The 72,089-nt window shown below is 40.7% G+C and overlaps 1 protein-coding gene across 1 annotated transcript; it reads left to right on the forward strand.

The window, feature by feature from the left end:
- The first annotated feature begins 11,475 nt into the window (after positions 1–11,475).
- Positions 11,476–48,033, forward strand: LOC133577055 (homeobox protein CHOX-CAD-like). The gene is made up of 3 exons (XM_061930577.1): positions 11,476–11,890; positions 42,133–42,281; positions 47,842–48,033. Exons 1-3 carry the CDS (start codon positions 11,539–11,541, stop codon positions 48,031–48,033), a joined length of 693 nt encoding a protein of 230 aa, XP_061786561.1. The 5' UTR covers positions 11,476–11,538.
- The last annotated feature ends 24,056 nt before the right edge of the window (positions 48,034–72,089 follow it).

A 72,089-nucleotide genomic window follows, 5' to 3' on the forward strand; every position in this document is an offset into this window, starting at 1 on the left:
TTCAAAAAAGCTGGTACAAGTGGCAAAAAAATACTGAGAAAGTTGAGGAATGCTCCTCAAACACTTATTTGGAACATCCCACAGGTGAACAGGCTAATTGGGAACAGGTGGGTGCCATGCTTGGGTATAAAAGCAGCTTCCATGAAATGCTCAGTCATTCACAAACAAGGACGGGGCGAGGGTCACTACTTTGTCAACAAATGGTCTAACAGTTTAAGAACAACATTTCTCGACGAGCTATTGCACGGAATTTAGGGATTTCACTATCTACGGTCCGTAATATCATCAAAAGGTTCAGAGAATCTGGAGAAATCAGCACGTAAGCGTAATAAACATTGAATGCCCGTGACCTTTGATCCCTCAGGCGGTACTGCGTCAAAAAAGGACATCAGTGTGTAAAGGATATCACCACATGGGCTCAGGAACACTTCAGAAAACCACTGTCAGTAACTACAGTTGGTCGCTACATCTGTAAGTGCAAGTTGAAACTCTAATCAAATCAAATCAAATCAAATCAACTTTATTTATAGAGCACATTTAAATTTACCACAGGGGTAGCCAAAGTGCTGTACAATGAGCAGGTTAAAAGATAAAACGAGTACCGAGCAAACACAACACAACACAAACAGAACACGATAAAAAATAAATAATTAAAATAGAATTAATAAAAACATAAAAACATAAAAACAGGATCACAGCAGGTGTATTATGGGGCGCCATTGCAGGATGGATATCACTCAGTGTTAAAAGCCATGGAATAAAAGTATGTTTTTAAGAGAGATTTAAAAACAGGAAGAGAGGAGGCTTGTCTAACACTCAGGGGTAGGTCGTTCCAGAGCTTGGGAGCAGCAACGGCGAAAGCTCTGTCACCTCTAAGCTTCAGCCTTGTGTCAGGGACCGTCAACAGCAGCTGATCGGCTGATCTTAAGGATCGGGTGGGGCAGTAAGGCTGAAGGAGGTCGGAGAGATAGGTTGGCGCGAGGTTGTTTAGACATTTAAAAACAAATAAAAGGAGTTTAAAATGTATTCGGTAACGCACAGGGAGCCAGTGAAGGGACGCTAAAATAGGGGTGATGTGCTCACGTCTGCGGGTCTGTGTTAGCAGACGAGCAGCAGAGTTCTGCACGAGCTGCAGGCGGGCGAGGGAGGCCTGGCTAATGCCAACATACAGGGCATTACAATAATCAAGACGAGTCGAGATAAAAGCGTGGATTAATTTCTCAAGATCATGTCTTGATAGAAGCGGTTTCACTTTCGCTATTTGGCGTAATTGATAAAAGCTTTTTTGAACGACGCTGCTGATTTGTTTTTCGAATTTAAAATCTGAGTCAAACTTTACCCCCAGGTTTGTGACAGAGTCGCTGAGATACGGGGTCAGAGTGCCGAGGTCAACGTTGGGGGAGGGAGAGCGACTTGGACCGAACAACATAACTTCTGTTTTATCTTCATTTAGGCTCAGGAAGTTAGCTGAAAGCCAGACTTTGATGTCGTGCAGGCAGTCAATAAGACGTTGAACCGTGTTATTTTGTGCCATGGGAAAATAAATCTGGCAATCATCGGCATAAAAATGAAATGCAATACTGTACTTCCTAAAAATAGAACCAAGGGGGAGAAGGTAAAGCGCAAATAAAATTGGGGCAAGGATTGAGCCCTGGGGGACCCCATGTGGTAAAGGAGCTGTGGACGACATAAAACTGTCTACTTTTACACAAAAACTCCTGTCGGTTAGGTACGACCGGAACCAGTTGAGGGCGGCGCCCTTAATGCCCACACTATGCAAAGCGTAAGCCATTTATCAACAACACCCAGAAACGCCGTCGGCTTCGCTGCGCCCTCCATCCCACACATGGAAGTTCTTAGATTTGGTGAAAAGGAGCACACAAACTTCTTATTAGTTATTCTGTCGCGCGCTTGAACGTCTCGCCCGCCTAGACAGAGAAGAACGGCAACACTGTTTATGCTGCACTGTTTACCTTAAATCCATATACATAGACTTTCCTGACACCAAGCCCATTTGAAGATAAATATTCAAGATTTATAGACACACACACAAAAACACCCGGGTTCATTCGGGCAGCAGAGTAGAAATTTTTTCAGCAGGGCTTGAATAATAATAGTATTTATAGTGGCACAGCTGTCACGGTACAGTACAGACCTGCAAGTTCCTTTATTTTTAGCACGGCCGTGTTTATTTAACCCCTGCATGAAGTCATGTTCTATTGTTTGGTGTTATGTTTTAGCACTTGCCATTAACACAACTTGTTTTCCTCTCTGCTGTTAAAGATGATCGTAAGTGTTCTCACTAAGTTACTGACATGAATCTTTAATGGCTGTTGAGTTCCTTTACATGCTGATCGAACCACATAGTGGCTGAACAAATAAAATATAAATGGCGGTTTTACATTGATGGTGTGGGTAAAGAGAAAGTTCAAATTGAGAGCAGCAGATGTGTGCTTATTCATCCACTTGTATTTTGTTGCCCTCTTCAGGTCAATGCAAGCAGGAACATTCAGAAATAAATAGCTTCTATACCTTCTTCATTGTTTTAGTTTATGGATATCAAACTGGTTTTCATTGAGGGCCACATGGCAGTTATCAGAGGGCCGCTTGTAACACTGAATAATGTATGAATTTGCCTCTGGATTTCATTATTAATTATATCAATTGTTTTAAGTAGACTGTCCATTTTACAGTAAAAACGGCTTCCTGTGCACTTAAGATGCGACTTTAAGGTTTTACTACTTACGTATAAAATACTACACGGTCTAGCTCCAGCCTATCTTGCCGATTGTATTGTACCATATGTCCCGGCAAGAAATCTGCGTTCAAAGAACTCCGGCTTATTAGTGATTCCCAGAGCCCAAAAAAAGTCTGCGGGCTGTAGAGCGTTTTCTATTCGGGCTCCAGCACTATGGAATGCCCTCCCGGTAACAGTTAGAGATGCTACCTCAGTAGAAACATTTAAGTCCCATCTCAAAACTCATTTGTATACTCTAGCCTTTGAATAGCCCCCCTTTTTTAGACCAGTTGATCTGCCGTTTCTTTTCTTTTCTCCTCTGCTCCCCCCTATCCCTTGTGGAAGGGGAGACACACAGATCCGGTGGCCATGGATGGGGTGCTGGCTGTCCGGGGTCGGGACCCGGGGTGGACCGCTTGCCTGTATATCGGTTGGGAACATCTCTGCGCTGCTGACCCGTCTCCGCTCGGGATGGTTTCCTGCTGACCCCACTGTGGACTGGACTCTTACTGTTATGCTGGATCCACTATGGACTGGACTCTCACAATATTATGTTAGACCCACTCGACATCCATTGCATTCGGTCTCCCTAGAGGGGGGGGGTTACCCACATATGCGGTCCTCTCCAAGGTTTCTCATAGTCATTCACATCGACGTCCCACTGGTGTGAGTTTTTCCATTCCCTTATGTGGGCTATACCGAGGATGTCGTTGTGGCTTGTGCAGCCCTTTGAGACACTTGTGATTTAGGGCTATATAAATAAACATTGATTGATTGATTGATTGATTGACTGTAAAATATAGTGTTTTAAAAAAAATGTTTTACAACATTTTACGGTAAATGGAAAAACAGTACCACTGTTGTTTTAAAAAAAAATGTTTTACACATGGCACACTGACAAAGCTTAAACTATTGTGCCTATAACAATCTACAAGGTTAATGTAGGTTGCTTCTCTTTCTCCCCCTCCATTTTTCTGCATTCTTTCGTATCTCAAGTTATCATTACGTATATGTATTGTTGCATTTAAACAACTGTATTGTTGATAATAAAGGTAAATTATTGGTATTGTTCATTATCAATAGCGCTATTTCTATTGGTATTTGTATTGATCCATTTGTAGTGTAATAATGCTCATTGTCATTTCTGTATTATTTTTTATTTTTCGCTAACTGCTTATTTGCTATTACTTTTACCATCATATTTGTACATGTCCTATTTGCTGATATGTTGCTCTATTGTTGTTGTTGTTGTTGTTTGCTGTTGTTGTTTTTGTCTCTCTGTCTAATCCCCCTCTTGTCCCCACAATTTCCCCCTCTGTCTTCTTTTTTCTCTCTCTTTCTATCCCCTCCTGCTCCGGCCCGGCTGCACTAAATGATAATATAAATACATTTAATAAAGTCAAATACAAATAAGGCAACAAGAGAAGTATCCTACACTTCTCTTTTGTAAAGTAAATCTGAACAACCGACATGGGCATCTACATCAACTATATGATTTGCCCGAGAAGCTGGACAGGACACACAAAAAAATAATAATAAAATAAAAAAAAAAAAAAAAAAAATTTACACCATTTTACGATAAATGGAAAAACAGTACCACTGTTTTTTTTTTTGGGGGGGGGGTTACGGAAAAAGCTGGCACCTTCGTTGCCAGAATGTTTGTGTTGAATTTACATTGTTTTTTACAACATTATATTGTTAATGGAAGAACAGTACAAGTTCTTTTTTTATTCTGGCAACTTCGCTGCCAGTTTTTCTACCTGTCATGTCTGTGTAATCATGTTTTGTTTTAAGTCATGTTTTGTTTAGTTTCTGGCTTTTCACTCCCTTGTCTTGTTTGCATGATTACCCATTAGTTTCACCTGTTCCACCTTTGGACTCATTGTGCACTCTTGTTTGTCACCATAGCAACCATTAGTTTTCACCTGTCACGTCACGCACCTGTTTCACGTTTTGAGTCACGCACCTGCTTTCACTAATCATGTCCATAGTATTTAAGTTCATTCATTTTCTGTTGTTCGTCCTGACGACATCACCACATTTATGCTCTGTCCATGCCTGATACTTCTTTCCATGTCAATTCCTCAAGCAACTATTTCTGTCCAAGCCAAGTAAGTTTTTGTTCCATGTTTATAGTCTTTTTGGTTTCATAGTTTGTTCTCCGCCATTGTGCGTGTTTTTTTGTTTGTACTATTTTGCTATAGTCTTTTGGTTTCATAGTTTATTCTCCGCCTCTGTGCGCGCTTTTTGTTTATTCCTTTTTTTTTTGATAAATATAAATAAATCATGTACCTTCATGCCCGTCTCGCCCGTGCCAACTTTCCGTTGCATCCCAGAAAAGCAAACACCCAAGACCAAGTCATGTCACTACCGTAAAAACAAAAATGTATCGTCTTTCCATTTACAGTAATACACCGTTAAAAACAACAACCGTAGATTTTGCGGTTAAAAACTGGCAACTCAACCAACACAATTTTAACGCAAAAAAACAGTAGTAGTTTTTTTTTAGTACTATGCTGTAAATTTGATTGGCGTTTGCTGTAAAGTTAAGTATTTTTATTTATTTTTATTTAGACAAAAACATGTTTGGAAAGTATGATCATTTACTGTAATATTTGTTGCAATATTTGATACTATAAAACGTCTAAAAGGTATGCAATTTCAAGCAGTACATCTATTTTTTTCTGTCAAAATGAAAAGAATCAATGACATTTAGTGAGAAAATATGTAGTACTTTATTGACACATATCATTTCCAGGTGTATAAAATGATGTCACGGGCCAGATATATATTATCTGCAATGAGATAGATTCCAGGTAAATGTTTCCATAAATTCACTGCTTTCTTAAGTAGTCGAACAACATTTTTCGAAAGAGATATTTTTGTGTTTCGTCATTAACTGGATTCAACAGTAGTTCTGTTTTTGGTATTGCTTTATTATGGGATGCATATTAGAGATGTCCAATAATATCGGCCTGCCAATATTATCGGCCGATAAATGCTTTAAAATGTAATATCGGAAATTATCGGTATCGGTTTCAACCTCCCGATTTTCCCGGGAGACTCCCAAATTTCAGTGCCGCTCCCGAAAATCTGCCGGGGCAACCATTTCCCCAATTTCCACCCGGACAACATTATTGGGGGAATGCCTTAAAGGCACTGCCTTTAGTGTCCTCTACAACCTGTCGTCACGTCGGCTTTTCCTCCATACAAACAGCGTGCCGGCCCAGTCACATAATGTATGCGGCTTTCACACACACACACAAGTGAATGCAGGTCACACTGAGGGTGGCCGTATAAACAAGTTTAACACTGTTACAAATATGCGCCACACTGTGAACCCACACCAAACAAGAATGACAAACACATTTCGGGAGAACATCCGCACCGCAACACAACATAAACACAACTGAACAAATACCCAGAACCCCTTGCAGCACCAACTCTTCCGGGACGCTACAATATACACCCCCACTACCACCAAACCTCGCCCCCCCCCAACCCCGCCCACCTCAACCCCCCCATCTCCCGAATTCGGAGGTCTCAAGGTTGGCAAGTATGCTCTAGTATACTCTGGACTGAAGCTGTGTGCCTTCATTGTTTTTGTAGCTGTTGTTTTGAGGCATGTTAAAAAAAAAAAAAAAATGCACTTTGTGACTTCAATAATAAATATGGTACTTTTTTCCATAACTGGAGTTGAAGTTGTTCTTTTGTTTTGGAAAACCTTGTTTTTAATTGATTGAAACTTGTATTAGTAGATTGCACAGTACAGTACATATTCCGTACAATTGACCACTAAATGGTAACACCCCAATAAGTTTTTCAACTTGTTTAAGTCGGGGTCCACGTTTATCAATTCATGGTAAAGTTACATTGTTTAATGCATCCAGCGGGGCATCACAACAAAATTAGGCATAATAATGTGTTAATTCCACGATTGTATATATCGGTATCGCTTGATATCGGAATCGGTAATTAAGAGTTGGACAATATGAAATATCGGATATCGGCAAAAAAGCCATTATTGGACATCTCTATTGTATATATTTAAGGTATTACAGCTACGCATGCAAACTACAGTTTATTATGGTGATTAGGGATGTCCGATAATGGCTTTTTGCCGATATTCCGATATTGTCCAACTCTTTAATTACCGATACTGATATCAAGCGATACCGATATATACAGTCGTGGAATTAACACATTATTATGCCTAATTTGGACAACCAGGTATGGTGAAGATAAGGTCCTTTTTTTAAAATATTAATAAAATAAAAAGATAAATAAATTAAAAACATTTTCTTGAATAAAAAAGAAAGTAAAACAATATAAAAACAGTTACATAGAAACTAGTAATGAATGAAAATGAGTAAAATGAAGTGTTAAAGGTTAGTACTATTAGTGGAGCAGCAGCACGCACAATCATGTGAGCTTACGGACTGTATCCCTGCAGACTGTATTGATATATATTGATATATAATGTAGGAACCACAATATTAATAACAGAAAGAAACAACCCTTTTGTGTGAATGAGTGTGAATGTGGGTGGGAGGTTTTTTGGGTTGGTGCACTAATTGTAAGTGTATCTTGTGTTTTTTATGTTGATTTAATTAAAAAAAAACTAAATAAAATGAAAAAATAAAAAAAAAAGATACCGATAATAAAAAAAACGATACCGATAATTTCCGATATTACATTTTAAAGCATTTATCGGCTGATAATACGGTATTATCGGACATCTCTAATGCTGATACTTTGACAATAGCCACAATAAAAATGCTCGCAGAAGGTGATTATCAACAACATCAGTGGAACAGTATGGCCTGTCATTTTACTTTCACTCTGTTAGACCTTTTGACCCTCAATAAAACATTAATTACTTCCTCCACCTCTGGAAGAAAGCATAAAAATCTTGATAAAGCTCCATTGCAAGATGCACATTTAAAAAAAAAAAGGCAATACAAATATAATTAACATGGAGCACCCACTCAATTTTGTAGTACATTAAAATAATTGTATGTTCGGTTACCGGCTTAAGCACTTGGTCAGGAAACAAGCACTCAGAGCGGACTCAGCCGGACTGCCTCGAAGTAATGTTACAATTTTCCACGACACCAAAGCAAGAACATGGCGGTCGACAGTACATTAAAGCTCCACTTTTCAAAACACCCTAGCTTGCAGCTAAGTTTACATGGGATTTGCAATAGACATGCTACCAACTAGCATTAGCGATTTTAAAGGGCGATTTCAACCCTTCTAAATTTGGGAATGAAAATGACAACTAAAATTCACGTTACCATCAAACAACTGGTGTGTAATTAATACAAGGCTGAAACGACGCGTCGACGTAGTCGACGTCATCGATTACGTAAATACGTCGACGCCGTTTTTGTGCGTCGGCGCGTCGCATATTTACGTCACACTACTTTACTGTCATGGCGGAGCGCAAAGCAGACGATGCGAGCGAGGGGAAAAAAGCACGCCAAAAGTCGTCAAAAGTGTGGGAGTATTTCAATAAACGGCCTAATAATGTTGTTGTATGCACACTGTGTCGAGCGGAAATGGCCTATCATAGCAGCACAACGGCTATGAACGAACATTTGAAAAGAAAACCCCCGACAGCGTTCTTGCCATCACCATCAACAAGTCAATCGTCCGCGTGCGTATACGTTGTCATTATTACACAAAAACATGAATGTGTCATTTGTATCTGCGTTGTAAATTCATAAACTAAAGCACCGTTTCGCTCTGAGAGGCGCGTTTGGCGTGCCTGTTCAGTGTTTACAAAGACGCGCTCCTCTTTAACGCTGTGGAGAGGCGGCGGCGGCGAGCGAGCGGCGAGGCGGGGCGCGCCGGGAGCGACGCCGCAATCGTGCCCAGGTGCGCGATCCGCGCAGTTGGAAGAGAAAAGACTTTGTGTAAAATTCAAAGATTGTAAACCTGGCAAAGCCGTCTGGCGTTCAGTCTGTCGGTCCTGAAAGAACCCCACGGCACAAGACGTGTCACAAACGCTAACGTTAATTAGTTGTGCAAATACCTTTTACAACATTAACAGTTACATATACTATGTACAAACCAACAATTAACTTTCACTTTAATCATACTATCATTGTTGTGTTATTAAGCAAAATAAGCAATACTTTTACTTTTGTTGAAATGTTTACACTGTACACTTTTTTGTATTGGATGTTTAGCTTTATTTTTGCACATTTTAGCAAATAAGCAATACTTTTACTTTTGTTGAAATGTTTACACTTGTTACAGAATATTTCCGTTTTGCACTTTTTTGTATTGGATGTTTATCTTTATTTTTGCACATTTTAAAGCAAAATAAGCAATACTTTTACTTTTGAAATGCTTATACTATTCCAGAATATTAAGATTTGCACTGGATGTTTACTTTTATATTTGCACATTAAAAAGCAAATAAGCTACTTTTAATTTTGTTAAATGTTAAAAGTTTTAAATGTTTACATTGTTACAGAATATTTTGTCATGTTGTTGTCAATGTTGACTGACTAGTGGCCATACTTTTTTTTTTGTAAATAAAAGCCATGCCTTTTGAAAAAACTGGCCTACATTTATTTTTTCCTCTTCATTTTAAATAAAAAAAAAAAAATCGGTAAAAGGAAAAATAATCTATAGATTAATCGAAAAAAATAATCTATAGATTAACCGATTAATCGAAAAAATAATCTATAGATTAATCGATAGAAAAATAATCGTTAGCTGCAGCCCTAAATTAGTACAATACGTACAGTTTACTTTATACTATTGTTCAGGCTTAAAACAAAAAACTGGCACATTCAACTTAATGGCAAAGACTACCGTATTTTCCGCACTATAAGGCGCACCTAAAAACCACAATTTTTCTCAAAAGCTGACAGTGCGCCTTATAACCCGGTGCGCTTTATTACGATTCATTTTCATAAAGTTTCGATCTCGCAACTTCGGTAAACAGCCGCCATCTTTTTTCCCGGTAGAACAGGAAGCGCTTCTTCTTCTACGCAAGCAACCGCCAAGGAAAGCACCCGCCCCCATAGAACAGGAAGCGCTTCTTCTTCTACTGTAAGGAACCACCCGCCCCCGGAAGAAGAAGAAAAAACGCGCGGATATCACCGTACGTTTCATTTCCTGTTTACATCTGTAAAGACCACAAAATGGCTCCTACAAAGCGACAAGGATCCGGTTCATAAAAAGACGCAATCTCTCCATCCGCACACGGATTACTACCGTATTTCACAGCAACTGATATTCCTGTGAACCGCACTGTGGAACGGGAGCACGTACGGTGAATATTCGCACCACAGGGAATGAGAAGTCATCCTTCACTGTGGTTCTAGCTTGCCATGCTAACTTCCACCCATGGTGATATTCAAAAGGAAGACCTTGCCAAAAGAGACCTTTCCAGCCGGCGTCATCATAAAAGCTAACTCGAAGGGATGGATGGATGAAGAAAAGATGAGCGAGTGGTTAAGGGAAGTTTACGCGAAGAGGCCGGGTGGCTTTTTTCACACAGCTCCGAAGGCGAACACACCTTCACTAAGACGGGCAGACAGCGCCGGACGACATACGCCAACATTTGCCAGTGGATCGTAAATGCCTGGGCAGATATTTCGGTCACAACTGTGGTCCGAGCTTTCCGGAAGGCAGGATTCACAGAACTGCTGCACAACAACAGCGACACTGAATCCGATGACTTCGACGAGACGGAGCCGGCCATTTTTGGATCCCACGCTTGCGCAACTTTTCAATTCGGACACCGAAGACGAAGAATTCGAAGGATTTACGAATGAAGAATAACTTCAGAAGGTGAGCGCTATGTTTATTTTGTGTGTTGTGACATTAACGTTCGAGCAACATTATGTTGCTATTGCTCTACACCATTTTGAATTTTACTATGTTTGTGATTGCACATTTGCGTACATTTTGGGACAGAGTTGTTAGAACGCTGGTTTTCAATATATTATTAAAGTTTGACTGAACTATCTGACTGTTTTTTTGACATTCCCTTTAGCGCAGCGTAGGCGCGGCTTATAATCCGGGGCGGCTTATTGGTGGACAAAGTTATGAAATATGTAATTCATTGAAGGTGCGGCTAATAATCCGGTGCGCCTTATAGTGCGGAAAATACGGTACTTCCTGGCTAAGGCAGCACACCGTATTCTATACACTACTGCCATGTAATGTCTTGGTATTGCCACTGCATGCAAAGCCTACTTTATAATACTTGCAAATGAGATGCAGAAGTTTAAAAAACAATATATAACAATTGGACAGCACACATACCGTAGTGTTAAATGTTAACTAAAATAAATGACTTTTTAAAATATTTACATGTAATAACATATTTGAATACATACAAAAGTACCAACATGTGTACCGTTATCGATTTTCAGGTACCGGGAATTGGTACTGTATCTATTTAAAAGTGAAAGGTACCCATCCCTAGTGGTGGTGCAGGTGTGGCCTACCTCTTTTGGCAGTTAAAAGCATGTGACATGGTCCACATGACTGGGAGGGCACGCTGGGTGAAGATAGGGGGTCAATGCACTAAAGTCGCTAGAAAGAGCGGGCCAGGTGAGTCTCAGGTAAGGCGTGACGTCGTCATTGTACTTTTGAACTCTTCGGTTGTAAATCTATAAAGGTGTGTACCTGCTCCTCAGGTAGCCGGCCAGTGTGTGTGTACGTGTGTGTGGAGCCTGCGGGGAGAGAAAAAGAAGAGTTGCTCGGAATAAAACCGCTAAAATGCTCCGGGAGGTTTAGGTGGTTTACCTGAGAAAAAACTGCTGGTTGCCGGCATGTACCCCAACTCCCAGCCGGCCAGACACCCGGCCCAGACGCTGCCCATTAACAGCCAGTACATGGCGCACTCGTATGACCTCGCCGCCTACCATCACATGACGGGAGTCGGTGACCCTTCTGGAAGTACCTGGAACACAGTTTACCGGGACGAGTACCCCTACAGCTTCCCAGGTTGCAGCCCCGGCACCGGGCAGGTAAACTTCACCACTGCGGAGCTGAGCGGCACGCCCACCACCACTGGAGTTGGGGGAGGAGGAAGCCTCACTCCCTACAACCTTTTCTCCAGTCCGGACCCTTTTGTCACCAGGAGGCGACCCCTTGAGCAGGTCAAGCCTTCTGCACCTTCAGGTGGGACTTTTTTGTCATCAGAGTATAAACTTTTGCTTTTAGGCTGATAATGATGATAAAACATGTTTTTGTATTCATAAAGTGGATTACACAACATATACATTATATAAATGTACACACACACACACACACAATATATATAAACATTTATACGTATATACACACACATTTATACATATATACCACACTATATATATATATATATATATATATATATATATATATATATATATGTATATACATATATATATATATATATATATATACACACATTTATACATATATACACACATTATATATATTGTGTATATATTGTAATTTTGCAAAAATATATTTTTAAACATTCAAAACATTTTTTAAATAGAAATAAATACCAATAATAATGATTTCAAAGCAAGTTATCCATCAAATTGTGCAACGTAAAAGTAGCAATAGATTTCATGGTCAAATTGTGAAATTTACTGTGGTTTTTACAGCATTTTTCTCTAAAAGAAAAAAAAACTGTAGTTTTTTTTTACTGTAATAAACGGTGGTGTCGTTTTGGCAGTTACAGTAATACACTGAAAAATCTACAGTTGTTGATTTGCGGGGAAAAAAACTAAACAAACTGGCAGCTCAGGTGCCAAAATGTTACTGTAAAATTGCAGTTTTTTTTATTTACAGTAAAAAAAAAAAATAATGTAAATTTTGCAGTAACATTCTGGCAACTGAGCTGCCTTTTTTTTTTTTTTTTACCATAAGAACTGCAGTACTGTTTTTTCCATTTACAGTAATGTACACCATTTTAAGGTGAAATTATTATAACTTACCATATTTTTTTACATTTTAGTTTTTTTTTTAATCTACTAATAAAATGCATAAAAAAATTGTGTAATAATAGTATTCACTGCTAGAAGCGGCCCTCTGGGGCCAAATATAACTGCGATGTGGCCCTCAGTGAAAACGACTTTGACACCTCTGATCTAAATAGTCATTTTTGTATTAACTGAATTACTCTAGTCTGTATTAACTATGAGAGAAATTGCACTTTTCGCCTCTTACATTCAGCAATGTATCCAATAATGAAAAAATGAATAAACAGGTACCACCACTGGTACTTGTACTACAATCTCCACCCAAGGCTACTCTTGGTATGCAGAAACACTAGCAGGTATGGGCACTGAATTTATTAAATGTACAGGCACCAACCAAATTCCGTCTGTACCAGGTATTGATTCACGTAAGATTTTACTTTACCGTCCGGCTCAAGCACTAAAGCATGCAATGCGGACTCAGTCGGACTTCCTCTCTGTAATGTTATAATTTTCTATGCCAACAAAACAAGCATGCCTGATAGAAAACACTCATGTTTACAGTAAGGCTCCACTTTTCAAAATGTGTTAGCTTGATGCTAATATACATTGTATTTGCCATAGACATGCTACTAAATAGCATTAGCAATTTTACACGGCGATTTCAACACCTCAAAATTTGGTAATGAAAACTACAACTAAGATGCACGTTACTATCAAACAACTGGTGTGTAGTAAGTACACTACTCAGAGTATAAACACTTTTTAGAGCACAACAAAAAACTAGATTCAGCTTATTGCAAATAGTACTTCCTGACAAGGCAACACACAATCTAGCGTCGTTGGAATTGCAACTGCATGTAAAGACTGTTCTATAATAGTCATAAATGAGACTCAGAAGTATATGAAATCAGGATAAAACAACTGAACAGCACAAGTTAAGTATTCATTTAAAAAAAGGTTTTATTATGAAAGAAATTAACATTTATTAACAAATTAACACACACAGAAGTACTGAAAATTGGTACCATTGAGTCAAAAAAGTGAAAGGTACCCATGTCTAATCATCAGATTTTTAAAAAATGTATGAAATGATATGGAAAATAATTTAAAATATAAACTATCCTCATACACCATAAGGCAATTTTAAATAGTACCAGTCACATGAGCTAAACCATGATGACAAGTGGAGCTACTTGCAAAACAAAATATTTTTGAGGAGGTGCTTTAGTTAATTAATTTAGTTATTCTTTAACTGTCACACACAAAAAATAACACTAGTGTTGTAAAATAGGACAAACAATACAAAAATGATGTGACTCACCTTTTGATTTAACGATGACATGAGAGCAGAGGTGGGTAGTAACGCGCTACATTTACTCCGTTACATCTACTTGAGTAATTTTTGGGATAAATTGTACTTCTAAGAGTAGTTTTAATGCAACATACTTTTACTTTTACTTGAGTATATTTATAGAGAAGAAACGCTACTTTTACTCCGCTACTTTTATCTACATTCAGCTCGCTACTCGCTACTAATTTTTATCCATCTGTTAATGCACGCTTTGTTTGTTTTGGTCTGTCAGACAGACCTTCATAGTGCCTGCGTTTCAACAAATACAGTCACTGGTGACGTTCACTCCGTTCCACTAATCAGATGCAGTCACTGGTGACGTTGGACCAATCAAACAGAGCCAGGTGGTCACATGACCTGACTTAAACAAGTTGAAAAACTTATTGGGGTGTTACCATTTAGTGGTTAATTGTACGGAATATGTACTGTACTGTGCAATCTACTAATAAAAGTTCCAATCAATCAATCAAAAGTGTGAAGGAAAAAAGACCATTTTTTTATTTCAACCGTACATCCCGTCAAAAGCCTAAAGACTGACTGCACAGTTCCTGTCTTCACAATAAAAGTGCCGCTCCATCGTGCCTGCGCTTTCAAAACAAGAGTCTCCGAAAGCCAGCGCAAACAAGCTAGCAAGCTACGGAGTTTGCCGCCAATGTATTTCTTGTAAAGTGTATAAAAACGAATATGGAAGCTGGACAAACAAGATGCCAAAAACCAACCACTTTCATGTGGTATTAGACAGAAAAGAGGAACTTTTTTTCTCCTCCAATTGAAAACGTGGACGTTATCAGCACTACTGTCTGATTACAATCAATGCAAGTCATCAGAATCAGGTAATACACCAACTTATATTCTTGTCTTCATGAAAGAAAGGAATCTATATGTGTTAAACATGCATATATATTCATTAAAACACCTTTAACATGTAAACAAAAACGGCAAAATGAATAAATATAAATTATATACTGTATATATCAATGTATGTATATATATATATATATATGTGTGTGTGTGTGTGTATATATATATATATATATATATATATATATATATATATATATATATATATATATATATATATATATGTATGTGTGGGGAAAAAAATCACAAGACTATTTCATCTCTACAGGCCTGTTTCATGAGGGGGGTGCCCTCAATCGTCAGGAGATTTTAATGGGAGCATTCGCATACCATGGTTTATATAGGGCACAGAGTGGGTGGGTACAGGCTGGCCTAGGGGCGTGGTGATTGGTTCATGTGTTACCTAGGAGGTGTTTCCGTCTATGGCGGCATGTTGTTACAATTTCGTTGCGCTTGTTGAGGGATGACAGGTCTGGACGGTAGATAATAAACAGTTTCTCTTTCAAGCATATATATATATATATATATATATATATATATATATATATATATATATGATATGTGTGTGTATGTTACTCATCAGTTACTCAGTACTTGAGTAGTTTTTTCACAACATACTTTTTACTTTTACTCAAGTAAATATTTGGGTGACTACTCCTTACTTTTACTTGAGTAATACATCTCTAAAGTAACAGTACTCTTACTTGAGTACAATTTCTGGCTACTCTACCCACCTCTGCATCAGAGGCATATTTTTCCAGATAATGTTGGTTGAACTTCAAACAGTTCGTACTTTAGAGGCGTTGTGTAAGTAACATACTACAAATCTCGATTCGCTTCCTGTTCTTGGGATATAAAAATGATAATAACAATTTTCAAAACAGATTACAGGTTACAAAAGTTCCTCTTGGCCACTGATGTATGACGTAGACGAGCAGCGAGTGAGTGCAGAGATGGTCTATAAAACCACTTTTTAAAAATGTATTCTTAAAAAATATAATTAAGGGGCCCCTTCGCAATTTGTCTTATTTTGCATATTCTGGAGAACCAGTGTCTTGTACAGTAGACACATTTGGTCTTTTTCAGGGGTCGGCAACCCAAAATGTTGAAAGAGCCATATTGGACCAAAAATAAAAGTAAAAATATGTCTGGTGCCGCAAAAAATTAAAAGCCTTCTAGAAGTGATATGATGAAGACAACACATGATATAAGTGTTTATATTAGCTATATTAGCCTACTATCAAAATGACTATGTGTCGCAAGCTGACACAAATCGTCGTTGACCGAAATGTTGAAATGTAATATTTATTCTCCACATTTTTACAACACTGGAAAACATTAGTAAAACGCAAGCTTCTCAGGGGGTTAGATAACTCCTCTAAATAACTGTCTTAGAATGGCCAAAGGTATAGATGTGTGTGTCCAAGTTAAAGGAAATGGCGGGCTGTCTTCTTCGAATGGATTTATAACAGGGATTCCCAAACTTTTTGACTCGGGGGCTGTATTGGGTTAAAAAAAATTTGGCTGGGGGCCGGGCTGTACAAAAACATAAATATATATATATATATATATATATATATATATATACATACAAACCCCGTTTCCATATGAGTTGGGAAATTGTGTTAGATGTAAATATAAACGGAATACAATGATTTGCAAATTATTTTCAACCCATATTCAATTGAATGCACTACAAAGACAAGATATTTGATGTTTTTTTTTTTTTGCAAATAATAATTAACTTAGAATTTCATGGCTGCAACACGTGACAAAGTAGTTGGGAAAGGGCATGTTCACCACTGTGTTACATGGCCTTTCCTTTTAACAACACTCAGTAAAGGTTTGGGAACTGAGGAGACACATTTTTGAAGCTTCTCAGGTGGAATTCTTTCCCATTCTTGCTTGATGTACAGCTTAAGTTGTTCAACAGTCCGGGGGTCTCCGTTGTGCTATTTTAGGATTCATAATGCGCCACACATTTTCAATGGGAGACAGGTCTGGACTACATGCAAGCCAGTCTAGTACCCGCACTCTTTTACTATGAAGCCCCGTTGATGTAACACGTGGCTTGGCATTGTCTTGCTGAAATAAGCAGGGGCGTCCATGGTAACATTGCTTGTATGGCAACATATGTTGCTCCAAAACCTGTATGTACCTTTCAGCATTAATGGTGCCTTCACAGATGTGTAAGTTACCCATGTCTTGGGCACTAATACACCCCCATACCATCACACATGCTGGCTTTTCCACTTTGCGCCTATAGCAATCTGGATGATTCTTTTCCTCTTTAGTCCGGAGGACACGACGTCCACAGTTTCCAAAAACAATTTGAAATGTGGACTCGTCAGACCACAGAACACTTTTCCACTTTGTATCAGTCCATCTTAGATGAGCTCAGGCCCAGCAAAGCCGACGGCGTTTCTGGGTGTTGTTGATAAACGGTTTTCGCCTCGCATAGGAGAGTTTTAACTTGCACTTACAGATGTAGCGACCAACTGTAGTTACTGACAGTGGGTTTCTGAAGTGTTCCTGAGCCCATGTGGTGATATCCTTTACACACTGATGTCGCTTGTTGATACAGTATAGCCTGAGGGATCAAAGGTCACGGGCTTAGCTGCTTACATGCAGTGATTTCTCCAGATTCTCTGAACCCTTTGATGATATTACGGACCGCAGATGGTGAAATCCCTAAATTCCTTGCAATAGCTGGTTGAGAAAGGTTTTTCTTAAACCGTTCAACAATTTGCTCACGCATTTGTTGACAAAGTGGTGACCCTCGCCCCATCCTTGTTTGTGAAATGACTGAGCATTTCATGGAATCTACTTTTATACCCAATCATGGCACCCACCTGTTCCCAATTTGCCTGTTCACCTGTGGGATGTTCCAAATAAGTGTTTGATGAGCATTCCTCAACTTTATCAGTATTTATTGCCACCTTTCCCAACTTCTTTGTCACGTGTTGCTGGCATCAAATTCTAAAGTTAATGATTATTTGCAAAAAAAAAAAATGTTTAGCAGTTTGAACATCAAATGTAGCATATTCAATTGAATATGGGTTGAAAATAATTTTCAAATCATTGTATTCCGTTTATATTTACATCTAATACAAATTCCCAACTTATATGGAAACGGGGTATATATATATATATATATATATATATATATATATATATATATATATACATACATACATACATACAGGTAAAAGCCAGTAAATTAGAATATTTTGAAAAACTTGATTTATTTCAGTAATTGCATTCAAAAGGTGTAACTTGTACATTATATTTATTCATTGCACACAGACTGATGCATTCAAATGTTTATTTCATTTAATTTTGATGATTTGAAGTGGCAACAAATGAAAATCCAAAATTCCGTGTGTCACAAAATTAGAATATTGTGTAAGGCTAATACAAAAAAAGGATTTTTAGAAATGTTGGCCAACTGAAAAGTATGAAAATGAAAAATATGAGCATGTACAATACTCAATACTTGGTTGGAGCTCCTTTTGCCTCAATTACTGCGTTAATGCGGCGTGGCATGGAGTCGATGAGTTTCTGGCACTGCTCAGGTGTTATGAGAGCCCAGGTTGCTCTGATAGTGGCCTTCAACTCTTCTGCGTTTTGGGGTCTGGCATTCTGCATCTTCCTTTTCACAATACCCCACAGATTTTCTATGGGGCTAAGGTCAGGGGAGTTGGCGGGCCAATTTAGAACAGAAATACCATGGTCCGTAAACCAGGCACGGGTAGATTTTGCGCTGTGTGCAGGCGCCAAGTCCTGTTGGAACTTGAAATCTCCATCTCCATAGAGCAGGTCAGCAGCAGGAAGCATGAAGTGCTCTAAAACTTGCTGGTAGACGGCTGCGTTGACCCTGGATCTCAGGAAACAGAGTGGACCGACACCAGCAGATGACATGGCACCCCAAACCATCACCCAACCATGCAAATTTTGCATTTCCTTTGGAAATCGAGGTCCCAGAGTCTGGAGGAAGACAGGAGAGGCACAGGATCCACGTTGCCTGAAGTCTAGTGTAAAGTTTCCACCATCAGTGATGGTTTGGGGTGCCATGTCATCTGCTGGTGTCGGTCCACTCTGTTTCCTGAGATCCAGGGTCAACGCAGCCGTCTACCAGCAAGTTTTAGAGCACTTCATGCTTCCTGCTGCTGACCTGCTCTATGGAGATGGAGATTTCAAGTTCCAACAGGACTTGGCGCCTGCACACAGCGCAAAATCTACCCGTGCCTGGTTTACGGACCATGGTATTTCTGTTCTAAATTGGCCCGCCAACTCCCCTGACCTTAGCCCCATAGAAAATCTGTGGGGTATTGTGAAAAGGAAGATGCAAAATGCCAGACCCAAAAACGCAGAAGAGTTGAAGGCCACTATCAGAGCAACCTGGGCTCTCATAACACCTGAGCAGTGCCAGAAACTCATCGACTCCATGCCACGCCGCATTAACGCAGTAATTGAGGCAAAAGGAACTCCAACCAAGTATTGAGTATTGTACATACTCATATTTTTCATTTTCATACTTTTCAGTTGGCCAACATTTCTAAAAATCCCTTTTTTGTATTAGCCTTACACAATATTCTAATTTTGTGACACACGGAATTTTGGATTTTCATTTGTTGCCACTTCAAATCATCAAAATTAAATGAAATAAACATTTGAATGCATCAGTCTGTGTGCAATGAATAAATATAATGTACAAGTTACACCTTTTGAATGCAATTACTGAAATAAATCAAGTTTTTCAAAATATTCTAATTTACTGGCTTTTACCTGTATATATATGATGAGATAAGATGAAACTACAGCCTGCAGGCTGTAGTTTGGGGACCCCTAATTTATAACAATCAATGCAAACTGGGTTACGTTTGTTGTAGTCTATAACGGCACACAAACCACTATCAGAAATGCAGCCAATATTACATACAGATAATATGTCATCCAAATATAAATGATACACACAGAGGACATAAGTAAAGTTAATTAAATGATCTCAAATATAGCTACAAATGAGGCATAATGATGCAATATGTACATACAGCTAGCCTGAATAGCATGTTAGCATTGATTAGCTTGCAGTCATGCACTGACCAAATATGTCTGATTAGCACTCCACACAGCTCACCTTTGTGCATCTACACACATCATGAAACGTTTGGTGGACAAAATGAGACAAAGAAGGAGTGGCATAAAACACGTCTTAGTGTCACGGCGTCGGAGAAAGTTGTACATGTAAACAAACTAAGGTGCATTCAAGAACCGCCGAAACGAGTAGGACAATACGGCGCTCACCAAATCCTCTCATCAGTGAAGCATGTTTGATATAAACAGTGGGGTTTCTAACAATTAGGAAAGTTTGTGTCACGTTTGCTCTCTTACAGAAACAATATTAAAACAAAAGTTGTACTTTTTCCACCATATTTGCCATTATCATACATGCGAGAGCCATGTATGTTAATTAACTACAAAAAATTAACTACAAAACTGTGAAATATCAAGAGAATATTCACTGAAACTCGCCTCGTTCTACAGCTTTTTTTTTTTTTTTGATTGATTGAAACTTTTATTAGTATATTGCACAGTGAAGTACATATTATGTACAATTGACCACTAAATGGTAACACCCCAATAAGTTTTTCAACTTGTTTAAGTCGGGGTCCACTTAAATTGATTCATGATACAGATATATACTATCATCATAATACAGTCATCACACAAGATAATCATCAGAGTATATAAATTGAATTATTTACATTATTTACAATCCGGGGAGTGGGATGAGGAGGGTTTGGTTGATATCAACACTTCAGTCATCAACAATTGCATCATCAGAGAAATGGACATTGAAACAGTGTAGGACTGACTTGGTAGGATATGTACAGCAAGTAGTGGACATAGAGAGAGAGATATCAGAAAGTATAAGAAAAAGTGTCTACATTTGATTATTTACATTTGATTATTTACAATCCAGGGAGGTAGGATGTGGAAGGGAGGCTGTTAGTTTAGGGTTGAAATTGCCTGGAGGTGTTCTTTTAGTGCGGTTTTGAAGGAGGATAGAGATGCCCTTTCTTTTACACCTGTTGGGAGTGCATTCCATATTGTTGTGGCATAGAAAGAGAATGAGTTAAGACCTTTGTTTGATCGGAATCTGGGTTTAACGTGGTTAGTGGAGCTCCCCCTGGTGTTGTGGTTATGGCGGTCATAAGGAAGGAAGTAGTTTGACATGTACTTCGGTATCAGGGAGGTGTAGCGGATTTTATAGACCAGGCTCAGTGCAAGTTGTTTTACTCTGTCCTCCACCCTGAGCCAGCCCACTTTGGAGAAGTGGGTAGGAGTGAGGTGTGATCTGGGGTGGAGGTCTAGAAGTAATCTGACTAGCTTGTTCTGGGATGTTTGGAGTCTAGATTTGAGGGGTTTTGGAGGTGCTAGGGTACCAGGAGGTGCATGCGTAATGGAAAAAGGGTTGAACGAGAGTTCACGCCAGAATCTTCATGGTGCTTTTGTTGACCAGAGAGGAGATTCTATAGAGAAATCTCATTCGTTGGTTGACCTTTTTGATGACCTTGGTTGCCATTTTATCACAGGAAAGATTAGCCTCTAGAATGGAACCTAGGTAGGTGACCTCATCCTTCCTGGTGATAACAATGTCACCCACTTTTATAGTGAAGTCACTGACTTTCTTAAGGTTGATGTGGCACCCAAACTGGATGGATTCCGTTTTACCCAAGTGTATGGATAGCTTGTTGTCAGCGAGCCAGGTGCAAGTTCTACAGAGTTCAGCACTGAGGATTTTCTCCACCTGTGACTTGTCCTTATCTGATACCAGCAGGGCCGAGTCATCCGCAAACAAGAACAATTCACAGTCGCATGCTGATGACAAGTCATTTATGTACATTAAGAACAGTAAAGGCCCTAATACACTGCCTTGGGGGACTCCACAGATCACTGAGAGGGGGGGGGACACGGTGCCGTTCACCTCAACCACCTGTTTCCTCCCCTCCAAGTAAGATTGCATCCAGCTGGATGAGGTTTTATCAAATCCGATTGCTCTGAGCTTATCCAACAGTATAGCGTGGTCAACGGTGTCAAAGGCCTTCTGAAGGTCCAGCATGACCATGCCGCAGTATTTGCCCGCGTCCACCTCATGTTTGATGTGCTTTTGAAGCTTCCTTCAAATGCTTACCTACACAAAAGTTGCCCAAATCGGATTTTTTTGAGATGTGATTTTTTTTCCAGCTGACTGTTTACACTGCAAGTAAAATGTGACTTTTATCAGACTCCAGTGTAAAGGCGCACTGGCCCCAATGTGGCCCTAATGGGGCCTTGACATCACTTGCATGCTCCTACTACAAAATAAAATAAAGGTCCCAACACCTTAAAAATTAGTAAATGAAAGACAGAGTAAAACAACTTGCACTGAGCCTGGTCTATAAAATCCGCTACACCTCCCTGATACCGAAGTACATGTCAAACTACTTCCTTAACGGAAAAGGGTGGAGTGCCATCTCCGGGTTGGGGAGGAGATCTTGCCCCAAGTGGAGGAGTTCAAGTACCTTGGAGTCTTGTTCACGAGTGAGGGAAGAGTGGATCGTGAGATCGACAGGCGGATCGGTGCGGCGTCTTCAGTAATGCGGACGCTGTATCGATCCGTTGTGGTGAAGAAGGAGCTGAGCCGGAAGGTAAAGCTCTCAATTTACCGGTCGATCTACGTTCCCATCCTCACCTATGGTCATGAGCTTTGGGTTATGACCGAAAGGACAAGATCACGGGTACAAGCGGCCGAAATGAGTTTCCTCCGCCGGGTGGCGGGGCTCTCCCTTAGAGATAGGGTGAGAAGCTCTGTCATCCGGGGGGAGCTCAAAGTAAAGCCGCTGCTCCTCCACATCGAGAGGAGCCAGATGAGGTGGTTCGGGCATCTGGTCAGGATGCCACCCGAGCGCCTCCCTAAGGAGGTGTTTAGGGCATGTCCGACCGGTAGGAGGCCACGAGGAAGACCCAGGACACGTTGGGAAGACTATGTCTCCCGGCTGGCCTGGGAACGCCTCGGGATCCCCCGGGAGGAGCTGGACGAAGTGGCTGGGGAGAGGGAAGTCTGGGCTTCCCTGCTTAGGCTGCTGCCCCCGCGACCCGACCTCGGATAAGCGGAAGAAGATGGATGGATGGATGGAAAGTAATATAATGTATGAATGGATGTATATAGTGTAATATATTTGGGAGGGTTGCAATCTTTTTATGGCTGTTAAGTAGAGAACATGGACCCCGACTTAAACAAGTGGAAAAACTTATTGGGGTGTTACCATTTAGTGGTCAATTGTACGGAATATGTACTGTACTGTGCAATCTACTAATAAAAGTCTCAATCAATCAATCAAAGAAGACACTGTCAGGCTTGTCACTGACAGTTTGGTTATGTTTTAGTTTTTCCTCTGTGTTTGTTTTATTTCCTGTCAGCGCTCTTATTTTGGTTCAGTTTCCTGCTTGTCTCCCTGAGCACTGTTTTCCCTCACCTGTCCCTGCATGGCAGTCTGGCACACCTGGTGGCAATTGCCAATCAGGCCACTATTTAGGACTTGCCTCGCCCTCCAGTCAGAGCTGGAGGATTGTTTGTTGTATGCCGTGTTCTTGTTCCTCGTTTCCTGTTTGCTGGTTCCTGGTTCCTGGTCCCTGTTTCCAGTTTGCCTGTTCCTGGTGTGTGTTTTTCCTGAATTTTGGACATTAAATCATGTTTTCCTGCACCAAGCCGACCATCTCTGCATCTTGGGGTACGTCACCACCTTTACATGACAGAATACTCCAGCCAAATACGAACCCCACGATACAGAGCTGGCAGGCTTGGTGCAGGAAAACATGATTAAATGTCCAAAATTCAGGAAAAAAAACAATCCTGGAACGGGAACCAGCAAACAGGAAACGAGGAACAAGAAAACAAGCTGCAAATAGTCCACAGCTTATAGTTTACAGCAAACAATACTCCAGCCCTGACTGGAGGGCGAGGCGAGTCTTAAATAGTGGCCTGATTGGCAATTGCCACCAGGTGCGCCAGACTGCCACTCAGGGACAGGTGAGGGAGAACAGTGCTCAGGGAGACAAGCAGGAATCTGAAACAAAATACGAGCGCTGACAGGAAATAAAACAAACACAGAGGAAAAACTAAAACATAACCAAATTGTCCGAGACAGACACAAACATCAGCGTGATGTACGGGAGCTTTATTTTTCAACACACATGTAAGCAAATGCGCCACAGCGTCAATTCCGATCCTTCAACAATCGCTTTTTGTTCGGAATCAAAATATATGTTCATATATTACATATAGCCTATTACAATGGCAGGTCATGCGTTTCTCACGTCAGCTGCAAACTAGCTAGCCATGTCTTAAAGCACCTCTTCCTGAGGGTGTTTCAGTGTTATAACTTCATCTTTATTGTTAGTTTTTAAGCCAAAATGCGTCCATTCTCCCTTTTCTGTCTACACACTGTGTCTGCTTGTAAGTACTCTGTGATTGTGCGCTGCCGAACATGCTCTTCTGCTCGTAAACCAGCGATGACACGATGTGACGACGACGCACCGTCATGCCTGTTAAAAAAGGGGGGCGGGGGGACCGGTGCTTTATAGAGGCGGTATAGTACCGAATATGATTCATTAGTATACCAGTATCATACTAGTACCGGTATACCGTACAACCTTAGTATGTAGTATTTTATTGTTTGATACTGTAATTGCACTGTTTTAAAAAGTGAATCTTGTCCAATAAAACAAAGTAAATAAATAGTTGGCACTGTTTGCAGCAGTGGTCCCCAACCGGTCCGTGGATCGATTGGTACCGAAATATTTTTATTTTTATTTTTTTTATTAAATCAACATAAAAAAATCAAGATACACTTACAATTAGTACACCAACCCAAAAAACCTCCCTCCCCCATTCACACAAAAGGGTTGTTTCTTTCTGTTATTAATATTGTGGTTCCTACATTATATATCAATATATATATCAATACAGTCTGCAAGGATACAGTCCGTAAGCTCCACATGATTGTACTTTTTTATGTCAGAAAAAATAAATAAAAATAAAAATTTAAAATAAAACAAAAAGGGTTTTTGATATATTTTAACACTTATACGTATCATACCGGATTATAAGGCACACTGACGGTGAATGGTCTATTTTCGATGTTTTTTTATATGTAAGGCTCACCGGATTATAAGGTGCATTAAAGGAGTCATATTTTTTATTTATTTTTTTCTAAATGTAAAACACTTCCTTGTGGTCTACATAACATGTGATGGTGGTTATTTGCTCAAAATGTTGCATAGCTGATGTTTTACACATCATCTTCAAGCCATTTTGTGGGCGGTCTTATTTACGTGGTTCACCTTGGACAGCGTCTTCTCCCCGTCATCTTTGTTGTAGCGGTGTAGCGTGCAAGGACGGGAGTGGAAGAAGTGTCAAAAGATGGCGCTAACTGTTTTAATGACATTCACACTTTACTTCAATCAATAACGGAGCAGCATCTCCTCATCCAGAAACAAAAACGAAACGAAAAACCGTCCGACCGGAACTCTCTAACAACTAAAGTTCCTTGGGTGAATAATGTAAACTCACTACACCGGTATGTTTTAGTGCTTTCATGGCGAGTTTACTGACAGATATAAGTAAGAACTTTACACTACTTTTTATTAGAAATGGCAACAGTGGAGGATGAATGTCACATAACAAGAAGATAGAGAAAACGAAGAAGCTTATCGACTGCGGTGTCGGCATGGACTACAGTGGCGGACGCGCGCAATTATTCAGGATTTATGCAGATCCCAAATATAGATCAGCAGGTACCAGAAAGTAAGAAAAGTTGCTTTTGAATAATATTGTGAAACAAAGCGCCATGTCTTACCTTATACACACACCATAATAATACTTAATGCGCCGACAATCCATCAAGTGGTGTGGCTTCGTAGCTCACCAAAGTCCTGCTAAAATGTTTTGATAGATTTTTGAGTGCCGTGTGTAATGTTCTACATTCCCAATGAAACATATACAATGTTGATGTTGTTTACTTGAGTCATATTGCAGTCTACACGTATCTCGTATGAGTACCTACTCAGTGGCCTAGTGGTTAGAGCAGTGGTCCCCAACCTTTTTGTAGCTGTGGACCGGTCAACACTTGAAAATTTTTCCCACGGACCGGGGGGGTGCTTACGGACTGTATCCCTGCAGACTGTATTGATCTATATTGATATATAATGTATATATTGCGTTTTTTGTGTTGATTTAATAAAATAAAAAAATAAAAAATAAATAAATAATAATAATAAAATAAAATAAAATAAAAATATATATATATATATATACATATATATATATATATATATATATATATTTTTTTTTTTTAATTTTTTTTTTGCCATATACATTTTTTATATAATGTATATATTGCGTTTTTTATGTTGATTTAATAAAGAAAAAAAAAAAGGAAAAAAATAAAATAATATATATATATATATATATATATATATATATATATATATATATATATATATATATATATATATATTTTTATTTTTTTATTTTTTTTATTTATTTATTTATTTTTTATTTCTTGTGTGGCCCGGTACCAATCGGTCCACGGACCGGTACCGATTGGGGACCACTGGTTTGGAGTGTCCGCCCTGAGATGGGTAGGTTGTGAGTTCAAACCCCGGCCGAGTCATACCAAAGACTGTAATAATGGGAGCCATTACCTCCCTGCTTGGCACTCAGCATCAAGGGTTGGAATTGGGGGTTGAATCACCAAAAATGATACCTGGGCGTGGCCACCACTGCTGCCCACTGCTCCCCTCACCTCCCAGGGGGTGATCAAGGGTGATGGGTCAAATGCAGAGAATAATTTCGCCACACCTAGTGTGTGTGTGACAATCATTGCCACTTTAACTTTAACTTTATGTTTGACTACCATCTACTGGTCACACTTATAATTACACCATGTACCAAATAAAATTGCTTCGAGGTCGGTAAGCAAAACCAGAATTATTCTGTACATTAGGCGCAACCGGGTAATAAGGCGCACTGTCGAGGTTTGAGGGGGAAAAAATATAGTCCGTAAAATAAGGTACTTTCCGGTACTGGTCCGTGGATCGATTGGTATCGGGCCGCACAAGAAATAATTTTTTCTTTTTTTAATTAAATCAACATAAAAAACACAAGATACACTTACAAGTAGTGCACCAACCCAAAACAACTCTCTCCCCCCTTTTGTTCTGGGCATTGAACATGAAGACTCTTCCTTCACTGTTCCGAGTGGCCATGAGAGTCTTGGCAGTGCCTGCCTCCAGTGCTCCAGTGGAGCGAGTTTTCAGCCATGGTGGCATCATACTACGCCCCCATCGTGCACAAATGACTGACAGACTCTTGGCTAATTTGGTCTTTTGCAAATGCAATGCAGCATAGGGCCCTGACATATAAAAAGTACAACTTTTTTGTTATGTTCACGTATATGTCATGTTTTTTCAATGTTAACACTTTTGTACAAATAAGTACATTTGCACTTTATTTTTCAACGTGTTTGTTCTGTAAAGGAATGAGTTAATGTTTAAAATGACTGGTTAATAGTGCTATTATAAAGTGCAATGTCAGCACAATTTTCTTTCCTGCAATTTAAAATGCACTTGTTTTAATAAATAAATACAGCGTTTGAAAAGCATACACAATCTGTGTTAATATATTAGTCTGTGGTTAAAAGGACTTGAAAGGACTCGAAACTCAAAATGCAGGACTTAGGACTTGACTTGAGACTTTCCAGTCTTGACTTTGGACTTGACTCGGGGCTTGCCTGTCTTGACTCGGGACTTGACTCGGACTCGAGGGCAAAGACTTGAGACTTACTTGTGACTTGCAAAACAATGACTTGGTCCCACCTCTGCTAACAGCGTGTATTTCAACATGTCTTCATACCCTGAGTGGAGTCAGGCCGACTGCACGCACACACATCCATCAAGCTTTTTGGCCTCTCCCTTCCGCAAGCCTGCGTGGGACGTCAACGCAAAGCTAACAAGAGAGGCGCTGGAGGCCGCCAAAGGGTCGCTCCCCACCCTCCGTGGGTGACAGCCTGGCGAGATAATAGAGCTCAGGGAGACCGCAGTGCGCAGACTGAACGCGCGTACGCGTCTGCACGTTTCTCCACTATGTGCCGTGGCGTCGCACAAGATTTCCCGATCAATAACGGACTCGCCCTCGCCTGCGAATGTGTGTGCGTCAATGAATAGCTGCCTGTGTAAACATCGCTGGCGGCGATAAGAAAAAGTCCTGTTGCAATGAACTGGAGAGTCTTTACATTAGTTTGATTAATAGAAGTGATGGGTCTTTAAGTGGCGCCTGAACTTGAACACTCCAAAAAGTCGTCTACTTGACTGCACGACATGTGACCGCCTTTCTTTCGTTTCACTCGCTTGTTTTCAATAAAGAGTAGGGATTCCTTTCTCATGTGTGTAAATATTTACTTCAGAATCAGAATCAGAATCAGCTTTATTGTCATTACGCAAGGTAACGAGATTGAGGCCATTCCATACAGTGCGATGTGTGCATCTAGAAAAACAATGTGCAAATATATTAAAAAAAGTATAGAAGTGCAATGAATATGGTGTGAAATGAATATATACATGAAAAAACAAAACAAAAACAGGGTGGTTGGTGGAATGGGTTATTGCACCGAAGAGAAGGCAGTTATGAGGGACAATGGGGCAGTCCGTTCAGGATGGTTATGGCCCTGGGGAAGAAGCTGTTGTAAGGCCATGTTGGAGCGGTTTCCTTTCATATGCTATTTCTTATATTCAGAATCAGAAATACTTTATTAATCCCTGAGGGGAAATTGACATTACATTAAAGGGAGACAGAACAGGATCGCTGACGGGTCTGACAACTTCCGGCGCCCCTTACAGAAACAGGAGGGAAACCGGTAAACCGAAACATATCTAATTGTTGATATAAATAGTCCATCCATCTTCTTCCGCTTATTTTAGGCAGCAGCCTAAGCAGGGAAGCCCAGATTTCCCTCTCCCCAGCCACTTCGTCCAGCTCCTCCCGGGGGATCCCGAGGCGTTCCCAGGCCAGCCGGGAGACATAGTCTTCCCCGTGGCCTCCTACCGGTCGGACGTGCCCTAAACACCTCCCTAGTGAGGCGTTCAGGTGGCATCCTGACCAGATGCCCGAACCACCTCATCTGGCTCCTCTCCATGTGGAGGAGCAGCGGCTTTACTTAGAGCTCCCCCCGGATGGCAGAGCTTCTCACCCTATCTCTAAGGGAGAGCCCCGCCACCCGGCGGAGGAAACTCATTTGGGCCGCTTGTACCCGCGATCTTGTCCTTTCGGTCATTACCCAAAGCTCATGACCACAGGTATAAATAAAATAAAATATAAATAGTCATGGACAGAATTTCTAGGCGCAGTCAAGGCGTTGAGGGGATCCGGTTTGGTGGCTGCAGGATTAGGTCTCTGCTTTTTGCAGATGATGTGGTCCTGATGGCTTCATCTGGCCAGGATCTTCAGCTCTCACTGGATCGGTTCGCAGCCGAGTGTGAAGCGACTGGGATGAGAATCAGCACCTCCAAGTCCGAGTCCATGGTTCTCGCCCGGAAAAGGGTGGAGTGCCATCTCCGGGTTGGGGAGGAGACCTTGCCCCAAGTGGAGGAGTTCAAGTACCTCAGAGTCTTGTTCACGAGTGAGGGAAAAGTGGATGGTGAGATCGACAGGCGGATCGGTGCGGCATCTTCAGTAATGCGGACGCTGTATCGATCCGTTGTGGTGAAGAAGGAGCTGAGCCGGAAGGCAAAGCTCTCAATTTACCGGTCGATCTACGTTCCCATCCTTACCTATGGTCATGAGCTTTGGGTTATGACCGAAAGGACAAGATCACGGGTACAGGCGGCCGAAATGAGTTTCCTCCGCCGGGTGGCGGGGCTCTCCCTTAGAGATAGGGTGAGAAGCTCTGCCATCCGGGGGGAGCTCAAAGTAAAGCCGCTGCTCCTCCACATGGAGAGGAGCCAGATGAGGTGGTTCGGGCATCTGGTCAGGATGCCACCCGAGCGCCTCCCTAGGGAGGTGTTTAGGGAACGTCCAACCGGTAGGAGGCCACGGGGAAGACCCAGGACACGCTGGGAAGACTATGTCTCCCGGCTGGCCTGGGAACGCCTCGGGATCCCCGGGAGGAGCTGGACGAAGTGGCTGGGGAGAGGAAAGTCTGGGCTTCCCTGCTTAGGCTGCTGCCCCCGCGACCCGACCTCGGATAAGCGGAAGAAGATGGATGGATGGATGGATGGATAAATAGTCATACATTACAATTAGAGAGCACATAATGACAGAACTAAAGGTCGGCAATTCAAGTTGTGAATGTGCTTTTATTCTGAAGGTTTCGCCGGGGCACTGGCAGCAAAAAAAAAAAAGATGACTTCATTGAAAAGAAGCTTGGTGGTACAGTAACTTTGTATATGGTGCTCATTAGTTTATCTAGAGCAGTGGTTCTTAACCTTGTTGGGGGTACAGAACCCCACCACTTTCATATGCGCATTCACCCAACCCTTCTTTAGTGAAAAATAAAATGTTGTTTTTTTCAAATCCAAGACAGGGTTATATGATTTTTTACTGGTGCACAAAATGAAGCGTGCATGAACATCACCTTGTTCAAAGAATGAAACCAACACAGTGCATAAACTCACAATAGAGAGAAGTTTTTATTTACACGATGAGCCGGGTGTGTCTTGACCTCCGCCGAACCCCTGAGGCCGACTCACCGAACCCCTAGGGTTCCATCCAACCCAGGTTAAGAACCACTGCTCTAGATGTACTTAACGAAAAGTCCACTTATGTATGCGAGAGAAAAATAGAGAGGCACAATCCAGGTTTAAGGTGCATTTTTAATCCAAAATGCTTTTAAATACAATGAACATGAAATCATTTACAACATGAAAAGGACATTGCTTTAAACTTAATACCACAGGTGTTTTTGTCATGACTTGATCTTGGGTGTTTGCTTTTCCGGGATGCAACGGAAAGTTGGCACGGGCGAGACGGGAATGTAGGTACATGATTTATTCAAACTATCAAAAAAGGAATAAACGAAAAGCGCGCACAGGGGCGGAGGTACAAAACTAGACTATAAACACAAAACTTGCACATTGGCAGAAACTATGAACAATTAAACAAAACTCGCAAACTATGGCTTGAATAAAGAAAACTTACTTGGCATGGACAAAAAAGGAGCAGCGTGAACGATGGACATGAAAAGGAGTTAGAAATGTGTCGAGCATAAATGTGGTGGGGTCGTCAGAAAGACAAACTGAAAAACACTGAACTTAAATACTACAGACATGATTAACGAAAACAGGTGCGTGACTCAAGACATGAAACAGGTGCGTGACGTGACAGGTGAAAACTAATGGGTTGCTATGGTGACAATCAAGAGTGCACAATGAGTCCAAATGTGGAACAGGTGAAACTAATGTGGTAATCATGGAAACAAGACAAGGGAGTGAAAAGACAGAAACTAAAGAGTCCTATAACTAAACAAAACATGACTTAAAACAAAACATGATTACACAGACATGACAGTTTTTTTTTCTGTCAGTGCATTATTAACATAAATAACATTCAAAAGGACCCCTGAAGCGTTCATATTTAAATATTTACACATAAATACCATCATTTGGTCAGAAAACTGAACTGGTAATGCATTTTTTAAGGTATTTTACAGTTTTTAAAAGCCTGAAGCTTATAATTGCTCACACTATAATTAATATTCAGGATGTATTTCACATTTTGACAAAGTTGCCTGCCACATCGTCAGCATCCGTTAAACAGTTATTACCTCCTTTTTTCCCTCTTTACATTTACCAGTGTCATTTTGCCACTCATCACTTGTCCCTAACTTATTTTTTCAGTTTTATTTGTAAATTAGAGATTTTAAAAAAATGTTTCAGGATATTTACATTTTATGGGCAGCTTACCTGTGGAAATGTCTGGAAAGAAGCCTTCTTCTTCTTCCTTTGTTTCATGGCGGTTCGCAAGCAACCCATTGGTGCGCATTACCGCCACCTTCTGAAATGGAATGTGGCTCCTAAACCATATCTTTTTCTTCAAATGTATGCTGAAATTTCACTTTTGCATCTCATAGAATAGTACATAATTGTGATGCCTTCAAGGAACCATGATTAAAGTTCGAAACAGAGGCGTCACTTGTCCTTGATGCTAGAACTCCCGGGGTTTTCTTACTCCCCCTGAATGCAGCCAAAAGGCTGTTGGTTTAAAATCTACCGCTCAAAGACCGACAGCTAGCCACCTTTCTTTTGTAAATGGAGCCATTACGTCGAAATGTGGTGGACCACTCTAATGCTCAGATTAGGGGAAGGGTTGGTTGAGTAGGGGGACGCTTCAGACATCTCCTGAGAGTTTTCGTGTTGCCTTTTTCTACCTTAAAGGTAGAAAAGCAAAATGGCTGCCCTTTGGGAGTTCTAGTGTAAAAGACTTAACCCCCAGTAAATAATGATCATAATCAGGGCCGGCCCGTGGCATAGGCCGTATAGGCAAATGCTAAGGGCGCCGTCCATCAGGGGGCGCCACGCCAGTGCCACAAATGTTGGAGAAAAAAAAAAAAAAAGAAAAAAAAGTTGGTACTATTATTTCTAAATACAAAAAATAATCCCACGTTAATTAAAATGCAAAGCAAAGCCTATTTAATAGAAATATTATTTGTTACACGGTGCGCCCCCTCCCTTCCCGTATCATGACTCTTTTTGGACGTCACCACATCAAAAAATCAACACAAGATGTCAAAACGGCCAAAACTGACAGGTGCCCAGGGAAGAAAAAAGAGAAAAGAAGAGGAGGAGAAACGAGAAAATACAGAGGTAGCAGGTAGGTATTAGCCTACATGAAATTATTTGTCTGTTACAGAATGTGACAGTAACCTGGCTTTTTAGCATTAAGCTAATGTTACATGATTCGGCAATTGCTAATCAATAAATAGCTAGTTCTGTTTTAACGTCGGGTTAATATTGTGGAGGGGGCTCAATTGTTATGGAAAATAATAATGTAACGTTAGGTAATTACAGTACTCCCGCCTTACATTCCTCAGGGACATTTCTTTCTTTCTTTAGTTTATTTGGAACATGAACACACTTACATCATAATACATCACACAATTTCATATCATTTCATTTTACATCATGCCCGAAAAGGAGTAGGAAGAAGCAAAGCTTATTTAATCCTACCCCTTTCCCACTTCAAAGCGTTTACAAATATATAGAATCATTTACTGACCTTTTTATATAATAAAATAACATCTATGAATTAGCATACAACAGTTTTGTAATATGTAATTAATTAATTAATTCAGTCATTATTAACATACTGAGATGAAGAATATCTTATTTTCAATAAGGTTGAAAGTATTTCTCATAATTCTTCTTCTTTGTACTCTGTAAGCACTATTATTTTGAACAACCTCTTAAACTGGATCATATCAGTACAATTTTTAACTTCTTTACTTAATCCATTCCATCATTTAATTCCACATACTGATATGCTAAAAGTTCTAAGTGTTGTACGTGCATATAAATGTTTGTATTAGATCTTTTAAGCAGGTGTTTTTTGTTTACATTGTTATTGCCTTCTGGTTAGCTAATGTTTGCCCTGCAGGTAATAGTCATTTTTCCACCCCTTTATATATTAGGTATAGTTGTAAGTAAAAAAAAAAAGGTCAAAGACAAAGCTATTCGGGTTCTTGTGAGTATATACACTTCACTGCCGATGTGGGGGGGCGCCACCTAAAATCTTGCCTAGGGCGCCAGATTGGTTAGGGCCGGGCCTGATCATAATGATGTATTATTATGATAATCATTATCTACTAATGGCAATTCTACATCAGAAGTATCAAACTCCTTGAGGGCCATATTACAGTTACACTTATTACAGTGAAAATTATATGAATGTAAATGTATAATCGCCTCATGACAATAATACACAATTGCTATGCATTTTAGGGATGTGACGTTTGCGAACAAGTCGATTCTTCTGAACAGCGCTTTTAAGTGAACAATGAGCACCAATTACCATTTGTATATTACAATTGCCCACGCTGCCTATAGTATGTGTGTGCCACTTTTTACTGCTGTACAAGGAAGGAGGAAATATTAGTGTCTGAAAAAAAGTAGTGCAGTTTTTTTATTCACATTTTCATCACATTTGTATTGTAGTTGCATTTACAGTATATGTATTACACATATTCACAATTCATACTTACCGTATTTTCCGCACCATAAGGCGCCCTGGGTTATAAGCCGCGCCTTCAATGAACGGCATATTTCAAAACTTTGTCCACCTATAAGCCGCCCCGTGTTGTAAGCCGCATCTAACTGCGCTAAAGGAATGTCAAAAAAACAGTCAAATAGGTCAGTCAAACTTTAATAATATATTAAAACCAGCGTGATGTGGGCGCGCATGGAATCGTATATCAACATGGACAGAGCTGCGTGAAAAAAGCCACCCGGCCTCTTCGCGTAAACTTAAACTTACCTTAACCACTCGCTCATCTTTTCTTCATCCATCCCTTCGAGTTAGCTTTTATGATGACGCCGGCTGGAAAGGTCTCTTTTGGCAAGGTCTTCCTTTTGAATATCACCATGGGTGGAAGTTTCTGGCCATTAGCATGGCAAGCTAGAACCACAGTGAAGGATGACTTCTCATTCCCTGTGGTGCGAATATTCACCGTACGTGCTCCCGTTGTATCCACAGTGCGGTTCACAGGAATATCAGTTGCTGTGAAATAGTAATCCGTGTGCGGATGGAGAGATTGCGTCTTTTCATGAACCGGATCCCTGTCGCTTAGTAGGAGCCATTTTGTGGTCTTTACAGATGTAAACACACAAAGGAAATGAACGTACGGTAATATCCGCGCGCTTATTCTTCTTCTACGCGGGCGGGTGGTTGCTTACAGTAGAAGAAGAAGCGCTTCCTGTTCTATGGGGGCGGGTGCTTACCTTGGCGGTTGCTTGCGTAGAAGAAGAAGCGCTTCCTGTTCTACCGGGAAAAAAGATGGCGGCTGTTTACCGAAGTTACGAGACCGAAACTTTATGAAAATGAATCTTAATATTTATCCATATATAAAGCGCACCGGGTTATAAGGCGCACTGTCAGCTTTTGAGAAAATTTGTGGTTTTTAGGTGCGCCTTATAGTGCGGAAAATACGGTATTTGTATAGTTTTTTTCTGGATTAGTAAAAAGGTTTAGTTTGCATGGACTTTATCTGTAGCATGCATATTTTTTACTGTACCACAAGGTTTTTTAAGAAAGGGAAAATACAAAATATTGATTTCATTGTCAAAGCTTAGGGATTTGGTACCACACAATGTAATGTATACAATAAAAAACAAGCCAAATTAGATTATAATAATATTTCTCACTACAGTGAGTACAATGAATTGCAGCATTTCACACATGCACAAACCATTTGCAGTCTTGACTCTCACGATGCGTTCCATACTGTACATCCGTACCTAGTTTGCTATATTATTGCAAATACTTTCCAAATGTGCACTTAATTCTTACTGTACTTACCGTCACCAAGTTTTGAGCAAAATCAATGACTTGCAGTTCAGTAAAACACTTCAGAAAAGTTCCTGTATGACATTCTGACTACAAAATTGCATTTGTATCCAAATATTGGGGTATTTTCTAGAGCAAATTTTGATTTAAGCAAACAAATAATAACTGGTGATTTGTTTTAGAAAATAGGTTGCAATATTGTGGGGAAAAAGTTGTCATACAAGAATTTTGAGCAATTTTTTTTACAAGACAAAATTATGTAAATTTTAACAATATTAAAATCAAATACATGATTTTTTTTTTTTGGGACAAAAAAGTTAGTACAAAAAAGTTGTCTTTGTACAAGAATTATGCGTCAGGAATATTTTGGGACAAAAGTTAAAGACAGGGGAGGATTAACCCCAAGTATCGTTATGATCATAATGATGTATTAATATGATAATAATTATCCACGAATGGTCATTCTACATCAGAAGTATCAAACTCCTTCAGAAGACTCGACTTTTTGGCAAACGTCACATCCCTATAATGCATAGCAATTGTGTATTAATATCATGGGGCGATTATACATTATACATATACATATACATATACATATACATTATACATATAATATGCATATAATATTCACTGTTACAAGCGTAACTGTGATGTGGCCCTTAAGGAGTTTGATACTTCTGATGTAGAATTACCAGAGGTGGGTAGTAACGCGCTACATTTACTCCGTTACATCTACTTGAGTAACTTTGGGGATAAATTGTACTTCTAAGAGTAGTTTTAATGCAACATACTTTTACTTTTACTTGAGTATATTTATAGAGAAGGAACGCTACTTTTACTCCGCTACTTTTATCTACATTCAGCTCGCTACTCGCTACTAATTTTTATCGATCTGTTAATGCACGCTTTGTTTGTTTTGGTCTGTCAGACAGACCTTCAAAGTGCCTGCCTTACTGGTGACGTTTCACTTCGTTCCACCAATCAGATGCAGTCACTGGTGACGTTGGACCAATCAAACAGAGCCAGGTGGTCACATGACCTGACTTAAACAAGTTGAAAAACTTATTGGGGTGTTACCATTTAGTGGTCAATTGTACGGAATATGTACTGTACTGTGCAATCTAATAATAAAAGTTCCAATCAATAAATCAAAAGTGTGAAGGAAAAAAGATACTTTTTTATTTCAACCGTACATCCCGTCAAAAGCCTAAAGACTGACCGCACATGAGGACGTTCCTGTCTTCACAATAAAAGTGCCGCTCCATTGCGCCTGCGCTTTGAAAATAAGAGTCTCTGAAAGCCAGCGCAAACAAGCTAGCAAGCTACGGAGTTTGACGCCAATATATTTCTTGTAAAGTGTATAAAAACGAATATGGAAGCTGGACAAATAAGATGCCAAAAACCAACCACTTTCATTTGGTATTAGACAGAAAGGAGGAACTTTTCTTCTCCATTTGAAAACGTGGACGTTATCATCACTACTGTCTGATTACAATCAACGCAAGTCATCAGAATCAGGTAATACACCAACTTATATTCTTGTCTTCATGAAAGAAAGGAATCTATATGTTAAACATGCATGTATATTCATTAAAACATCTTTAACATGTAAACAAAAACAGCAAAATAAATACATATAAATTATATACTGTATATATCAATGTATATATATATATATTTATATATATATATATATATATATATATATATATATATATATATGATATGAGTGTGTATGTTACTCATCAGTTACTCAGTACTTGAGTAGTTTTTTCACAACATACTTTTTACTTTTACTCAAGTAAATATTTGGGTGACTACTCCTTACTTTTACTTGAGTAATAAATCTCTAAAGTAACAGTACTCTTACTTGAGTACAATTGCTGGCCACTCTACCCACCTCTGAGAATTACCATTAGTGGATAATGACTGTCAAAACCCATGCAACTTCACAAAACACAACACACAAGTGCGGGGCAAACGCACAACTCAAAACACACACAAACCCCCCCAAAACACATACAAAACGAGGAAAACACAACAAAAGTTATCTTGCGACTCGGAAGTAAGCCCCATAGATATGAACACAGTACGTTGACGCCACCTCTGACACTGCTGTCCATTGGAACTGTCATGTCTGTGTAATCATGTTTTGTTTTAAGTCATGTTTTGTTTAGTTATAGGACTCTTTAGTTTCTGTCTTTTCACTCCCTTGTCTTGTTTCCATGATTACCCCATTAGTTTCACCTGTTCCACGTTTGGACTCATTGTGCACTCTTGATTGTCACCATAGCAACCCATTAGTTTTCACCTGTCACGTCACGCACCTGTTTCACGTTTTGAGTCACGCACCTGTTTTCGTTAATCATGTCTGTAGTATTTAAGTTCAGTGTTTTTCAGTTTGTCTTTCTGGTGACATCCTCACATTTATGTTGTCCATGCCTGACACTTCTTTCCATGTCCATCCTTCATGCTACTATTTTTGTCCAAGCCAAGTAAGTTTTTGTTCCATGTTTATAGTCTTTTTGGTTTCATAGTTTGTTCTCCGCCATTGTGCGCGCCTTTTGTTTACTTCCTTTTTTTTGTAGTTATAGTCTTTAAATAAAAAATGTACTTAAATTCCCGTCTCGCCCGAGCCAACTTTCCGTTGCATCCCAGAAAAACTAAACCCCAGGACCAAGTCTTGACAGGAACGACGAGTCAACGCGGCCGCCATCTTGAGCAGGGCGAATCTGAGTCTCAGCCAACTGGGACAGAGTTTTATCAATGATTGACATTTTGGTGCCAGTGAGACGCACACCAATCTGATGGCTCTGACGAAACCCCTGCTCAAGATGGCGGCCGTGTTGACGTGCCTGACAACTTAGCCTGAAGGCGTCGTCCATGTATTCATATCTATGAGTAATCCCAGCCCGTGGCGCCAGGTCTGAGAGGGATAGACAAACACACCAGCAGGATGTCGAGAAGAAAGTTGGCGCAGCACTATTGTCATCCAGCTTTGTGGGATGTTAGCTTTGCCAACCTGTGTGCAGCAGTGAGGCATTCTGGGTAATATTGGAAGCCCTACCATATAAAAGAGCAACTCTTTTGTTGATGAACCATTAAGATGATAAATAAACCAATAAACAGATGCTTTATATTGTTGGTTTTAAGGAGTAAATTATTTATTTTGTGTTCTTTTAATAGTTCTTTCTTAGATGTTTTTTTTTTCTGTTTTAAATATGTTAAGGCAGGGGTCGGCAACCCAAAACGTTGAAAGAGCCATATTGGACCAAAATGACAAAAAAACGAATCCGTCTGCAGCAGCAAAAAATTAACTCATGACATAAGTGTCTATATTAGCCTACTATCAAAATGTCTATGTGTCGCAGGCTTAAGCAAATCTTTGTTGACAGAAATGTTGCTACTGTTTGCTGTGGTCTGGAACAACATGGCACACAAACAACAATCATATATATATATATATATATATATATATATATACAGTATATAATTTATATGTATTTATTTTGCTGTTTTTGTTTACATGTTCAAGATGTTTTAATGAATATACATGCATGTTTAACATATAGATTCCTTTCTTTCATGAAGACTAGAATATAAGTTGGTGTATTACCTGATTCTGATGACTTGCATTGATTGTAATCAGACAGTAGTGCTGATAACGTCCACGTTTTCAAATGGAGGAGAAAAAAAGTTCCTCCTTTCTGTCTAATACCACATGAAAGTGGTGGGTTTTTGGCATCTTATTTGTCCAGCTTCCATATTCGTTTTTTATACACTTTACAAGAAATATATTGGCGTCAAACTCCTTAGCTTGCTAGCTTGTTTGCGCTGGCTTTCGGAGACTCTTATTTTGAAAGCGCAGGCGCGATGGAGCGGCACTTTTATTGTGAAGACAGGAACTGTGCAGTCAGTCTTTAGGCTTTTGACGGGATGTACGGTTGAAATAAAAAAGTATCTTTTTTCCTTCACACTTTTGATTGATTGATTGGAACTTGTATTAGTATATTGCACAGTACAGTACATATTCCGTACAATTGACCACTAAATGGTAACACCCCAATAAGTTTTTCACACTTGTTTAAGTCAGGTCATGTGACCACCTGGCTCTGTTTGATTGGTCCAACGTCACCAGTGACTGCATCTGATTGGTGGAACGAAGTGAAACGTCACCAGTAAGGCAGGCACTTTGAAGGTCTGTCTGACAGACCAAAACAAACAAAGCGTGCATTAACAGATCGATACAAATTAGTAGCGAGTAGCGAGCTGAATGTAGATAAAAGTAGCGGAGTAAAAGTAGCGTTCCTTCTCTGTAAATATACTTAAGTAAAAGTAAAAGTATGTTGCATTAAAACTACTCTTAGAAGTACAATTTATCCCAAAAGTTACTCAAGTAGATGTAACGGAGTAAATGTAGCGCGTTACTACCCACCTCTGGGCATAATGATGCAATATGTACATACAGCTAGCCTAAATAGCATGTTAGCATTGATTAGCGTGCTGTCATGCACTGAACAAATATGCCTGATTAGCACTCCAGCAAGTCAATAACATCAACACAGTTCACCTTTGTGCATTCACGCACAGTATAAAAGGTTTGGTGGACAAAATGAGACAATATATAAACAATACTTACTAACATAAACACACACACACAAGTCCTAACTCTTCCCAGGTACCAGGAATTAGCACAGTGTTGACTCAAATGTGAAAGGTGCCCATCTTTGATTGGTAGGAATAAACTTGTCTCATAGTCCCTTGCTGTGTTCGGAGTAAACATGCTAATGTTGTTATTGGCTGATGGGGCTCAAATGATGGCCTAGCAACACGTGGTGTTGTAAATCTCCATCCATCCATCCATCTTCCTCCGCTTATCCGAGGTCGGGTCGCGGGGGCAGCAGCTTAAGCAGGGAAGCCCAGACTTCCCTCTCCCCAGCCACTTCGTCCAGCTACTCCCGGGGGACCCCGAGGCGTTCCCAGGCCAGCCGGGAGACATAGTCTTCCCAGCGTGTCCTGGGTCTTCCTCGTGGCCTCCTACCGGTCAGACGTGCCCTAAACACTTCCCTAGGGAGGCGCTCGGGTGGCATCCTGACCAGATGCCTGAACCACCTCATCTGACTCCTCTCGATGTGGAGGAGCAGCGGCTTTACTTTGAGTCCCCCCGGATGACAGAGCTTCTCACCCTATCTCTAAGGGAGAGACCCGCCACCCGGCGGAGGAAACTCATTTCGGCCGCTTGTACCCGTGATCTTGTCCTTTCGGTCATAACCCAAAGCTCATGACCATAGGTGAGGATGGGAACGTAGATCGACCGGTAAATTGAGAGCTTTGCCTTCCGGCTCAGCTCCTTCTTCACCACAACGGATCGATACAGCGTCCGCATTACTGAAGACGCCGCACCGATCCGCCTGTCGATCTCACGATCCACTCTTCCCTCACTCGTGAACAAGACTCCCAGGTACTTAAACTCCTCCACTTGGGGCAAGATCTCCTCCCCAACCCGGAGATGGCACTCCACTCTTTTCCGGGCGAGAACCATGGACTCGGACTTGGAGGTGCTGATTCCCATCCCAGTCGCTTCACAGACAGCTGCGAACCGATCCAGTGAGAGCTGAAGATCCTGGCTAGATGAAGCCATCAGGACCACATCATCTGCAAAAAGCAGAGACCCAATCCTGCAGCCACCAAACCAGATCCCCTCAACGCCTTGACTGCGCCTAGAAATTCTGTCCATAAAAGTTATGAACAGAATCGGTGACAAAGGGCAGCCTTGGCGGAGTCCAACCCTCACCGGAAACGTGTCCGACTTACTGCCGGCAATGCGAACCAAGCTCTGACACTGATCATACAGGGAGCGGACCGCCACAATCAGACAGTCCGATACCCCATACTCTCTGAGCACTCCCCACAGGACTTCCCGAGGGACACGGTCGAATGCCTTCTCCAAGTCCACAAAGCACATGTAGACTGGTTGGGCAAACTCCCATGCACCCTCAAGGACCCTGCCCAGAGTATAGAGCTGGTCCACAGTTCCACGACCAGGACGAAAATCACACTGTTCCTCCTGAATCCGAGGTTGGACTATCCGGCGTAGCCTCCTCTCCAGTACACCTGAATAGACCTTACCGGGAAGGCTGAGGAGTGTGATCCCACGATAGTTAGAACACACCCTCCGGTTCCCCTTCTTAAAGAGAGGAACCACCACCCCGGTCTGCCAATCCAGAGGTACTGCCCCCGATGTCCACGTGATGCTGCAGAGTCTTGTAAATCTAATGGAAATAAATTTAATACAGACTAGTGAAATTAAATGTCTTAAAGTCCTAATAGTTCTGTGTCAATGCAAGTATCTCAATCCAGAAGCACGTTTTTACAGTGGCTGATGGAGTACAAATGATGAGTGCTCCCGAATTCTGCCTAGCAACAAGTGCCCTCGACATTCTCTCTATTTGACTCAAAAATTCAAAAATTATTGAGGCTTTCTCGGCAGACTCTTTGGGAATTGAAAAAGCAAAGCACATAAAAACGTGACTTATTCTTCTCAGTTCCACTTCCACAAACAAAAACAGATTCCAGAGAGAGGGCACACACACACGTAATATTATTGTTTCTAACTGGGCTTATTTTGGTGTTTTAGGAGGGAAGACTCGGACAAAGGACAAGTACAGGGTGGTGTACACGGACCACCAGCGCCAGGAGCTGGAGAATGAGTTTCAGTTCAACAGCTACATCACAATGAGGCGCAAGTCGGAGCTTTCCATGGCACTCAGCCTCTCTGAAAGACAGGTGAGGTGGCAGTGGTCATGATACTGTAGTATATTTATATACATTAAAATATATGCTATGCTTCTATATGCTATAACACAGGTGTCAAACTCGAGGTCCGGGGGCCAGTTCTGGCCCGCCACATAATTTTATGTGGCACGCTAAAGCCTGGAAAATATGGGTTTCAATAAAAAAACAAAACACTTATTTTTTTTAATAAGCGCATTCTTTCTTTCAATTTTGACAGAAGAAAAATGCATATTTTAAACTTTAATATTATCTGATCATGCAAATTACCAGAGGTGGGACCAAGTCATTGTTTTGCAAGTCACAAGTAAGTCTCAAGTCTTTGCCCTCAAGTCCGAGTCAAGTCCCGAGTCAAGACAGGCAAGCCCCGAGTCAAGTCCAAAGTCAAGACTGGAAAGTCTCAAGTCAAGTCCTAAGTCCTGCATTTTGAGTTTCGAGTCCTTTCAAGTCCTTTTAACCACAGACTAATATATTAACACAGATTGTGTATGCTTTTCAAACGCTGTATTTATTTATTAAAACAAGTGCATTTTAAATTGCAGGAAAGAAAATTGTGCTGACATTGCACTTTATAATAGCACTATTAACCAGTCATTTTAAACATTAACTCATTCCTTTACAGAACAAACACATTGAAAAATAAAGTGCAAATGTACTTATTTGTACAAAAGTGTTAACATTGAAAAAACATGACATATACGTGAACATAACAAAAAAGTTGTACTTTTTATATGTCAGGGCCCTATGCTGCATTGCATTTGCAAAAGACCAAATTAGCCAAGAGTCTGTCAGTCATTTGTGCACGATGGGGGCGTAGTATGATGCCACCATGGCTGAAAACTCGCTCCACTGGAGCACTGGAGGCAGGCACTGCCAAGACTCTCATGGCCACTCGGAACAGTGAAGGAAGAGTCTTCATGTTCAATGCCCAGAACAAAAGGGGGGAGAGAGTTGTTTTGGGTTGGTGCACTACTTGTAAGTGTATCTTGTGTTTTTTATGTTGATTTAATTAAAAAAAGAAAAAATTATTTCTTGTGCGGCCCGATACCAATCGATCCACGGACCAGTACCGGGCCGCGGCCCGGTGGTTGGGGACCACTGAGGTAAACAACCAATAGTATGTCAAAAAGCTAGCTAAAACGGTACACATATTCATAATATAGTATACATTTTAACTGACCATTATTTTACTATTTTTGTCTTTTTTTAGGTGGCTAAAATACGCGGTGCTGCTGACTGCCGTCTAACGTTACGTGTGATATATTGACTAACGTAACCCTGCTTAAAAAAAATCACTGAACAAAAAGTATGAATAAGGTAGTGAACTGCAACAGATTCCCGTGTTTGCAATAACGTTATAACGTTAGCAGTGAGTTTACAGCCTCACTGATTTAACTACACAGCAAATAAAAGTCACGTTACTTAGCCAATAAACGTTATCTTACATTCAAAACTTACCCTTCTTTGTGCAACTTCAAATGCCGGACGAAGTTGGAAGTTGTTGCCTCTCCATCAGTCATTTTGGAACCGCATGTGTTGCATACTGCAAACCGTTTTGTGTTGACCACCTCGTAATTTTTATACCCAAACAAAATTATTTTAGGTATCATTTTTTGTTCACTGGCGTGTGGTTTGGACATGTCTTCTTCGTTGGTTGTCCTGCAATTTGATTGGATGAATGCTGTGTGATGAAAACAAAGTAGATCTAATTTGATTGGCTGTTGTACTGAGAGCACACCAGCTGACACACGCAACGCTGATAGACAAGTACACAATGAAAAATACGGAGCGCTCCCGAATAACTTTTTCATCTTTGGGTTTTGGGGAAAGTAGCAAGTCATGTCAAGTCATGTCAATTCAAAAGGCTCAAGTCCAAGTGAAGTCACAAGTCATTGATGTTAAAGTCTAAGTCGAGTTGCAAGTCTTTTTACATTTTGTCAACTCGAGTCTAAAGTCATCAAATTCATGACTCGAGTCTGACTCGAGTCCAAGTCATGTGACTCGAGTCCACACCTCTGGTATTTAGCATCACAAAACCTTTTTAGTTTTTTTTTAATTTATATGATGTTTATAAACTCAGGAAATACGTCCCTGGACACATGAGAACTTAAAATATGACCAATGTATGATCCTGTAATGACTTGTATCGGATCGATACCCAAATGTGTGGTATCGTCCAAAACTAATGTAAAGCATCCAAACAAAAGAAGAAAAAGTGATTATTACATTTTAACAGAAGTGTAGATAGAACATGTTAAAAGTAAATTATATTAACAGTAGATGAACAAGTAGATTAATAATTCATTTTTACAGTTTGTCCTTCATAATGTTGACAAAATAATAGAATGATAAATGACACAATATGTTACTGCATAGACTAATTAGGAGTCTTTGTTTGTTTACTTACTACTAAAAGACAAGTTGTCTAGTATGTTCACTATTTTATTTAAGGACAAACTTGCAATAAGAAACATATGTTTCATGTACCAGAAGAGTTTTTGTTCAAATAAAGCCAATCATGACATTTTTTCTGATCTCCTTTATTTAGAAAAGTATCGAAATACATTTTGGTACCGGTACCTTAAAACACAGTGGCCGAAAACTCTTTGCATTGGGAATTTTCTTGGTTATTTCGATTATTGCCACCAATGTTGAAATGTCAGCTCCCTATTGGTTGTCCGCAAGCACTTTCACTTTTATTTAAGAATCTGTCCACGTGTTATTAAACAAAACGTTAAAAAGTAGGAATGTCCGATATTATCGGCCGATTAATGCTTTAAAATGTAATATCGGAAATTAACGGTTTCAAAATTATCGCTATCGGTTTTAAAAAAGTAAAAATGTATGACTTTTTAAAAGGCCGCTGTGTACACGGACGTAGGGAGAAGTACAGAGCGACAATAAACCTTAAAGTCACATAATATCTATGGCTTTTCACACACACAAGTGAATGCAAGCATACTTGGTCAACAGCCATACAGGTCACACTGAGGGTGGCCGTATAAACAAGTTCAACACTGTTACAAATATGCGCCACACTGTGAACCCACACCAAACAAGAGTGACAAACACATTTCGGGAGAACATCCGCACCGTAACACAACATAAACACAACAGAACAAATACCCAGAAACCCTTGCAGCACTAACTCTTCCGGGACGCTACAATATACACCCCTCGCTACTCGCTAAACATATGAACTCTAAAGAGTATCTTATTCACCATTTGATTGGCAGCAGTTAACGGGTTATGTTTAAAAGCTCATACCAGCATTCTTCCCTGCTTGGCACTTAGCATCAAGGGTTGGAATTGGGGGTTAAATCACCAAAAATTATTCCCGGGCGCGGCGCCGCTGCTGCCCACTGCTCCCCTCACATCCCAGGGGGTGATCAAGGGGATGGGTCAAATGCAGAGGACATATTTCACCACACCTAGCGTGTGTGTGACAATCATTGCTACTTTAACTCATTGGCGTTGTTAGGCCTATTTTAGGGGGGCTCAAGCCCCCCTAAAATATTCTTAAGCCCCCCTAAATAATTTGGTGGTTTTTTGTTTGTTTTTTACAAATAAATGCCGACATATTCATTATAAAGTGGCCCAAATATGAGTTTAAATAAATAATCATATAACCTGTTATTATTCACTCAGTTTCCCCCCACTTCGTAGCGTAAGGTAGAGAGCCCCTTTCGTGCGTCGGTATCCAATCCATTCCACTTGTTCATATAGAAAATGCCCACATCACTCAAATTCCAGCCCGCATTTTCTCTGGGACCTTGCTTGCGGTCCTGCAGGTGTACGAAGCACATTATCTTCCTTTACAATGAGTGAAGCTGCACAAAACCTTGTGTGTGCAATTGTAAATCATTTATTTTTTAAGTTTTGTGTTTCTTGTAGAATCTATATAAAGTAATATACATAAGCCTATTGTTAAAATAATGAAAAAAACATCATTAAATATATTTGTTTTATTGTATTGTTACATTAATAGCTGTTTTATTATTATAGGATGGCTTGTTAAACATTTAATAGGATTTTCAGAGGGAGGAAAAACCAAGACATTTAATATAAAATGTAAAATGAATAAATACATAAAAAGAAAAAGAAAATATATGGTTAAAAGCCATCGTCCTGGGGAGCATTTCATTTCGTCCCGTGCATTTTTTTTAAATAATAATAATAACAATGAATAATTTCTAAGTCTTTGTTAGCCGTTTGTGAAGTTTTGTGCTCGTGCGTAACATTCGCTCGCATCCTGTGCATCTCCTGGGGGCAAAGCCCCCCCTGTCCTTAAAAGCTAGTGACGCCCCTGCTTTAACTTAACTTTAACTTTACACATACAAACTGTAGCACACAAAAAAGCACATTTAATTAAAAAAAAACGTTATTATGGTCTTATCTTTACTTATAAGTGCGGGTACAGTGGTGTTCGGTGTTGGAGGAGTTGTGAATGAATGAAATATGAAATCCGTGCTGCAGTCTGCAGGTGTACCTAATGTAGTGTCCCAGCAGTCGTTCACGGCTCCTCCGGCGCGAGCAATGTTGTTTTTGCACTTTTTGGCTTCTTGTTAAGTGACTTTTTTTTGGGTGGATTCGGTCTTGCACGTGGAGGGTTTGGGTGTGGGCTTTGGTTGGTGTGGCGTTCCCGTCGGTGGGTGCAGTCTGCGGCGAACGTGTCTTCAGCACCAGGAGGCGGGGTTACGCGTGCCTCAGCCAGTGCGTCTTCGCAGCAGTTTTATGATCGCTCAGCACAAGAAATACGTTACACACATACAGTTGTTGACAAAATACACCGTACATTATATACCTCAGCTAACTAAACTATGGACATGTATAATATAATTCATATAGCAATACGGTCTCACTGCACAGCAGACCAGCAGTTAGCCGAGTCCGTCCATGTTGAGGCACTGAGTGACGCGCCTCACCTGGCTACCGTCTCTTCTCAGTATTTGAACGGCAAATGTGAAAATTCAGCGATTTTGAATAAAAATAATCTAAAACTGGTGACGTTAAATGGAAAATAACTTTATAGTATAATCACTGGATACATAAAACAATCTAATTTTTTTTTTTTCTTTTTACATTTTTTTTCTTTCCATGATGGCAGATGAGGCCCCGCCTCACCTGCCTCTAGTGACCGCACGTCACTGCTACACCCTTCCCCCACCTCAACCCCGCCACCCCTAACCCCGCCCACCTCAACCTCCTCATGCTCTCTCAGGAAGAGCATGTCCCAAATTCCAAGCTGCTGTTTTGAGGCATGTTAAAAAAAAGAATGCACTTTGTGACTTCAATAATAAATATGGCAGTGCCATGTTGGCACTTTTTTTTTCCATAACTTGAGTTGATTTATTTTGGAAAACCTTGTTACATTGTTTAATGCATCCAGCGGGGCATCACAACAAAATTAGGCTTAATAATGTGTTCATTCCACCACTGTATATATTGGTATCGCTTGATATCGGTATCGGTAATTAAGAGTTGGACAATATCGGAATATCACATAAAAAGCCATTATCGGACATCTCTAGTAAAAAGTGTGCTTTTAATCCAGGTGAAGATCTGGTTCCAGAACCGGCGCGCCAAAGAGAGGAAGGTAAACAAGAAGAAGCTGCAGGACTCCCAGCAGCCGTCCACGTCCACCAGCACCCCGCCTGCACCCATGGGGTCCCGTGAGGGCCACAACGCACCCAGCAACATTCTGTCCAACGCCATATCAGAAGAATTCAAGCTGGAGTTCATATGACGGGGAAGTGCGCCGAGTTTGTCCAAAGAACCCCACAATTCGGGGCATTAGTCTGAAAGGAACTATATCTGACAACTGTAATCTGTGACCGTGGATCAAGACATGAACTGTTCACACCTGCAACCAATAATATTTGTAACATACTCCTTAATTTGGAAATGGTCGCAAATGAAAGAGCGTTTTGAGGAGTCGGGATTTGTACATAAGTTCATACATTTTCATGTGTCTAAGAATGTAAAAGTTTACTACACTCTAACCCATTGGTGTCCAAAGTGCGGCCCCCGTAGCTAATTTTTTAACGGCCCGCAGTACAATGGTTAACATTCTAGTATGATAGCTTTTTTTTTGCAAATGATACAGGTGTCATGTTTTGGTACTTGATGTATGCCAACGTTAGCATTGTAGCATTTTTAGCACATTTTTCACGGTCTACATCGCAGAGTATACACTATATTACCAAAACTATTTGGCCACCCTTCCAAAAGATGAGAATCAGGTGTCCTAATCACTTCGCCCGGTGTATCAAATAAAGCACTTAGGCATGGAGACTGTTTCTACAAACATTTGACTCAGTGGCCTAGTGGTTAGAGTGTCCGCCCTGAGATCGGTAGGTTGTGGGTTCAAACCCCGGCCGAGTCATACCAAAGACTATAAAAATGGGACCCATTACCTCCCTGCTTGGCACTCAGCATCAAGGGTTGGAATTGGGGGTTAAATCACCAAAAATGATTCCCGGGCGCGGCCACCGCTGCTGCCCACTGCTCCCCTCACCTCCCAGGGGGTGATCAAGGGTGATGGGTCAAATGCAGAGAATAATTTCGCCACACCTAGTGTGTGTGTGACAATCATTGGTACTTTAAATTTAACTTTTAAACATTTGTGAAAGAATGGGCCGCTCTCAGTGATTTCCAGCGTGGAACTGTCACAGGATGCCACCTGTGCAACAAACCCAGCCGTGAAATTTCCTCCCTCCTAAATATTCCAAAGTCAACTTTATTATAAGAAAAGTGAAGAGTTTAGGAACAACAGCAACTCAGCCACCAAGCGGTAGGCCAGGTAAACTGACAGAGAGGTCAGCATAGTGCAAAGACTTTCTGCACAGTCAGTTGCTACACAGCTCCAAACTTCATGTCACCTTCCAATTAGCCCACGTACAGTACGCAGAGAGCTTCATGGAATGGCTTTCCATGGCCGAGCAGCTGCATCTAAGCCATACATGGGTTGGGTTGTACTTGTATAGCGCTTTTCTACCTTCAAGGTACTCAAAGCGCTTTGACACTACTTCCACATTTACCCATTCGCACACACATTCACACACTGATGGAGGGAGCTGCCATGCAAGGCGCTAACCAGCACCCATCAGGAGCAAGGGTGAAGTGTCTTGCTCAGGACACAACGGACATGACGAGGTTGGTACTAGGTGGGGATTGAACCAGGGACCCTCGGGTCGCGCACGGCCATTCTTCCACTGCGCCACGCCGTCCCTACATCACCAAGTCCAATGCAAAGCGTGGGATGCGGTGGTGTAAAGGACATCACCACTGGACTCTAGAGCAGTGGAGACGCCTTCTCTGGACTGATGAATCACACTTTTCCATCTGATGGACCAGTCTGGGTTTGGAGGTTGCCAGGAGAACGCTACATTTCGGACTGCATTGTGCCGAGTGTGAAATTTGGTGGAGGAGGAATTATGGTGTGGGGTTGTGTCACGTTCAAACACTGAGGACATCTGTTAAACAAGACAAAAGGCAAGGAATCAAACAGAGACAGAATTCAATTTGGACTCAATTGAGGAGAGACATGGCCACTGCACTCTCTGTACAGTCCTGCACCACGCTCTGACGAAGAAGGTTTTCGTCTACTCCTTTATTCAGATGTTCAATGTTCACGCACCAACACATGTCACAGCAGGAATGGGAAGTATTTAAAACAGTCATTGTTTTCGGTCGCTTTGAAGTCCAAGAAGTGGGATTTCTCGGGCTTGGGCTCTTCCTGGATCCAGCTGGGGCAGGTGTTGGAGGACAATGGATAACCCCTCCCGTCTCCTGACCACAGGGACTTCAAGAGGGCAGCGGGTCGTAAATAGCGTTGACCTCGGTCACCAAACAGTTGGAAGAGAGTTTGTGAAATACTTCAGAGAGAGTTCCTCTGGAAGTTGAGCAGATCCTGCCCATCTGTCCGTGTTGAAATCACAGTGGAGTTTTACGAGCCTCCTTCCTCTTGTTAGGCCTCGAAAGACAGCATTCATAATACAACGTTTCTTTTGTGATAACTTACAAACAATTATTCCAACAGGTTGTTTTTCAGGAGTTGGGCTTGGCCCCTTAGTTCCAGTGAAAGGAACTTTGAATGCTCCAGGATAGCAAAACATTTTGGACAATTCCATGGGATGGCACTTCAAGGTCATATGTGAGTGAAGGCAGGTGGCCAAATACTTTTGGCAATATAGTGTATGCCGAGCGATTACTCAATGTCTAGTTTTGTACTCCATAGCGATTGTGAAGCCATGAAGTGGTTGCGGCCGTCAAGTACGAGCGCCAATTCCGAGGATGTATGTCGCGGACTCAACGTCTAGGTCCAGAGTATAGAAAGTCCCCAAAAAGGAATGGACAATGAAGGTGAAGGCAAAAGAGTGAGGAGTGTCCTGACCAGATATCTAGATCCCAAGATCAATTGATGTAAAATGGTATTTATCACATTGTTTACTTTCCCACGTCCATTAAAGGTATGATTCATGTATGATGGCTCAGGTGTGATTCACTGCAATAGTCGAACAGCCGCTGATGGTGAGGTTCACTGTTAAAAGAATTGTGGCAATAGGCTTTTTCGCACATCAAATCAAATCAAATCAACTTTATTTATAAAGCACATTTAAAATTGACCACAGGGGTAGCCAAAGTGCTGTACAATGGACAGGTTAAAAGATAAAACGAGTACCGAGCAAACACAACACAAACAGAACACGATAAAAAATAAATAATTAAAATAGAATAAAACATAAAAACAGGTTGACAGCAGGTGTATTATGGGGCGCCATTGCAGGATGGAGATCACTCAGTGTTAAAAGCCATGGAATAAAAGTATGTTTTTAAGAGAGATTTAAAAACAGGAAGAGAGGAGGCTTGTCTAACACTCAGAGGTAGGTCGTTCCAGAGCTTGGGAGCAGCAACGGCGAAAGCTCTGTCAATCAATCAATCAATCAATCTTTATTTATATAGCCCTAAATCACAAGTGTCTCAAAGGGCTGCACAAGCCACAACGACATCCTCGGTACAAAGCCCACATACGGGCAAGGAAAAACTCACCCCAGTGGGACGTCGATGTGAATGACTATGAGAAACCTTGGAGAGGACCGCATATGGGGGTAACCCCCCCCCCCCTCTAGGGGAGACCGAAAGCAATGGATGTCGAGTGGGTCTGACATAATATTGTGAGAGTCCAGTCCATAGTGGATCCAACATAATAGTAAGAGTCCAGTCCATAGTGGGGCCAGCAGGACACCATCCCGAGCGGAGACGGGTCAGCAGCGCAGAGATGTTCCCGGCCGATGCACAGGCGAGCGGTCCACCCCGGGTCCCGACTCTGGACAGCCAGCACTTCATCCATGGCCACCGGACCTGTGCCCCCCCCCCCCCTCAAGGAAAAGGGGAGCAGAGGAGAAAAGAAAAGAAACGGCAGATCAACTGGTCTAACAGGGGGGCTATTTAAAGGCTAGAGTATACAAATGAGTTTTAAGATGGGACTTAAATGCTTCTACTGAGGTAGCATCTCTAATTGTTACCGGGAGGGCATTCCATAGTACTGGAGCCCGAATAGAAAACGCTCTATAGCCCGCAGACTTTTTTTGGGCTCTGGGAATCACTAATAAGCCGGAGTTCTTTGAACGCAGATTTCTTGCCGGGACATATGGTACAATGCAATCGACAAGATAGGACGGAGCTAGACCGTGTAGTATTTTATACGTAAGTAGTAAAACTTTAAAGTCACATCTTAAGTGCACAGGAAGCCAGTGCAGGTGAGCCAGTATAGGCGTAATATGATCAAACTTTCTTGTTCTTGTCAAAAGTCTAGCAGCCGCATTTTGTACCAACTGTAATTTTTTAATGCTAGACATAGGGAGACCCGAAAATAATACGTTACAGTAGTTGAGACGAGACGTAACGAACGCATGAATAATGATCTCAGCGTCGCTAGTGGACAAAATAGAACGAATTTTAGCGATATTACGGAGATGAAAGAAGGCCGTTTTAGTAACACTCTTAATGTGTGATTCAAACGAGAGAGTTTGTCACCTCTAAGCTTCAGCCTTGTGTCAGGGACCGTCAACAGCAGCTGATCGGCTGATCTTAAGGATCGGGTGGGGGCAGTAAGGCTGAAGGAGGTCGGAGAGATAGGTTGGCGCGAGGTTGTTTAGACATTTAAAAACAAATAAAAGGAGTTTAAAATGTATTCGGTAACGCACAGGGAGCCAGTGAAGGGACGCTAAAATAGGGGTGATGTGCTCACGTCTGCGGGTCTGTGTTAGCAGACGAGCAGCAGAGTTCTGCACGAGCTGCAGGCCTGGCTAATGCCTACATACAGGGCATTACAGTAGTCAAGACGAGTCGAGATAAAGGCGTGGATTAATTTCTCAAGATCATGTCCTGATAGAAGCGGTTTCACTTTCGCTATTTGGCGTAATTGATCAAAGCTTTTTTGAACGACGCTGCTGATTTGTTTTTCGAATTTAAAATCTGAGTCAAACTTTACCCCCAGGTTTGTGACACAGTCGCTGAAATACGGGGTCAGAGTGCCGAGGTCAACGTTGGGGGAGGGAGAGCGACTTGGACCGAACAACATAACTTCTGTTTTGTCTTCATTTAGGCTCAGAAAGTTAGCTGAAAGCCAGACTTTGATGTCGTGCAGGCAGTCAATAAGACGTTGAACCGTGTTATTTTGTGCCATGGGAAAATAAATCTGGCAATCATCGGCGTAAAAATGAAATGCAATACTGTACTTCCTAAAAATAGAACCAAGGGGGAGAAGGTAAAGTGCAAATAAAATTGGGGCAAGGATTGAGCCCTGGGGGACCCCATGTGGTAAAGGAGCTGTGGACGACATAAAACTGTCTACTTTTACACAAAAACTCCTGTCGGTTAGGTACGACCGGAACCAGTTGAGGGCGGCGCCCTTAATGCCCACACAGTTCTCAAGACGATGCGTACGAGGTCGCGTTGCGCCGGCGGACGGAGGAGGGAGGGGGTCTTAAACGGTGGCATTGTGTGTGTGGGGACAAGGATAAGGTTAGGTGGGATATAGCCTGGATAAGTGTAGAAGGGGCCTTAGATGACCATAGTAACTAGTATATAATGCAGAAGACGCTTTTATGTTAAAATACTGAACAGATGTCTACCTTATCCCAATAAAATGTGCGAGAAAATGAGAGCAGACAGTGTTGACAAACAATGTTGCAACCTTGTGTGGGAAGCGCAGGTCCAGAAACACAAAAGAAGAATCTTTGTGGGATGCAAAAACTGGCAGTGAAATTTTCCGTGCAACGTTCATATTGTTGTTACTCAGCCAGCGTTTGTGGGTCTGATGGACCCGTTGCATTTTGTGGCTTTTAATGCCTCACAATCAAACACTTTTATGTTAAAATACTGAGAAGATGTTTACCTTATAAAAGTATTTGATTGTGAGGCATTAAAAGCCACAAAATGCAACGGGTCCATCGGACCCACAAACGCTGGCTGAGTAACAACAATATGAACGTTGCAGGGGAAATTTCTCTGGCAGTTTCTGCATCCCACAGGGATTCTTCTTTTGTGTTTCTGCACCTGCGCTTCCCACACAACATTGTTTGTCAACACTGTCTGCTCTCATTTTCTCGCACATTTGACCCTCTGATGTTCTGTGTACGTACACTTTGTCCTCCTCCTGTCTAGGCCTGCTGTGTGTGTGTGTGTGTGTGTGTGTGTGTGTGTGTGTGTGTGTGTGTGTGTGTGTGTGTGTGTGTGTGTGTGTGTGTGTGTGTGTGTGTGTGTGTGTGTGGTACACAGAACATCAATTTCCACACTTCTCAGTGGACCAGGACATCTTATATGTAATATAAATGTGTAGGGGGGGTGTATGGTGTGCAGAGGTGGGTAGTAACGCGCTACATTTACTCCGTTACATCTACTTGAGTAACTTTTGGGATAAATTGTACTTCTAAGAGTAGTTTTAATGCAACATACTTTTACTTTTACTTGAGTATATTTATAGAGAAGAAACGCTACTTTTACTCCGCTACTTTTATCTACATTCAGCTCGCTACTCGCTACTAATTTTTATCCATCTGTTAATGCACGCTTTGTTTGTTTTGGTCTGTCAGACAGACCTTCATAGTGCCTGCGTTTCAACAAATACAGTCACTGGTGACGTTCACTCCGTTCCACCAATCAGATGCAGTCACTGGTGACGTTGGACCAATCAAACAGAGCCAGGCGGTCACATGATCTGACTTAAACAAGTTGAAAAACGTATTAGGGTGTTACCATTTAGTGGTCAATCGTACGGAATATGTACTGTACTGTGCAATCTACTAATAAAAGTTCCAATCAATCAATCAAAAGTGTGAAGGAAAAAAGACCCTTTTTTATTTCAACCGTACATCCCGTCAAAAGCCTAAAGACTGACTGCACAGTTCCTGTCTTCGCAATAAAAGTGTCGCTCCATCGCGCCTGCGCTTTCAAAATAAGAGTCTCCGAAAGCCAGCGCAAACAAGCTAGCAAGCTACGGAGTTTGCCGCCAATGTATTTCTTGTAAAGTGTATAAAAACGAATATGGAAGCTGGACAAATAAGATGCCAAAAACCAACCACTTTCATGTGGTATTAGACAGAAAGGAGGAACTTTTTTTCTCCTCCATTTGAAAACGTGGACGTTATCATCACTACTGTCTGATTCCAATCAATGCAAGTCATCAGAATCAGGTAATACACCAACTTATATTCTTGTCTTCATGAAAGAAAGGAATCTATATGTGTTAAACATGCATGTATATTCATTAAAACACCTTTAACATGTAAACAAAAACGGCAAAATAAATACATATAAATTATATACTGTATATATATCAATCTCTTTAAGAAGGGGAACCGGAGGGTGTGTTCTAACTATCGTGGGATCACACTCCTCAGCCTTCCCGGTAAGGTCTATTCAGGTGTACTGGAGAGGAGGCTACGCCGGATAGTCGAACCTCGGATTCAGGAGGAACAGTGTGGTTTTCGTCCTGGTCGTGGAACTGTGGACCAGCTCTATACTCTCGGCAGGGTCCTTGAGGGTGCATGGGAGTTTGCCCAACCAGTCTACATGTGTTTTGTGGACTTGGAGAAGGCATTCGACCGTGTCCCTCGGGAAGTCCTGTGGGGAGTGCTCAGAGAGTACGGGGTATCGGACTGTCTGATTGTGGCAGTCCGCTCCCTGTATGATCAGTGCCAGAGCTTGGTCCGCATTGCCGGTAGTAAGTCGGACACGTTTCCGGTGAGGGTTGGACTCCGCCAAGGCTGCCCTTTGTCACCGATTCTGTTCATAACTTTTATGGACAGAATTTCTAGGCGCAGTCAAGGCGTTGAGGGGATCTGGTTTGGTGGCTGCAGGATTAGGTCTCTGCTATTTGCAGATGATGTGGTCCTGATGGCTTCATCTGGCCAGGATCTTCAGCTCTCACTGGATCGGTTCGCAGCTGAGTGTGAAGCGACTGGGATGAGAATCAGCACCTCCAAGTCCGAGTCCATGGTTCTCGCCCGGAAAAGGGTGGAGTGCCATATCCGGGTTGGGGAGGAGATCTTGCCCCAAGTGGAGGAGTTCAAGTACCTCGGAGTCTTGTTCACGAGTGGGGGAAGAGTGGATCGTGAGATCGACAGGCGGATCGGTGCGGCGTCTTCAGTAATGCGGACGCTGTATCGATCCGTTGTGGTGAAGAAGGAGCTGAGCCGGAAGGCAAAGCTCTCAATTTACCGGTCGATCTACGTTCCCATCCTCACCTATGGGCATGAGCTTTGGGTTATGACCGAAAGGACAAGATCACGGGTACAAGCGGCCGAAATGAGTTCCCTCCGCCGGGTGGCGGGGCTCTCCCTTAGAGATAGGGTGAGAAGCTCTGCCATCCGGGGGGAGCTCAAAGTAAAGCCGCTGCTCCTCCACATCGAGAGGAGCCAGATGAGGTGGTTCGGGCATCTGGTCAGGATGCCACCCGAACGCCTCCCTAGGGAGGTGTTTAGGGCACGTCCCACCGGTAGGAGGCCGCGGGGAAGACCCAGGACACGTTGGGAAGACTATGTCTCCCGGCTGGCCTGGGAACGCCTTGGGGTCCCACAGGAAGAGCTGGACAAAGTGGCTGGGGAGAGAGAAGTCTGGGCTTCCCTGCTTAAGCTGCTGCCCCCGCGACCCGACCTCGGATAAGCGGAAGAAGATGGATGGATGGATGGATATATATCAATGTATGTATATATATATATATATATATATATATATATGTGTGTGTGTATATGTTACTCATCAGTTACTCAGTACTTGAGTAGTTTTTTCACAACATACTTTTTACTTTTACTCCAGTAAATATTTGGGTGACTACTCCTTACTTTTACTTGAGTAATAAATCTCTAAAGTAACAGTACTCTTACTAGAGTACAATTTCTGGCTACTCTACCCACCTCTGATGGTGTGTAGTCATTAAATATATATTCTGATATTTGTTCTTCACAGAAAATGAGCCAAAGTCAGTGAGTCTCAGTTTGAAAAATGAATTAATTGTATCATTTTTCTTTTGATAAAAAATGAAAACGGGTCCCACAGACCCAAACACCTAAACACTTGAAAAGCTTAAGGGGCTGCATGCGATCCCCGGGCCTTAAATTGCCCAGGTCTGTCTTAAAAATGACAATGGAGGGAAAAGAGAGAAGTCTTAAAGACGCAGACAGCAGCCACATCCTCACAAGCAGTTGCCGATTGCTCAACAGCTTAACTCATGACCTGCTGCCCTTTACACTTCCACACCCACGCACACATTAAATCCCTTATTCAGCAACTGCAGGATTTGAAGTTTAAAAAAAAAAAAGAAGTCAGTGCCTTTTTTAGTGTATTTTATTTTATTTAATTTTCAATGGCGACGTAGCTAGTTCCCAAAGTTACTGTACATGCAAGACAATCACAAACTTACAGGCGTCCTTATCTCGGCTTTCTGTTGAGAAAGAGGAAGGCAACGTTTCAAAACTTGCACCCACATTGTCCAACGTCTTGTCTATCTTCTCCATTACACTTGTCAGGAGAAAAAAAGGGTTTACATATTGAAATGTTTTGGTTATGTTATTAATAAAGTGTGTTTCCCTGTGCAGAAAGCGAAGTCATCATTGCAATGATGTCTTTTAAGGGATTTTGAACTTAATACAAAATAATTAGATTCAATGTATTTCTAGTTTTCAAGCAACTTTCAGTCACTTTTATGGTTTTATAAGAATGTGTCCATTTAGTTCATTGATGTGTATTCAAACTTGGGACAGATTACGCCAGCTTCCAAAATCCGGCCCGTGGGAAGTCCCAAGTTTAAAATAACACAAAAATAAAAAAAAATAAAAAAAAATATATATATATACAGGTAAAAGCCAGTAAATTAGAATATTTTGAAAAACTTGATTTATTTCAGTAATTGCATTCAAAAGGTGTAACTTGTACATTATATTTATTCATTGCACACAGACTGATGCATTCAAATGTTTATTTCATTTAATTTTGATGATTTGAAGTGGCAACAAATGAAAATCCAAAATTCCGTGTGTCACAAAATTAGAATATTACTTAAGGCTAATACAAAAAAGGGATTTTTAGAAATGTTGGCCAACTGAAAAGTATGAAAATGAAAAATATGAGCATGTACAATACTCAATACTTGGTTGGAGCTCCTTTTGCCTCAATTACTGCGTTAATGCGGCGTGGCATGGAGTCGATGAGTTTCTGGCACTGCTCAGGTGTTATGAGAGCCCAGGTTGCTCTGATAGTGGCCTTCAACTCTTCTGCGTTTTTGGGTCTGGCATTCTGCATCTTCCTTTTCACAATACCCCACAGATTTTCTATGGGGCTAAGGTCAGGGGAGTTGGCGGGCCAATTTAGAACAGAAATACCATGGTCCGTAAACCAGGCACGGGTAGATTTTGCGCTGTGTGCAGGCGCCAAGTCCTGTTGGAACTTGAAATCTCCATCTCCATAGAGCAGGTCAGCAGCAGGAAGCATGAAGTGCTCTAAAACTTGCTGGTAGACGGCTGCGTTGACCCTGGATCTCAGGAAACAGAGTGGACCGACACCAGCAGATGACATGGCACCCCAAACCATCACTGATGGTGGAAACTTTACACTAGACTTCAGGCAACGTGGATCCTGTGCCTCTCCTGTCTTCCTCCAGACTCTGGGACCTCGATTTCCAAAGGAAATGCAAAATTTGCATGGTTGGGTGATGGTTTGGGGTGCCATGTCATCTGCTGGTGTCGGTCCACTCTGTTTCCTGAGAGTATATATGTATATATATGTATGTATATATATATATATATATATATATATATATATATATATATATATATATATATATATATATATATATATATATATATATATATATATATATATATATATATATATATATATGTATATATATATATATATTTTTTTTTTTTTAATTACTATTTTTTTTTTAAGTCTGTCTTTTCCTAATCCATTTTCTACCGCTTGTTACTCTCAGTGCCTTCTAGCCGCTCAGGCAAATCATATTTTCCCATTGATAACATGACATCATCGTGCTTGGAATGTGTGTATATATATATCTATATATATTTATATATAGATATATATTTATATATATATATATATATATATATATATATATATATATATATATATATATATATATATATATATATATATATATATATATATATATATATATATATATATATATATGTATGTGTGGGGGAAAAAAATCACAAGACTACTTCATCTCTTCATAGGTGAGGGTGAAATTGTATCCGCGGATACAATTTCACCCTCACCTATTTCACCCTCACCTATGAACCCACGCCAGGAAACCAACCAAAAAAGAACAGAAAACGAAACAACATCATCTGGTACAACCCCCCATACAGCAAAAACGTCTCAACTAACATTGGCCACAAATTCCTCACTCTGATTGACAAACACTTCCCCAAAGGCAACACCCTAAGAAAAGTATTCAACAAGAACAACATTAAATTGAGCTACAGCTGTATGAACAATATACGACAAATCATCTCAAACCACAACAAAACAATTGCAAATGAGCCGTCGGCCCCCGGACAGAACGACTCCAAAACCAACAAAGGCTGCAACTGCCGCAAGAAATCTGATTGCCCTCTCAACGGGGGGTGCTTACAAACATCAGTTGTTTACCAATCTAAGGTAACACGCAAGGACATTAACACATCCGACACATATGTAGGATTAACCGAGGGAGAGTTTAAAACCAGATGGAACAATCACAAGGCTTCTTTCAGGAACCAAAACCTGCGGAATACCACAGAACTCAGCAAACACATTTGGGACCTCAAAGACAATAATGTTGAATATTCAATAACATGGCAAATTCTTGCATCCAGCACACCTTACAATAGTGGTAATAAAAGATGCAACCTATGCTTGAAAGAGAAACTGTTTATTATATACCGTCCAGACCTGTCATCCTTCAACAAGCGCAGCGAAATTGTATCAGCATGCCGCCACAGACGGAAACACCTCCTAGGTAACACATGAGCCAATCACCACGCCCCTACGCCAGCCTGTACCCACCCACTCTGTGCCCTATATAAACCATGGTATGTGAATGCTCCCATTAAAATCTCCTGATGATTGAGGGAACCCCTCATGAAACAGGCCTGTAGAGATGAAATAGTCTTGTGATTTTTTTCCCCCACACATACATATATTGCGCTCTACTACGGTATCGAGCACTATTTTTTGGATAACCTTATTAAGACATATATATATATATATATATATATATATATATATATATATATATATATATATATATATATATATATATATAATGCATTTCAGCTTTTTCTCATTACATACTATTTTTTTTCTGACATTTTTATTGTTATTTTTCCATGTAACACTAGAATGAAAATAACGTGACTGCATAACTTAGTGTGTCAAAAATTCTGCCTGTACGAAAATATTCATGTTCAGTCACCCATTTACCAGTGCTTGAATTATGGTTCTGGTATTTTTTTTAATTTATTCAAAATATAGTATTATTGGTTCTCCAAAGTGCGGCCCGGGGACAGTTTGTAGCCCGCAGCTTGAGTTTTGTTGGCCTTCAATATGTGGAAGAAAAAAAAGAAAAAAGACGTCATGTATTGAGGAAAAAGCTGAAAATAAAGTTGGTGGGGAACGTTTTGATATTTTATTTTGTAAAAAAAAAAAGAAAAAATGCTAGCAACAGACATCATATATCATAACTTATTGTCAGGTTTGTGTAATAAGTGACAGAATGTATTATTATTAGTATTAACAGTGCAGATTTTTCTCATTACATTGTCTTTTTGCTCTTTTTTTCCCTTACATTTTTACTGTTGTTTTTTCCGACAATATGTTGCGGGCCAACAAAACTTAAGCTTTGGTCTGCAAAAGCTGGCACTAAGTTTTGTCTTTGAACTTACAGTACAGGCCAAAAGTTTGGACACACCTTCTAAGTCAATTACTGCTTTGCACACTCTTAGCATTCTCTCGATGAGCTTCAAGAGGTAGTCACCTGAAATAGTTTTCACTTCACAGGTGTGCTTGAAGCTCATGGAGAGAATGCCAAGAGTGTGCAAAGCAGTAATCAGAGCAAAGGGTGGATATTTTGAAGAAACTAGAACAGGGGTCGGCAACCCGCGGCTCTTTGATCACTCTGATGCGGCTCAGCAGCTTACTTGCTGTACCCGAGAATTATCCGGATTTCATTGCCTCTCGCAGAAAACTTCCGGGATTATTATTCACCGATTTTCACCCTTACAGCTATAACAAGGGCGTGCCATGATTGTACTACATTTGGCCCCCCCCTCTACATTCTGTATTACCAGAGTACCAGCCCAACACTTGTTATGCGCTATACATCTTCTGCTTGCACTCGTATGTGACAGCAAGGCATACTTGCTCAACAGCCACACAGGTTACACTGACGGTGACCATATAACACAACTTTAACACTCTTACTAATAATGCGCCACACTTTGAACCAAAACCAAACAAGAATGACAAACACATTTCGGGAGAACATCTGCACCTTAACACAACATAAACACAACAGAACAAACACCCAGAATCCCATGCAGCCCTGACTCTTCCGGGCTACATTATACACCCCTGCTACAACCAACCCCCCCCCCCCTGTGCGCCGGTTGAGGTGGACGGGGTTTGGTAGCGGTGATGTATAATGTATCCCGGAAGAGTTAGGGCTGCATGGGATTCTGGGTATTTGTCCTGTTGTGTTTATGTTGTGTTACGGTGCAGATGTTCTCCCGAAATGTGTTTGTCATTGTTGTTTGGTGTGGGTTCACAGTGTGGCGCATTGTTAGTAAGAGTGTTAAAGTTTTTTTTTATACCGCCACCGTCAGTGTAGCCTGTGTGGTTGTTGACCAAGTATGCCTTGCTGTCACCTACGTGAGCAAGCGGAAGCCTCAAACAACGTGTGGCTGATCAGGCACGCTGATTGTAGTGGGTGTTATATGCTGTATCATCATAGCACGCATGACGCTGACAAGCGCCATTCATTTTGAACCCGTGTGACGCACCTGCTTTCAAATTCCATATAAAGGTGTGGGCAGCGTGTCTGAGATCCCTGGTTTATACATAGCACAAAGCAAAAAAAATACTTTGTATGCAGTGTTATTTCATTTAAAAATTTCAAAACAAATTTGCGGCTCCCATTGTTTTCTATAATTTGTGAAACTGGTCAAAATGGCTCTTTGACTGGTAAAGGTTGCCGACCCCTGAACTAGAATATCAAACATGTTTTCAGTTATTTCACTTTTTTTTTTTTGTTAAGTACATAACTCCACATGTGTTCATTCATAGTTGTGATGTGACAATCTACAATGTAAATAGTCATGACAATAAAGAAAACACATTGTGTGAGAAGCATACTTGCCAACCTTGAGACCTCCGATTTCGGGAGGTGGGGGGTGGGGGCGTGGTCAGGGGTGGGGCGGGGCGTGGTCAGGGGTGGGGCGGGGCGTGGTTGGGGGCATGGTTAAGAGGGGAGGAGTATATTGACAGCTAGAATTCACCAAGTCAAGTATTTCATATATATATATATATATATATATATATTAGAGATGCGCGGATAGGCAATTATTTCATCCGCAACCGCATCAGAAAGTCGTCAACCATCCGCCATCCACCCGATCTAACATTTAATCAGAACCGCACCCGCCCGTTGTTATATATCTAATATAGACGATGCAAGGCATTAGTGAGGTTATAAAGCTTTTGCCTGTTAAAGAAAGGAGACTGATCCAATGCAGCACAGACATTCGCGTGCCACGCTGTCACGGCCCAGACGCACACCAGTGCGCAATCATCTGGGAGCCGCGCTGAGCGCACCTCCAAGCACGTCTCGCTGCCGGCGACGGCCGGGTATGGGCCCGACGCTCCAGCGCCATCCATTATCAGGGCTGGTTGATCCGGCAGGTGGGTTGTTACACACTCCTTAGCGGGTTCCGACTTCCATGGCCACCGTCCTGCTGTCTATATCAACCAGGGTGAGCCCCACCCCTTTCGTGAGCGCACTGCGCGCGGAGTGACCCCTGTTACGAGCCCCCGGCCACGGGGGGTGGCGGGCAGGTAAGCTGCTTGCCTGCTGCGCGTGACGCCGGCCGCGGCGAAGGCAGACGAGGCGGGGTGTCGGTGCGGTGGGCGCGGTGGTGACCCTGGACGTGCGTCGGGCCCTTCTCGCGGATCGCCTCAGCTACGGCTCCCGGTGGGGCCCTCTCGGGGGAAGGGGCCTCGGTCCCGGACCCCGGCGAGGCGTCCCTTCTCCGCTCCGTAAAAGTGTCCATTTTTTCTTCTGTTGTGGCATATGCTGCAGGTGCCTGCTCGTTTTTCGTATGTGGGTAACAACATTTAACTATGTATATATATTTCCCAATTGGTTTAACTGCCACCCGCCTGAATCTATTTAAAATCTAATTTTTTTTTATTTCAACCGCCCGACCCGACCCGCGGATAAAATCTAATTTTTTTTTATTTCATCCGCCCGATCCGCGGATAATCCGCGGACTCCGCGGTTGTGCCCGCAAACCGCGCATCTCTTATATATATATATATATATATATATATATATATATATATATATATATATATATATATATATAGAGAGAGAGAGAGAGAGAGAGAGAGAGAGAGAGATATCAACATCCTGAAAATATGCAAACAAAACTGTGTTTAGATAATTGATACTTCAAACTTGCATAAATAAATATTAAGGAATATAACATAACTTGGCTTCTGAGAGTTTCAAAATGTAATGAATAAAATGCTAAAGTTGTTGATAAACAAGCAATTATTTTAATAATTAAATATGGTCACTTTAAATGAATTATTATGATAATTTAAAATCAATTATTTGAAATATGTTTAGCCCTGCGATGAGGGGCGACTTGTCCAGGGTGTACCCCGCCTTCCGCCCGATTGTAGCTGAGATAGGCTCCAGTGCCCCCCGCGACCCCTAAAGGGAATAAGCGGTAGAAAATGGATGGATGGATGGATGAAATATGTTTATTTTAATGTATAATTCTATGGCTGGATGTAATAAGGAGTCATGAAAAAATACAAATAAAAATACAATTAATTTTGATGTTTTTAGCAAAATATAGTAAAAATGTATTTAGTTTTGTTTTTTTAAATTAATAAATACATTTATTTTTAGGTAAGATAAACATAATAATACAATTTATCTCTAGTCTGGATGATTTAGTTCTTGTCACCCTGTTGTCCTCCCGTCATGAAAAAAGGCTGTCCTCACTCAGGTCCGCATGGAGCTGGAGGGGGCGTGGCCTCCAGCTCCGGCTGAAAATCGGGAGATTTTCGGGAGAATATTTGTCCCGGGAGGTTTTCGGGAGAGACGCTGAATTTCGGGAGTCTCCCGGAAAATTCGGGTTAGGGTTGGCAAGTACGGTGAGAAGGTGTGTCCAAACTTTTGGCCTGTACTGTATATCAAAACTTAGTGTCAGGTTTGTGTTATAAGTGACAGAATGTATTATTAGTACCGTATTTTCCGCACTATAAGGCGCACCTAAAAACCACAATTTTTCTCAAAAGCTGACAGTGCGCCTTATAACCCGGTGCGCTTTATTACGATTCATTTTCATAAAGTTTCGATCTCGCAACTTCGGTAAACAGCCGCCATCTTTTTTCCCGGTAGAACAGGAAGCGCTTCTTCTTCTACGCAAGCAACCGCCAAGGAAAGCACCCGCCCCCATAGAACAGGAAGCGCTTCTTCTTCTACTGTAAGCAACCACCCGCCCCCGGAAGAAGAAGAAAAAACGCGCGGATATCACCGTACGTTTCATTTCCTGTTTACATCTGTAAAGACCACAAAATGGCTCCTACTAAGCGACAAGGATCCGGTTCATGAAAAGACGCAATCTCTCCATCCGCACACGGATTACTACCGTATTTCACAGCAACTGATATTCCTGTGAACCGCACTGTGGAACGGGAGCACGTACGGTGAATATTCGCACCACAGGGAATGAGAAGTCATCCTTCACTGTGGTTCTAGCTTGCCATGCTAATGGCCAGAAACTTCCACCCATGGTGATATTCAAAAGGAAGACCTTGCCAAAAGAGACCTTTCCAGCCGGCGTCATCATAAAAGCTAACTCGAAGGGATGGATGGATGAAGAAAAGATGAGCGAGTGGTTAAGGGAAGTTTACGCGAAGAGGCCGGGTGGCTTTTTTCACACAGCTCCGAAGGCGAACACACCTTCACTAAGACGGGCAGACAGCGCCGGACGACATACGCCAACATTTGCCAGTGGATCGTAAATGCCTGGGCAGATATTTCGGTCACAACTGTGGTCCGAGCTTTCCGGAAGGCAGGATTCACAGAACTGCTGCACAACAACAGCGACACTGAATCCGATGACTTCGACGAGACGGAGCCGGCCATTTTTGGATCCCACGCTTGCGCAACTTTTCAATTCGGACACCGAAGACGAAGAATTCGAAGGATTTACGAATGAAGAATAACTTCAGAAGGTGAGCGCTATGTTTATTTTGTGTGTTGTGACATTAACGTTCGAGCAACATTATGTTGCTATTGCTCTACACCATTTTGAATTTTACTATGTTTGTGATTGCACATTTGCGTACATTTTGGGACAGAGTTGTTAGAACGCTGGTTTTCAATATATTATTAAAGTTTGACTGAACTATCTGACTGTTTTTTTGACATTCCCTTTAGCGCAGCGTAGGCGCGGCTTATAATCCGGGGCGGCTTATTGGTGGACAAAGTTATGAAATATGTAATTCATTGAAGGTGCGGCTAATAATCCGGTGCGCCTTATAGTGCGGAAAATACGGTATTAACAGTGCAGCTTTTTCTCATTACATTGCCTTTTTGCTCTTTTTGTTCTTACAATTATACTGTTGTTTTTTCCGACAATATGTTGCGGGCCAACAAAACTCAAGCTTTGGTCGGCAAATGGTCCCCTGGCCTCACTTTGGACACCCCTGTAATAACAAATGAATGATAGCACACCTTGCCACCTATAAAACTAAGTATGAATGTATGTAATCTGTCTACAAATAAAATGTCTTTTTTTAGCATTGTTTTTTTACAAAATAAAAAAAATTGGCATACATTTTTATTTTATTTTGAGAGCTTCTAATATTTCAGATAAAGGGTGTCTAAACTTTTTCCACCAAGGGCCACATACTGAAAAGTCAAATATGGAGGAGCCATTTTAATATTTTTTTATAAAAATAAAAATAAATGCTAAAACCATATTATATAATCTCTTAAGGCCCAAGCTGTTTGTTTACATGCTTTTTTTTTATTTCTCTTTGCTATTTGGGCTTGTTGGACCCTAATTAGAATAAAAACTAAGAATCATCTTTTGATATGATGTACTTAGTCCATAAGTACACAAATGTGTACTTCATGTGTAGTGACTAGGGATGTCCGATAATGGCCTTTTGCCGATATCCGATATTCCGATATTGTCCAACTCTTTTTTAATTACCGATACCGATATCAACCGATATATACAGTCGTGGAATTAACACATTATTATGTCTAATTTGGACAACCAGGTATGGTGAAGATAAGGTCCTTTTGAAAAATTAATAAAATAAAATAAGATAAATAAATTAAAAACATTTTCTTGAATAAAAAAGAAAGTAAAACCATATAAAAACAGTTACATAGAAACTAGTAATGAATGAAAATGAGTAAAATGAAGTGTTAAAGGTTAGTACTATTAGTGGAGCAGCAGCACGCACAATCATGTGTGCTTACGGACTGTATCCCTTGCAGACTGTATTGATATATATTGATATATAATGTAGGAACCACAATATTAATAACAGAAAGAAACAACCCTTTTGTGTGAATGAGTGTGAATGGGGGAGGGAGGTTTTTTGGGTTGGTGCACTAATTGTAAGTGTATCTTGTGTTTTTTATGTTGATTTAATAAAAATAATAAAAAATGTAAAAAAAAAGATACCGATAATAAAAAAAAAACGATACCGATAATTTCCGATATTACATTTTAAAGCATTTATCTCTAGTAGTGACATGCTCATTTTTTATTTTTACCCTTTTTTTTTTCCAAATTCCATTGTATGTTATACTCTTCTGACACCACCAGATGGCAGCATAAGTGTCCACATAAGCGGCCATAAGACCCCAATTCAGTAGTGTACACAATTCTGGAAATAAGAGCTAAAAGGTGCTGTCCACGCATGTGGCCACTAAGCCTTTAGAGGTTTTAAATTATATATATTTAAAGACAAAACTTTGTGTTATAGGTGACTAACTATATTATTATTAATGTGTTTAAAAATGTCAGCTTTTTTTCTCATTACATTCCAATTTTTTGCTCTTTTTTTCTTACAACTTGTTTTTTGTTTGTTTTTGTCATAAAAAAATACAATCATGTGTGCTTACGGACTGTATCCCTTGCAGACTGTATTGATATATATTGATATATAATGTAGGAAGCAGAATATTAATAACAGAAAGAAACAACCCTTTTGTGTGAATGAGTGTGAATGGGGGAGGGAGGTTTTTTGGGTTGGTGCACTAATTGTAAGTGTATCTTGTGTTTTTTATGTTGATTTATAAAAATAAAAAAAATTTAAAAAAAAAAAATATATATATATATATATATATATATATATATATATATTTTTTTTTTTTTTTTTTTTTTTTTTTTTTAATATATATATATATATATATATATATATGTCTTAATAAGGTTATCCAAAAAATAGTGCTCGATACCGTAGTAGAGCGCAATATATGTATGTGTGGGGAAAAAAATCACAAGACTATTTCATCTCTACAGGTCTGTTTCATGAGGGGGGTACCCTCAATCGTCAGGAGATTTTAATGGGAGCATTCGCATACCATGGTTTATATAGGGCACAGAGTGGGTGGGTACAGGCTGGCCTAGGGGCGTGGTGATTGGTTCATGTGTTACCTAGGAGGTGTTTCCGTCTATGGCGGCATGTTGTTACAATTTCGCTGCGCTTGTTGAGGGATGACAGGTCTGGACGGTAGATAATAAACAGTTTCTCTTTCAAGCATAGGTTGCATCTTTTATTACCACTATTGTAAGGTGTGCTGGATGCAAGAATTTGCCATGTTATTGAATATTCAACATTATTGTCTTTGAGGTCCCAAATGTGTTTGCTGAGTTCTGTGGTATTTCGCAGGTTTTTGTTCCTGAAAGAAGCCTTGTGGTTGTTCCATCTGGTTTTGAATTCAAACAATATACGACAAATCATCTCAAACCACAACAAAACAATTGCAAATGAGCCGTCGACCCCCAGTCAGAACGACTCCAAAACCAACAAAGCATGTAACTGTCGAAAGAAACCTGATTGCCCCCTCAACGGGGGGTGCTTACAAACATCAGTTGTCTACCAATCTAAGGTAATACGCAAGGACATTAACACATCCGACACATATGTAGGATTAACCGAGGGTGAATTCAAAACCAGATGGAACAACCACAAGGCTTCTTTCAGGAACAAAAACCTGCGAAATACCACAGAACTCAGCAAACACATTTGGGACCTCAAAGACAATAATGTTGAATATTCAATAACATGGCAAATTCTTGCATCCAGCACACCTTACAATAGTGGTAATAAAAGATGCAACCTATGCTTGAAAGAGAAACTGTTTATTATCTACCGTCCAGACCTGTCATCCCTCAACAAGCGCAGCGAAATTGTAACAACATGCCGCCATAGACGGAAACACCTCCTAGGTAACACATGAACCAATCACCACGCCCCTAGGCCAGCCTGTACCCACCCACTCTGTGCCCTATATAAACCATGGTATGCGAATGCTCCCATTAAAATCTCCTGACGATTGAGGGTACCCCCCTCATGAAACAGGCCTGTAGAGATGAAATAGTCTTGTGTTTTTTTTCCCCCACACATACATATATATATATATATATATATATATATATTTTTTTTTTTAAATTTTATTATTATTTTTATTTTATTTTATATATATATATATATATATATATATATATATATATATATATATATATATATATATATATATATATTTATATATATGTTATTTCTTGTGCGGCCCAGTACCAATCGATCCACGGACTGGTAGCGGGCCGCGGCCAGTGGTTGGGGACCACTGACGTAGACTACGTCATAAACTCTTGTACAGTCGGCTGTTAATTAACGAGAAATGAATGATAAAATTGTGAAGTTTCAGCGTGTACTGTGGATGTAACTCTATTGTAATTATGTAATTACGGTAAATGATTGCAAATGCAATTACTGACCAGTAATTAGTTGTGAATTTCCAGTGTAGTTTTGTGTTTACATTTCAGAACGCCAGTCGAAAGTCGGTGTGACGACTCCGAGTACTCAACACAAACCCTTTTTAATTCCCTTCAAGATAAAATGTCACGCAACTGTTTGAGCTTCTTTATGATCCTGGCGTTATGTTATCAATTATTTGCCGGCTAGATTATGTCAGTCAAAGGTTCAACTGAGCGTTCGGTTAAAAATACTCTCAGGTGGTTGTTTGAGGACACGCCATAAAAGATATTTGATGGGCTGTGAATCAGCTCGGCGGTTGTCGAACTTTGACTCCGAGCTATCTTGCCCTGATGTGGGATCTGAGCCCAGGACGTCGTTGTGGCTTGTGCAGCCCTTTGAGACACTCGTGATTTAGAGCTACAGAAGTCAACTTTGATTGATTGATTGATCCGACCTAGTGGTTCTCAAACTTGTTTCTCGGATGACCACCTCAGAAAACTCGCTAAGCACCACCATATGACCGGCGTTAACGTACAGTAGCGTAGTAGGCCCAAGTCATACTTGCCAACCCTCCCGGATTTTCCGGGAGACTCCCGAAATTCAGCGCCTCTCCCGAAAACCTCCCGGGACAAATTTTCTCCCGAAATTCAGGCGGAGCTGGAAGACACGCCCCCTCCAGCTCCATGCGGACCTGAGTGACGTGGCAACAGCCTGTATTCACGTCCTTTTTCCCCACAATATAAACAGCGTGCCTGCCCAAACACATTATAACATTAACCCTCATTTGTAAACAATAACATGCTTATTATACAAACACTATTTGTACACCTTTAACGCAGATTTTTATACGGTCTTCAGAGATTCAGTTTTTTTGGTGGTACTCGAAACCTTTCTAGGTACCTGCGAAAGGGTGTTCAGCATGGTTAGAAAAATAGTGACAGAGAATAGAACAAGGATGGACAATACAACCCTTAACTCAACAATGAGTGGATGAGTGTTATGTGTGTGTGTATATGTGTAAATAAATGAACACTGAAATTCAAGTATTTCTTCAACTGCAGCATAAAATAGAGAGTAGATCCAGCAGAAAATAGACATTAAAAACAAAGAAACAAGGCAGAGGTTTTATTTAACAAGTATATTCAATATTGTTTTTTTGTCCTGTCTAGCTACTCTGGCACAGAGGTGGGTAGTAACGCGCTACATTTACTCCGTTACATCTACTTGAGTAATTTTTGGGATAAATTGTACTTCTAAGAGTAGTTTTAATGCAACATACTTTTACTTTTACTTAAGTATATTTATAGAGAAGGAACGCTACTTTTACTCCGCTACTTTTACTCCGCTACTTTTATCTACATTCAGCTCGCTACTCGCTACTAATTTTTATCGATCTGTTAATGCACGCTTTGTTTGTTTTGGTCTGTCAGACAGACCTTCATAGTGCCTGCCTTACTGGTGACGTTTCACTCCGTTCCACCAATAAAATGCAGTCACTAGTGACGTTTGACTCCGTTCCACCAATCAGATGCAGTCACTGGTGACGTTGGACCAATCAAACAGAGCCAGGCGGTCACATGACCTGACTTAAACAAGTTGAAAAACTTATCGGGGTGTTACCATTTAGTGGTCAATTGTACGGAATATGTACTGTACTGTGCAATCTACTAATAAAAGTTCCAATCAATCAAAGTGTGAAGGAAAAAAGATACTTTTTTATTTCAACCGTACATCCCGTCAAAAGCCTAAAGACTGACTGCACAGTTCCTGTCTTCACAATAAAAGTGCCGCTCCATCGCGCCTGCGCTTTCAAAACAAGAGTCTCCGAAAGCCAGCGCAAACAAGCTAGCAAGCTAAGGAGTTTGCCGCCAATATATTTCTTGTAAAGTGTATAAAAACGAATATGGAAGCTGGACAAATAAGATGCCAAAAACCCACCACTTTCATGTGGTATTAGACGGAAAGGAGGAACTTTTCTTCTCCTCCATTTGAAAACGTGGACGTTATCATCACGACTGTCTGATTACAATCAACGCAAGTCATCAGAATCAGGTAATACACCAACTTATATTCTAGTCTTCATGAAAGAAAGGAATCTATGTGTTAAACATGCATGTATATTCATTAAAACATCTTTAACATGTAAACAAAAACAGCAAAATAAATACATATAAATTATATACTGTATATATCAATGTATATGTATGTATGTATATATATATATATATATATATATATGTGTGTGTGTGTGTGTGTATGTTACTCATCAGTTACTCAGTACTTGAGTAGTTTTTCACAACATACTTTTTACTTTTACTCAAGTAAATATTTGGGTGACTACTCCTTACTTTTACTTGAGTAATAAATCTCTAAAGTAACAGTACTCTTACTTGAGTACAATTTCTGGCTACTCTACCCACCTCTGCTCTGGCAAATCATATTGTTGATGTCTATGATCTATATCTGCTGTACAGATTTACTTTAGAAAAGAGAAGTGCGGTATACTTCTCTTGTTGTCTTATTTGTATTTGACTTTATTAAATGGATTAGAAAGAGGAAAAAAGGAAGGCAGAGGGGGATAAGACAGAGAGACAACAACAACAACAACAACAACAATAGCAACCACAACAACAGAACAACATCAGCAAATAGGATATGTACAAAATGTAAGTAAAGGTGATAGCAAAGAAGCAGTTAGTTGAGCAGATATTAATAATACAGAACAGACAATGAACATTATTGCACTACAAATGCAGCAATACAAATACCAATAGAAATAGCATGATGATCATGAATAATAATAATAACAATTACTAGAGATGTCCGATAATATCGGCAGTTCGATATTTTTTTTACTGAATTTTTACACACTAAACCTTTATACACTGAATTTGTTTTAACTGTTTTTTTACACACAGAATTTTTCTAAACTGATTTTTTACAATATGAATTTTTATGCACTGAATTTTTTTTTATCTGAATTTTTACACACTA

Source organism: Nerophis lumbriciformis, linkage group LG36 (genome assembly GCF_033978685.3).
Source record: "Nerophis lumbriciformis linkage group LG36, RoL_Nlum_v2.1, whole genome shotgun sequence".
NCBI lineage: Eukaryota > Metazoa > Chordata > Actinopteri > Syngnathiformes > Syngnathidae > Nerophis > Nerophis lumbriciformis.

What these genes read in the sequence shown, in the direction of transcription:
- LOC133577055 (XM_061930577.1), top strand. Translation starts at nt 11,539, where the DNA reads ATGTACCCCAACTCCCAGCCGGCCAGACACCCGGCCCAGACGCTGCCC. An exon ending in CAAGCCTTCTGCACCTTCAG is followed by an intron (nt 11,891 to 42,132) that starts GTGGGACTTTTT and finishes TTGGTGTTTTAG; the next exon opens with GAGGGAAGACTCGGACAAAG. An exon ending in TCAGCCTCTCTGAAAGACAG is followed by an intron (nt 42,282 to 47,841) that starts GTGAGGTGGCAG and finishes CTTTTAATCCAG; the next exon opens with GTGAAGATCTGGTTCCAGAA.